Here is a 71,070-nt window from a genome sequence, read left to right as displayed (position 1 = left end):
TTGATTCCCCAGCACCGCATATACAGAAAACAGCCAGAAGTGGCGCTGTGGCTCAAGTGGCAGAGTGCTAGCCTTGAGCAGAAAGAAGCCAGGGACAGTGCTCAGGGCCTGAATCCAATGCCCAGGACTGGCCAAAAAAAAAAAAAGAAGAAGAAGAAGAAACCAACAGGAATAGTAATCCTCACTCCAACCTCTGGATAACAGTATTATGTCAAACACCCAAATATAGCCATCCCCTTCTGAAAATTACTTGGGAGAGATTCATCATCACCTAATTTCGTATCACTCAAATTTCCATGTCAGGTATTGTCATTTACAGAAATCATCAACAAATGTATTCCATTATGGACTGAGTGTGTGAATCCTTCTAAAATTTACATGCTGAATTCTTCTTGTTCCTTTGAGACACAGTCTTACCATGTAGCCCAGGGGGGGCCTTGAACTTGCAATTCTCCTACATCAGTCTCCATGCTGCTAATATTATAGGCCTGGGCCATCATACCTGATTCATATGTTGAAGTTTAGGTTTGGAAGGCAACTATGATTAAAGTTTGTCATAAAAGTGGGGTCCTCATGAGGGAATTGGTAGATATATAGGGAAAGAGAGAGGAGAGAGAGAGAGAGAGAGAGAGAGAGAGAGGCCTCCCTCCACATACCTATGAAGGAAACCATGTGAGGATACTGCCAGAAGGTGGGTAATTATAAGCTCAACTACACTAGCACCTTGATCTCAAACTTCCACCCTCAATGTGCAAGAAACTACATTTTTATTAAGCCACCAGACTGAGATACTTGGTTATGACAATCTGAGAGGACTAAACAGTCCCTTTCTCTCATTTCCTTTGTTATTCAGGTTCCAATCCAGGACCAAGTGCTTTTTCACAGTACATCTAATTTCTAGCCACATTATGAACACAAAAATTAACTAGAGGGAGGAAGCCATAAGATATATATTATTTCATTTCTTCCCAGCAACAAAATAATAGTGTAATTATAAATATTGGCAACTATGTACATGCCTGTGAGTATACACACACACACACACACACACACACACACACACACACGAGGCAGGGGGATGAGAAAAGAGAACACCAAGTAATTCATAGAAGACTTGGAAAGGTTTCTCTACTTAGATGCCACCACCATCTCTGTGTAGGAAGTGGGTCCTAAATTCCCATTTCTCCTGTTTGGTAATGACTTGAGAGAAGTGAAGTGAAGTTACTTTCTCAAAGTCATAGCCATATTTAAGTACTAGAGCTAAGGAGAATTCCTTAGGACAGAGTTTGTCCAATGTACATACAAATCACTTAGGGATCTTGTTAAAATGCAGATAACAATCCCCCATGTCTGAAAGATAACTAAGATTGTGCATTTCTAATCAGCTCCCAGGTGAGGCTGAGGCTTTATTCCATTAAATACATTTTGAATAACAAGATTCCAGAAGGACATAACAGTTAAATATGCCAGGTATATAAGTGTTCACCAGATACTTCTTGAATTATTTAACAATGAGAGAGATAGAGAGATTAAAAGGTCTGTGGTTGAACTCATTGATAATCAGCAAGCCTTTATTATTATACCTTTTCTTCACAAGAAGGTATAAAATCAAATCTTTTATGGGAGAGCTGGAAGACTTCTATGTTCTCCAATTACAGAGGCCAACATATGGTGAGGACCATTAATTGTAAGGGATGCTTTTCATTTGGAAGTGTTTCCTTAGCTGCAAAATAAGGAGACACACATCATGATGCTTTTCCATCCTCTTTCCATTGACTTGGTATATTGTGAATTAATTGACCATCACATCCTCTAAATATCATCAGGCCTAAGGGGATACCACTGAAAACAAAGTAAAAAGTAAATGCTAGCCCCTGTTCCTATTAAGTCTGTGAAAATGCTAGGTATGTGGTTTAGTGGTAGAGTGTTTGCCTAGCATGCATGAAGCCCTGGGTTTGACTCCTCAGTACCACATAACCAGAAAAGGCTAGAACGGGAACTGTGACTCATGTGGTAGAGTGCTAGCCTTGAGCAAAGGAAGGTCAAGGACTGTGCCCAGGCCCTGAGTTCAAGTCCCAGTGTTGTGCCAAGTTGCAAGACCACCCCCAAGAAGACCACCGAGATTCAGACACTCCGAAATGCAAAAGCAAGGCAAGGCTTTATTTAACGAGCTGCCAACTCGGGCCTCGTCCTACCCACCGACACAGCGGAGGTTAGGAGGAAGCCCCGAGCTGTGATTACACAGGGCTTATAAAGGCAAAGAACAAGGTTACAACAATCAGCTGTGCAAGCAAGATTAGAACACAGGTACAAATCTAATTGGCTCAGGGTTCGATTCTAAAATGGGGTTCACGTGGTGGGGCCTGACTTCAAAGTCTGGCACCTCATTTCCCCCTTTTTCTTTTTGGTACCTTGGGAGCCAATCATGGCTCCATTCTGTCCATTTCAATGGCTTGCATGTCTAGGGGATGATATAGAGGTAAGGCATGGGCCAGTAGGGCCCAATGTAGTAAACAAATGGCCTGTCACCATTTCTTACAAGAATATTCTCTGTACCTCTTGCATGTCTCTAGTTTATCTTGCCTCATCTTCCCAAAAACAACTCTGGTCCCTTGATTTTAAAGGGGGGCTGATGGGTGAAGATCATCCATCTTCTGTAACTTCTTCAGGCTGACTCAGGGGCGTAGACCTTACCTAGCCAGGAACCTATAACCTTAGTCTCAGTCTTGAGGCGAAGGCAAAGCGGCTGAGTTGGGTGCTTGGAGACCTCCCATGTTCCACCACGGTAGTTGTCATCCAGGGCAAAGGGGTCAGCTGGCCTGGCGTGGAAGCAATGAACCCAAGTGGCGATGCCGTCCAGGGTCCCCTCCACCGTGGTTAATCTGGAACTTATTAAGGGTCAGTATTAGATCTTGACAAACTTGTAGGAATCACCTGTGCTTCTGTGGGCCTGCTGGAAACTGTTACAAAAAACCTACAAAGAAGCTGGAATGGCAATTAAACATTTTGGTAGCCATAATTCTCCTTTTCTCACTTTGCAATAATTATTTAGGACAATTTTACTTCCAAATTTCTTATCTAGAAATGTATTCTTGATTTCCAAAGCCTTTTTAACACTAACACAACACTTTAGCTTTTATCTGCATCGGAAAAACTGAAGCTCACAGGCAATCTGAAACCAGGTGCTGCCCTTTGACGGGCTGCTTGTTTCAAAAGAGCCTTTTTTTTTTCTTCAGTCCCAGTTACTGCATGGCATGAAGACCTTTGAATTTAAACTTAGTTTTGCATCATACTGCAGTCTTGAACATGTTCACACTCACACATGCACACACACACATACATTTTCAAAAGATCTTAAAGCGCGCTGAATAAGCATCGGCCGTACATTTTAAGACAAAAACCTTTAACAAATGATTTTAGCATTCTCCAGCCTCATTTTCCAGGGCTTGATAGTTTTAGTAAAACATTTTTAGTCTTAGTAAAACATTTTAGCGCACCAAACAATTTTCTGCTTAAGAAGGCTGGGTGGGGGTCCCCCCAGAGTTCTTTTTGTGGACACTCACACTCTGTGAACCATCGCCTGTACATCTTTCCAATGAGCTAAAGTCAACTCCAGGGGAGTGGAAGGAACGTTCCCCATCATCCGTTTGTCAGGCACAGTGCAAGAAAGAAACACACAAAAATGAGCTATCTCCTTAACCTCCCTCCAGTGAGCTAGGATCAAGTCTAGGGGGCTAGATGGAGGTCCTCAAGATAGAACGTTATCCATAGCTCTGATCAGATGTTCAGTCCAAAAGGCTACAAAAACAAAACAATTAATACAAAAGGAGGAAAACACACAGGCCTAAGAAAAGCTACGAGTTGGAGATCTCCCAAGCTGGCCCACAACCTCCTACAAGGGTGCAGAAGGAATGGACCCGAGTTGGCCCACAACCTCCTGTAAGAAGGAGTGGACCCGAGTTGGCCCACAACCTCCTGCAAGGGTGCAGAAGGAGTGGACCCGAGTTACGAGTTGGAGATCTCCCAAGTTGGCCCACAACCTCCTGCCAGGGTACGGGAGGAGTGGACCCAAGTTGGCCCACAACCTCCTGCCAGATAAGCAGAAGGAGCAGACCCAAGTACAAGGTGGGCGGGTTGAGTCTCGTTTAGGAGGTCCTCCTGGTCAGTTCCGGCCAAAAACCAAACTGACTCGCGCCCTACAAGCAAAAGCAAAACAGACAAATTACAGGACAAGACAAATGAACAGTGCTGTTTTCTTACCTTCGGAGTCTGGGATCTCAGGGTCTCTGGGGCTATCCCGGACGAAACCCCAAATGTTGTGCCAAGTCGCAAGACCACCCCCAAGAAGACCACCGAGATTCAGACACTCCGAAATGCAAAAGCAAGGCAAGGCTTTATTTAACGAGCTGCCAACTCGGGCCTCGTCCTACCCACCGACACAGCGGAGGTTAGGAGGAAGCCCCGAGCTGTGATTACACAGGGCTTATAAAGGCAAAGAACAAGGTTACAACAATCAGCTGTGCAAGCAAGATTAGAACACAGGTACAAATCTAATTGGCTCAGGGTTCGATTCTAAAATGGGGTTCACGTGGTGGGGCCTGACTTCAAAGTCTGGCACCTCACCAGGACCAGCAAAAAAGATAAAAAGAGGGCTGGGAATATGGCCTAGTGGCAAGAGTGCTTGCCTGGTGGACATGAAGCCCTAGGTTCGATTCCTCAGCACCACATATATACAGAAGTGGCGCTGTGGCTCAAGTTGGCAGAGTGCTAGCCTTGAGCAACAAGAAGCCAAGGGTAGTGCTCAGGCTCTGAGTTCAAGCCCCAGAATTGGAAAACAACAACAACAAAAAATAAAAAATAAAAAGAAAACACTGGGTATTGGTGAAGGACTACAATCCCAGTCATCAGGAAGCTATGGTAGGAGGATGGTGAGATTGAAGCAGCAATAGTAGAGGTGTGGTTCAAGTGGTAAAGTGTCAATTTCAAAGGAAAAGTCCAAGCAAAAGCACAGGCCTGAGTTCAAGTCCTAGAGGCAGCACAAAAAAAGATAAGAAAAGAAGAAAGAGCTGGGAAATGGTGCCTCATGCCTGTCATCCTAGCTTCTCAGGTGACTGAGATCTGAGGATCACAGTTCAGCCCCAGTAGGAAAGTTCGTGAGACTTTTATCTCCGATTAATCACAGAAAAAGCCAGAAATGGGACTGTGGCTCAAGTAGTAGAATGTTAGCCTTGAGCAAAAGAGCACCCAGTCCCAGAATTCAAGCCCCAGGAGAGAGAGAGAGAGAGAGAGAGAGAGAGAGAGAGAGAGAGAGAGAGAGAGAGAGAAGGAGGGAGAGAGAGAAAGAGGAAGGGAAAGAGGGAGAGGAAAAAAGAAGAGAGGAAGGAAGGGAGGGAGGGAGGGAAGGAAGGAAGATAAATTTAAAAAGAAAAAGGAAAAGGAAGACATGAGTGGAATAAAGCATTAGATATGTCCCAAAAGTTGGTAAGTACTGGGGTTGTAACACAGGACTGCATTTTCTATACAAATGCTCTACCAACTGAATCACACCTCCAGCCTCTTTGCTTTTTTTTGAAAATCCGGGTTAAAAAAGGTAACAGAGGGGGGCTGGGGATATAGCCTAGTGGCAAGAGTGCCTGCCTCGGATACACGAGGCCCTAGGTTCGATTCCCCAGCACCACATATACAGAAAAAAACGGCCAGAAGCGGCGCTGTGGCTCAAGTGGCAGAGTGCTAGCCTTGAGCGGGAAGAAGCCAGGGACAGTGCTCAGGCCCTGAGTCCAAGGCCCACGACTGGCCAAAAAAAAAAAAAAAAAAAAAAAAAATGGTAACAGAGGGATTTCATATTAACATTAAGCCTTTAACTAATAAGTCCAGGAGATGAGAGCACATATACTACAGCTCTGTGTTAGACTGCATAATGCTGTCCAACAAGAAAATCTGATATACTGATGCCTAATTCCACCATTATGGATTGGAGGAACAGGAGTGTTACATGAGGTTGTGAGGTAAGGTGTCCTGGTAAGAAGAATCCAAAACCAGGAAATTCCTCTCTTCCTCCACAAGGTGAGGACCCAGAGAAATAGCAGCCACCTCCAGATGAGGAGCAAGGTTCACTGGGAGCCTAAACATAGCTTCATCAGACTTTTCAGCCTCCAGAACAAATAAAATGCCCTTTATTTAAGCTGCCCCCTCCTTTCTCTCTGAGAGACAACAATCAATGAACCTGGCATGTGATTAACAAAAGTAGCTTTGGGGATTTATCTTGGGCAAAGGAAAAGCTCTTACCCTGACCTTTGCCTTTGGGCGGGGGGGGGGGGGGGGAGGAGGAGGAGGAGGAGGAGGAGGAGGAGGAGGAGGAGGAGGAGGAGGAGGAGGAGGAGGAGGAGGGAGAGAGAATGAGAGAGAGAGAAAGGAGGAGGAGGAGGAGGAGGAGGAGGAGGAGGAGGAGGAGGAGGAGGAGGAGGGAGAGAGAATGAGAGAGAGAGAAAGGAGGAGGAGGAGGAGAAAGAGAAGGAAAGAAGGAGGAGGAGGAGGGAGAGAGAATGAGAGAGAGAGAAAGGAGGAGGAGGAAGAAGAGAAAGAGAAGAAAAGGAGGAGGAGGAGGAGGAGGAGAGAGGAAGAAGGAGGAGGAGGAGGGGAAGAAGGAGGAGAGGAAGAAGGAGGAGGAGGAGGAGGGAGAGAGAATGAGAGAGAGAAAGGAGGAGGAGGAGGAGGAGAAAGAGAAGGAATGGAGGAGGAGGAGGAGGAGGAGGAGGAGGAGGAGGAGGAGGCAGAGGAGGAGGAAGGAGAGAGAATGAGAGAGAGAAAGGAGGAGGAGGAAGAGGAGAAAAAAAGGAAAGGAGGAGGAGAGAGGAAGAAGGAGGAGGAGGAGGAGGAGAAAGAAGGAAAGGAGGAAGAGGAGGAGGCAGAGGAGGAGGAGGGAGAGAGAATGAGAGAGAGAGAGAAAGGAGGAGGAGGAAGAGGAGAAAGAGAAGGAAAGGAGGAGGGGGAGGAGGAGGAGGAGGAGGAGGAAAAAGAATGGAGCTGGAATAGCTCAAGTGGTACAGCACCTGCCTAATGAGCTACAGGCCCTAAGTTCAAACCTCAGTATCTCCAAAACGAAAAAGAAAGGATAGATTGCAAAGAGCAACAAACAACAACAACAACTAAATGCCCAAACAGAGATTAACTGTAAGAGAAGAAAGATCTGTAGTCCCTACCTTTCCTACCATGACCAGACTTAGAATTAAAGGGCCCCATGAACTTCTATTATGGGTGTTTTGGGTGCCCCCCCCCGCCCCCGCCAAAGGCAATCAGGGCCAGGAGAAACTGTGAGTGAGAACTACTCAAGAAGCTACAGCACCACTGTGGCTGTCTTTGGGGCACCTCTCCCCTCCATGAAATGACAAACATGGAGAAAGCTCAGAGCCCAGATGTTTCTAAAATCAAAGAAGGAAAACAAGAACCATATTCCCTCTCCCTTTTGAAAAGTTCTACTTTTGCTGAGAACGTCAAGCACCACTAACCAGGAGTTCTCTACTGTATCCTACGGGAGTCTTGTCAGTTAACACAGATAATATACTGGGTTCAGTAGTGATTCCCAAAAGTGCACCAAGGGGCTGGGAATATGGCCTAGTGGTAAAGTGCTTGTCTCATATACATGAAGCCCTGGGTTAGATTCCTCAGCACCACATACGTAGAAAAAGCCGGAAATGGCCCTGTGGCTCAAGAGGTAAAGTGCTGGCCTTGAGCAAAAAGAAGCCAGGGGTGGTGCTCAGGCCCCGAGTTCAAAATAAAAGTCCACCAAGAACAGTTGGCTGTCACGTGTTCCACAGTGGGTGGGGAAGCCTGCCAGAGGCCCAAAGCCTGTGGTCATATCCAAGCTTTACCTCTTGGTGGAATCAGAGGACCTCCTGCAGCCCAAATCTTGCAGCAGGTCCAGGGGCTCCCACCTGGACTGACCCCAGTGCTTACCGGTGGTCTGGGGTTACAGCAGGCAGCAGCTGGTTATAGTGGCAATATTTCTTCAGCAAATAGTTTGCACAGGGGCCGAGCTACTGCTGGTATGATCTTGCACAATCATCTCAACCACTTCTCCACATAATCCATGCTGGGCCTTCCAGGAACATCCATTGTAAAGGGGATGAAGATGAAGGCAAACAAAAGGGAAGGTGTACCCCACTGATGCTTCTATGTTAAGTCCCTACCCTGCATCTGTCAGAGGTCACACACACACACACCCCCATCAAGTGTAAATGGAGTGTCCACACTTGGCAAGAACTGATCTTCCCAACAGCTGTTTTATCAGCTTATCTTCTCTAGGGCTCATTCTGGAATTCTTCCTTCAGGATTAGGATAGGTGGGAATGGGGGGGAGGGGGGGTCATTCAGGAGTAGATAATTTGGGTTTGATCTCCAGCACTGGGAAAAAAAGATTGCAGTAAGTGAAGGGAATATAGGATATAGTGGAGATACTAGAACTGCCAAAGATCGCCAAAATAGTGTGATGAAAGGGTTAATCAGTGAACAAATGATTTGAAGTTGATGGCTCTGCCATTCTCAGACAGCAAACATAGTCATCTGCCAAAGAAATGGCAGCAGCTAATTTCTGGAATGAGAGCTGGAAGCAAGGTGACTCACTCTACTTTGTTTTCTCATGCAATATCCAAGGAAGTCAGAACTCCAAGTGTCTAGAAATCATCTGGGCATCCTTATCTGCATACGATTGGCCAAGTGTTCAGAAACAAAGCATCTACTAGGTATGGTGGTGCACATCTAGAATCTCAGCACTTAGAAAGTAAAATTGGAGGACTGTGAGTTCACTGCCACTCTTAGTTGCATAGTATAACCCTGACAACACACACACACACATACACACACACACACACACACACACACAGAGAGAGAGAGAGAGAGAGAGAGAGAGAGAGAGAGAGAGAGAGAACCAATGCATGAAAGAACAGCACCAAAGAATTAGATATAAACTGTGACTAGTACTGGCACATAAATAATACATACATACATACCTATTTTTAGACAAAGAAAATGCATTTCTTTTCTTTTTTGCCAGTCCTGGGGCTTGAATTCGGGGCCTGGGCACTGTCCCTGAGCTTCTTTGGCTCAAGTCTGGCACTCTCCTGCTTGAGCCACACAAAGTACCACTTCCAACTTTTTGTGTTTAGGTGATAATGAGGAATCAGAATCGAACCCAGGCCTTCATGCTAGGCAAGCACTCTACCTCTAAGCCACATTCCTAGCCCAGGAAATGCATTTTCAAAAGGAGAAAGAACATGAAATGCATTCAAAGAGGTGCCAAAGAAAGGAAACCAAAACCAGAATTTAAACAGCAGGGGCTGGCTACCTGCAAGGCTCATGCTATAATCCTGGCTACTCAGGAGGCTGAACTCTGAAGATCATGGTTCAAAAACAGTGTAGGCAGGAAAGTTCACCAGACTTTTAAAAAATTGTTATTAGAAAGGTGATGTACAAAGAGAGGGCTTTCAGTTGCATAGGTCAGATAAAGAGTACTTTTTTTTTTAACAGTATCACCCCCTCCCTTATTTTCTCCCAGATTTTCCCCTTCTGTCCCTCCTCCCCAACAAGCTGTATAGTTCATTTCCAACATATTGTCTAGTGAGTAGATTGGTTTTTAATAAATTTATTTTTAACTAGTTTTAACTGTACAAAGGGGTTTCACATCAACATGTCAATTTATGAGTACAATACATCCTGATCAGTATCACCCCTTCCCACATTCTGCACCCCATTCTGCACCACTTATCTATTCCAAGTCCACCCAACCCCTCAAGATTTTCATACATACACATTGAGTGTTAAGATTCATTCTGAGGGCTAGTAATGTGGCTCAGTGGTAGAGTGCTTGTCTAGCAAGCATGACGCCCTGCGTTCAATTCCTCAATACCACATAAGCAGGAAAAGCCAGAAGTGGAGCTGTGGCTCCATTAATAAAGTGCTAGCCTTGAGCAAAACAAGCTAGAAGCTCAGGACAGTGCCCAGGCCCTGAGTTCAAGCCCCCAAGACTGGCAAAAAAAAAAAATCATCCTGGCCTGTAGCTTTTATACCTTTTGAACAAGAGGAACACCCCTAGTTATGTCACCTAGAAACTCCTAATCCTCAGGCAATGGTTCTGTGCATGTAAAATGGGTGATGTTCACCCAAAATAACACAGAAACCCAATAGACTTTTCTTTGCCAGATATGTCTCACCATTCTTTGGCTTTACCAGGACCTCAAGAATTCTTAGATTTTTTACCATTTCAAAGAAAGCAAATTTAGGTAACTTCTCCCAGATCTCCTTATCTTGTAATTTAACATAAAAAAGAAGGTATTGTGGGAGAGAGAGAGAGAGAGAGAGAGAGAGAGAGAGAGAGAGAGAGAGAGAGAGAGAGAGAAGGTGTGTGTGTGTGTGTGTGTGTGTGTGTGTGTGTGTGTGTGTGTGTGTGTATACCTTCCTACATGCATGCCTGGGTGCTTTCTCTAATTTTATTGCTCAAAGCTAATGTTCTACCATTTGAGCCATAGCTACATTTCAGCTTTTTTTGGTTGTTACTTGGAGGTAAGAGTCTCGAGGACTTTCTTGCCTGGACTGGTTTTGAACCATGATCCTCAGATCTCAGCCTCCTGAGTAGTTAGGATGGTGGGCATCTGCTGCTCAGGTAATAACTGATCAAATCTACTCCCTAGTTGACAGTTAAGGTAAAGACATTCCAGTTTGTAATTGATATAGTTAATATACCATGCTCTGGACATATTCCAATTTTGAATTTTAAACATAATCTAACACCAAATGGCAAACAAATGGCAACAAACTTCATTTGATCTTTTTTTTTTTTTTGCTAGCGTAGCAATAAGAAATGTGTGTACTTCTCTTATACAATTATACTGAAACACTGACTATTCAAGTCTGACACACAGAATCTTAACTTGCACTCCCCATTAGCATAAAGAAATTTGATTTCAAGCAGATCTCCAGGCTACTGTGAGCCCACTTCTGGTTCTGGAGGATAACAGAAGGAAACTGAGATAAATAGCGATGAAAGAGTTGCACAGACTGGACTGTGTATGAAGTAACTATCTCAGTTTAGGATTTCAAGGGTGTCATGGGCCAGGGTGGTTTTGCCTGTCCATCTGCAAAGAGAAGATTTTGTGAATCTTAGTGTTTTTTTTGTTTCTTTGTTGCCAGTCCCAGGGTTTGAACTCTGGGCCTGGGCATTGTCCCTGGGTTGGTTTTTTTTGTTTGTTTGTTTTCTTTCTTTTTTTTTTGCCAGTTGTGGGGCTTGAACTCAGGGCCTGGGTGCTGTCCCTGAGCTCTTTGCCTACCACTTGAATCACAACACCACTTCTGGCATTTTGTGAATAGTTTATTGGCAATAAGAATGTCACAACCTTTTCTGCCCAGGCTAGCTTCAAACTACAATCCTCAGATCTCACCATCCTGAGTAGCTAGTATTATAGGCATAAACTGCCAGTAGTCAGTTTACAGAGTCATTTTCATTGGACTGAGTTGTAAGACTAAAGAGCTCAGATAGAAATAGAGTTTCATCATTTAATGTTTGTGTTAAAGAAAGAAAAAGTCTCATATTAGATATCATTATTTAGCATTTATTGATCTCCTAAGGCTTTAGAACAGGATATGAAATACAGTATTAAAAGTAATCCTATAATCCTCAGGATAAAATGTTGACTTTTCAACCCTAGCTTGAAAAGATGAGACTGTCCCTAGTATAAGCCAATTCATAGTCTTAGAAAACCTATTAAAATAGCTGGATATGATATTCAGATTTATCAGTCTCCTTTGATACAAGACATGAATTAAAAACGAATTATAAAGACTGTTTCAGACCAGTGCGTGCTTAAATGTTCTCTTAAATTTGAGGTTTCAAGAGGTTCTCTTTGAGGGACCGAGTTCTTTTTTTTTCCCCTTCTCCCATAATAGTAATGTTAAAACAATGCAATTAAGGGACTGGGAATGTGGCTTAGTGGTAAAGTGTTTTCCTAGCATGTATGAAGCCCTAGGTTCGATTCCTCAGTATCACATAAACAGCAAGGGAAGTGGCACTGTGATTCAAGTGGTATAGTGCTAGCCTTAAGCAAAAGAAGCTCTGGGACAGTGCCCAGACCCTGAGTTCAAGACCCAGGACTGGCCCAAAACTGCAATTAAATCAATCCATTTGATAAATAAATGTAGCTCAGTCTCCCACAGGAAGGTAAGAAAGTAAAGGTGAATTGATGTCAACACCTCTCATACTTGACAGAGATTATATCATGAATTCTCACTATATGTTTACAAAGTGAGTGTCATGGTTTAAATCTAAAACTGTCCCTGAAAGCCTGACACTTGTGGCATACACATGTAATCCTAGCTACTCAGGAGGCTGAGATCCGAGGATCATGGTTCAAAGCCAGCCCAGGTAGGAAAGTGAGACTCATCTCCAATAAACTACTCAAAAAAATCCAGAAGTGAAAAAATACAGCAGAGGGACCCAACAGCTGCACTGGACATTGATGAAAGCAAACTAAGCAACTCAAGAGCAGAGATGGGAGGGAGGGAATAAGAGAAAAAGAGGAAACAGATGATACTAAGCAAAAGAAAAGAAATGTACATATCACCTGATCTGGAAGGAGTGGCTTTATTGTTAATGTTTGTAGAGTTCCTAGGATTTGTAGAGTAAAATGATGATGCTCATCATTGTGAATGTTAAAATGTGTGCTGTGAAATCTATGTAGTTACTTATTCTCAATAAAGAAAAGATAAAAAGCAACACACACACACAAACACACACACACACGATCCAGAAGTGCCACTGTGGCTCAAGTGATAGAGAGCTCCTCTGAGCAAAAGAAACTCATAGACGGCACCCAGGCCCAGAGTTCAAGCCCAGGGACCAAAAAGGAAAGAAAGCGAAGGAAGGAAGGAAGGAAGGAAGGAAGGAAGGAAGGAAGGAAGGAAGGAAGGAAGGAAGGAAGGAAGGAAGGAAGGAAGGAAGGAAGGCTCTGAGCAAATAAATGAATGAATGAATGTTTCCTGAAGGCTCGTGTGTTAAAGGCTTAGTTGGCAGCCAATGGACTTTGGGGAAGTGATTGAATTCGGAGAGCCTTTCCATAACCAATGTATTCATCCCTTGTTGGATTCATAGTAAGATAGCATTTCTAGAAGGACATGGGGAGCAGCTGAAAGAAGTAAGTCACTGTAGGCATACCCTGGAAGGATTCCCCTGTGCTCCTGCCTCCTCCTATCTCTCGTGCATCTTGGCTGCCATGGAGTGAAGCTCTCTGAGCCACCAGCAATTTCCACCATGGTGCTGTGCCTCACCAGGCCCAGGCACAAGCACCCGCTGACGGAGAGCTGCAGTCTCTGAGACCATGGGCCAAGATAAGTCTTACCTATTTTTCAATGCTTTCTCTTGAGTGTTTATCACAGTGGCCAAAAATTGAACTAATATGGCGAGTGTTTTTGAAAGTCAAGGCTTGAGACACAGATGTAATGTTCCTGAGACCATGAGAGGAGTGATGACAGGGCTGAGTCTGAACCTTATCTACTTAACTCATCCATGTGTGCTCCTTCTATCATCTACCTGTTAACACACTGCTAGTCTACTAACCATCCTGATTTCTGGGCTCAGTGGCAGAGTGCTTGTCTCACATATGGAATGACCTCCTGGGATTGGTCCCAGTATAGTAGGAAAAAAGTCAGAGATTTCTAAGGAAGAAACCAATCCACATGGAGACAGTGCAGAGATTTGGATTCTGTTTGCCAAGTAATAAGTTTAACCATCTAGGTACTGAACAAAAATTCTAGACTTCTCTCTAGATGGATCACTGTGGATCACTTTGCTGACACCACTAATTAGATCCTTTCCCAAAACTATTTCATCACCCTCTGCTCTGCTTCTTTGTGCTCCACCCTCTACCTTCTCAAATACTCCATGGTTGGGAATGGAAAAATGGAATAGGAGAGACTGTGTTCCCACCCCCTAAATTTATAGGTTAGAGTCCTGGGGATTTAAATACAGTTTTAATCAGGGAAGATTAGCAGCTTTACCCATAACTGTAAAATGTCTTGCAAATCCAGCCAGAACTCAGGGTGTTTTCACTAGAAAATGCTCTTCAAATGCCAGTGGCAAGCCCATCCCTCAACAGAACATGCTCCTAATTCCTTTCCAGATGCTATTTCTCCCTCACTCTTCTAAATCCTCCTCCCTCTATGTACTGAGACAGCAACAGGAAATGTCTTTGGCTCTCTTCTCCCTCCCTGTTCTTCTATTTATAGCACCAAATGTTGCCAGGTGTCAGGCACAAAATTAAAGAGGGACCATTAGAGTCTCTCCAAGCTGTTGTTGCTACGCTGGGCGCATCTAATATTTTACATTAGCAAGTTGGTGTGCCATTGCATCTATTAAAATATTCTGGACATTTTAAAGATGCCAAATGATTGTTTTTTTCAAGCTCCAAACAAAGCCTTCTGTCTGTGCTATGTACAAATAAGCTGTTTTACCTGCAGCCTTTGAGCTTCAGGTAATCGTGATTCTAGTTGAAATCCTTCATCTAAAAGATGCTTGCACTAGCTGCAGTGACCGCAGCTTCCGGGTGTGATAATGCAGAGAAGTAATAGTGCCCTATGCAAGAGAAATGGAGCAGGTATGTAAGACAGAAATGCCATGCCTGAGAAAACACAGGAGGACACGTCAATCCACAAGTTCAACACATTCATCTAGAAAATAGGAATGGTTTTAATTAAGAAATCATTTCAGGGAGGAACACTACTGCTTTCTATTGTTCCCATTTAATTAGCTTTATCAGAAAAGAACCTGGAAATTCCTGTCTTACCGCATTTCAGACCCATTACAGAAAGCATGGAGCTGAGCCTGTGCTGGGATGGGGGTCATAGGTCACAAGGAGAACTTCTGCACTTCTGTGCAATCCATTCTGAATAAGTTTATATAGTGGGCATAAGGCTGGTAGCCAGGAATAGCCCTCTCCTTCCAGACCTGCCTGTAGAAGACTGTAACAAAAAGGAACCAAGCCTCCCCCATGAATTTTCTGAGGAGTACAAAATCCTGAAGAGTAAACAATCCCAAGTGATGTGTGGGACTTGAACTCACTGTAACAAGCTAGAAAATAAGTTGGGCTTTCAAATACCAAAAGATGGAGAGTGAAGAAAGAAGGAAAGGAGAAAGCCAGATTTCTCCCTCTATGCTATGCGTTGCTTCAGAGTTCTTGCCAAAACATTTCGTTTTTTGTTTATTTGTTCTGTTTTGTTTTGTTTCTGTTGCCAGTCCTGGGGCATGGAGTCAGGGCCTGAGCACTGTCCCTGGCTTCCTTTTGCTCATGGATAGCACTCTGCCACTTGAACCACAGTGCCACTTCTGGCCGTTTTCTATATATGTGGTGCTGGGGGATGGAACCCAGGGCTTCATGTATACAAAACAAGCACTCTTGCCACTAGGCCATATTCCCAGCCCTGCCAAAACATTTGGAACATAAATTTTTTCATGTTAACTTATATAATGATAAAAATAAGCAAAGTGCTGGTGGCTCATACCTTGTAATCCTAACTACTTGGGATGCTGAGAAAGGAAGAGTAGTAGTTGAAAGCCAGTGCAGGCAGGAAAGCTGAACCCATAGATGGATGCAATGGGGTACCCTGTGATGCTAGCAATGAAGGAAGCCTGAAGTAGGCAAACCATGGCTCATGCTCCTGTCATAGGCAGGATAAAGGACCCTATCTCAAAAATAACCAGTAAAACTCAAGATTGGAGGCATGGCTCAAATGGTAGAGCATCAGTCTCACAGTGTTCTGTCCTGATTGGCTTAGAACTGTTAGCATTTCCTCAGGTCCTCAGCTCCTCCCATTAGCCCCCAGATCCACCCATACCTAATGAGCTACTCCTACTCACTATTAAGACCTACCTACTTCCCCTTTAGCCCCAGAGAGAAGCTGCCACCTGGATAAGGTGCAGACGCCCTGTTGCTCCCTCTCCCATGGGAGATATGGCCCCACTAATAAACCTCCTTATGAACCTTCTTCTTCTGTCTGTAATTATCTCCGCATGGTCCCCTGGGATGGCCAGGACATATCCTTTCAAGAACCACCCCTCCTCAGATCTTAGCCTCCTGATTAGCTAAGATTATAGACATGAGCAACTAGTCTCCGTTTCTCTTTGTTTTGTTGTTTGGTTGTTTTTCTGTTTTGTTTTTATGTTGGTGTTGTTGGTCATAAGGCTTGAACTCAAGGCCTGGGCCCTATCCCTGAGCTTTTCTGTGTGAGGCTAGCACTCTACTACTTTAAGCCACAGCTCCACTTAGGGTTTTCTGGTATGAATTGAAGATAAGAGTCTAGCAGACTTTCTAGCCAAAGCTGGCTTTGAACTTTGATCCTCAGATCTCAAACTCCTGAGTGGCTGAGGTTAGATACAGGCATGAGCTACCAACACCCGGCTGTTTGCTTTGTTTTGTGCCTATCCTGGGGCTTGAACTCGGAGCTTAGGCACTATCACTGAGCTTTCATGCTTAAGGTTAGACCTCTACTACCTGAGCCACAACTCCACTATTAGCATTCTGGTGGTTAATTGGAGATAAGAATCTTACAGTCTTTCCCACCTGGGCTGGCTTGGAACTGTGATCTTCAGATCTCAGCTTCTTGAGTAGATAGGGTTACAGTCATAAGCCACCAGTGTCCCGCTCCATTTCATTTTAAGTGGTGCTTTAGATGTAAAATTTAATGGAATTAATGATGACTTTTTCTCCTGAATTGAAAAAAGAAGTATTTAATGGGCTGGGAATGTGGCTTAGTGGTAAAGTGCTTGCCTCCTATACATGAAGCCCTGGGTTCCATTCCTCAGCAACACATAAACAGAAAAAGGCAGAGGTATCGCTATGGCTCAAATGGTAGAGTGCTAGCCTTGAGCAAAAAGAAGCCAGGGACAGTGCTCAGGCCCTAAGTTCAAGCCCCAGGACTGGCACAAAAAAAAAATTATTTAAACAAAATGCTTGGTTTTGTTTCTAGTACCAGGTTTTGTACATTTGATTTTTCCCCATCTCTCTAGAACTAAAATCGTTGAAATGTAGATATATACTATTTGAGACTTTCAAACCCTTAGGGACAAGTGGGTCTGTTTTCAGCTCTCCCTTATTGATCTTTTTGTCGATTAGAGGATTAACTGATGTGCTAGAAATAAGATTTTTGTAAAACTGGCGTCAGAGTGTATTTCTAAACCTCAGTAGAGCAGGAAAAGAACTAGAGAATCTACTTTGTAAAGAATATAGTAAATAAATATTTACCTCTAAACCCTACAAGGTTTTGCAAAGAAACTTCTAAATTGTGAGAAAGAAATCCACAATTGTGGAAATAAGTGAAGACCAATTTTTCCTTTGCTTGCTTATTTATTTATTTGAAACTTGCTATCACCAGGAAGTGTTTAGCAGGGATTCAGACAAAAGAAGGAAAAAGCACAAAGTGGGATGAAGGGCAAACTAAGTATGCTGAGATAAGAAGTCAGTGCCCTGGGAACCCTGCAGGTGAATGTAAAAGGCAAAGGAGAGCATGAGGTTCTGAGTTCAAGGCCCAGTATCAGCACAGATTAAAAAAATAAATAAATAATTCTAATTGGAGGGAGGCCTGGAGGGAAGAAGGACAAGCAAATGTAGTCATTGTATTCAATGTACATCATGTGAAAAAATGAACTATGGAACTTGAGGGAAGGTAGGGGCGGGGGGAATGAAAGAAGGGGGTGACACTGACCAAGAAAAATTGTACTCATAACCTAACTTGACTTATGCAATTGTAACCTCTTCGTATAACTACTTAATGACAAGTTTTGAAAAGGGAAAAATAGTACTTCTAAATCTCATTTAACTTTTACAACGGTTGACCCTCTTCATCTACAGAAGCAAAGTCCTCTGTTCTGTTTTTTTTTTACCGATGCTGAATTGATACTTTCTATAATCTCACAAGGCCACAAACTCAATAAGAGTAAGTACATCAACTAAAATGTTCAATTGAAGCCCCTTGGTTCAACTGTTTAAGGATAATTAAATAAACAACAACAACCATACACCACACACACACACACACACACACACACACACACACACACACAAAATCTGAAGCCAAGCGCTAGTGGCTAGGGCCTGTGCCTGTAAGTAACCCTAGCTACTCAGGAGGCTGACATCTGAGGATCATGGTGAGAAGCCAGCCAGGACAAGGAAAGGCTAGATACTCTTACCTCTAAGCACCAAAAAAGCTGAAATTGGGATTGTAGCTCAAGTGGTACAATGCTAGCTTTGAACACAAAAGCTCAGGAACAACTCCTAGACCCCAAATTCAAGCCCCAGGACAAAAATAGAAAAGAGCACAAAGACTTGTAGTATAAAATTAAGTAGATCAAAGCAAATTTGAAAAAACAACAGCATGAGAAATAAAAAGGTAAAAAGCTTGGGGCTGCGGATATAGCCTAGTGGCAAGAGTGCCTGCCTCGGATACATGAGGCCCTAGGTTCGATTCCCCAGCACCACATATACAGAAAACGGCCAGAAGCAGCGCTGTGGCTTAAGTGGCAGAGTGCTAGCCTTGAGCGGGAAGAAGCCAGGGACAGTGCTCAGGCCCTGAGTCCAAGGCCCAGGACTGGCCAAAAAAAAAAAAAAGGTAAAAAGCTGTAGGCAGACAGGCACTGATGGCTCAAGCCTGTAATCCTAGCTACTCAGGTAGCTGAAATCTGAGGATCCTGGTTCAAAGCCAGCCTGAGCAGGAAAGTCCCTGAGACTCTTATCTCCAATTAACCACCAGAAAACCAGAAGTGGAGTCGTGGCTTAAAGTGGAAGAGCACTAGTCTTGAACAAAAGAGAACTCAAGGACTGAGTCCAAGCCCTGAGTTCAAGCCCCACAACCAACAACAACCAAAAAAAAAAAAAAAAGTAGAAAGAATATATGATTAACAGTGCCTGAAAAACTAATGTGGTAGTGGTAAAAGGGTCCTTTTTTTTTGGCCAGTCCTGGGGCTTGAACTCAGGGTCTGAGCACTGTCCTTGGCTTCTTTTCGCTCAAGGTTAGTTAGCACTCTACCATTTGAGCCACAGCACCACTTCTGGCTTTTTCTATATATGTGGTGCTGAGGAATCAAACCCAGGGCTTCATATATGCAAGCACTTTGCCACCTGGCCATATTCCCAGCCCGGCCCTTTTGCTTTTGTTTTTAACATGACATACTTCATAACTTGGGATCTCTAAACAGACAACACATTTTCAAGCCTTCTTAATTTCTAAACAAATTAATCCCAATTTAATGCATGTAACATGTACTGTCTATCCCAAGAGAATGGCAGGGAGTCAAAACTGACTTGTCTTTTGGAAGGAAACATTCAAATAGGCTTTAGATAGGGAAGGCTAATTGACATTAAACTTCAGCTTTTCAGGAAATTAGCCCACTCTGCCAAGGCCATTAGCTCATACCAAGAAACACCAGGAGACAGAACATATGTGCTGTTCTTGAAAAGGGCAGAAGTTCTGCTCCTTTTTAATGAGACATCGTGATGGCCCTGTAAATTACAGACAAACTCAACTCTACTTGGAGCCCCAGAAAGATGTTGGATTTATTCTTTGTCTAATCAAGCAAAACAACCGTGTCAAGCTTGGACACAGGCTCAGCCAGGCTCTACAAACACAAATCTCATGAAACTCATTAACTACTTTCTGCATTCGCTGCCAGAGCTAAGGAGTCAAGGTAAATACAAGGAATAGAATGAAGCACGTGCTAGGGGCTCCAGCCTGTAATCCTAGCTACTCAGGAAGCTGAGATCAATGGATCTTGTCCAGAAAGTCCAAGAGACTCTTACCTACAATAAATTAAGAAAGTGGTGCTCAGGATTTAGTGGTGCTAGCCTTAAGCAAAAAGAAATTCAGTCACAATGATAGGCCCGGGATTTCAAGTTCCAGACACACACACACACACACACACACACACACACACACACACACGCACACACACACTGGGTTCTGGTGGCTCACACCTGTAATCCTAGCTACTCGGGAGACAAAGATCTGAAGATAGAGGTTCAAAGCCAGCTGGATCAGGAAAGTCCCCATGAGACTATTATCTGCAATTAATAACTCAAAAACCAGAAGTAGAGCTGTGGCTCAAAGTGGTAGTGCACAAGCCTTGAGCAGAAGAGCTAATGGACAGTGCCTAAGCCCTGAGTTCAAGTTCCACATCCACAAAAAAATATTAATAGCTTTTAGGAGGTAGGGAGAGAGAACCTCAAAGACTGAAAAACCACCCAACTACTGAAAAGCCTGAAATTCTACAATCTGACAAGCTGTCTCTTTTACCTGCTCCTAACTAGATAAATGGCATTAAGATGTTTCATGTATGAGCTGGGAATATGGCCTAGTGGCAAGAGTGCTTGCCTTGTATACATGAGGCCCGGGGTTCGATTCCTCAGCACCACATATACAGAAAATGGCCAGAAGTGGCACTGTGGCTCAAGTGGCAGAGTGCTGGCCGTGAGCAAAAGAGAAGCCAGGGACAGTGCTCAGGCCTGAGTTCACGGCCTAGGACTGGCCAAAAAAAAAAAAAAGATGTTTCGTGTATTTGGCTTTAAGATTTTTTTTTTCTATTCAACCATTTCTTTGTTTTTTAGGATTCTTTTTGTTTGTGTTCTTTTATAGTGCTGGTGATCAGAAGCAGGTAGACCTCCATGCCAACTAAGCACTCTACCTCTGAGCTACCCCTGCACCTTTTGATCCTCTGTGAAATTCAAATGCATCTTACATTTAATATATGTATTTAGTGTCTTGGAGAAATAGGTAGAGATCAATCTAGAATGAGTTAGCAGTCCTTGATATCTCAGGAATATGTTCTATCTCATCATACTAAAGCACACACCGTAACGATTCTAAAGAAATAAAATTGTAGGGTGTCAAAGGAAAAAAACATAGAAGGCCCTTTAGTGTTCAGAGAATTATTTCATGACCCATACTGGGCAACTTAGCAATCTTTTCACAATGAAGAAATTACTTTTGGAAGTAACTCCCACAAGGTAGCTGACCAAAAAATACATTAAGCAAATGGTTATCACATTGAAATAGAAATGTAAAAACTATGTATTGGATTTTCTTTCACTCAGGCCCGAAGAAGTAGCTTTGTTATAAGGAAACTCAGTCATGAGAAATAGAGAAGCCACCACTTAAAAGTCCAAATTATGAGTCTTTATTGGAGAGCTGGAGGACCGCTGATGGACTCTTGTCTCAAAGACAAGCAGCCCGGAATGCAACTAGAACCAAGTTTATATAAGCCAAGACCGCATAAGGTGTGTAGAATTAAACCAAAGCATTATACATGAGCAAAGCAAACCAGATGAGGACACTACCCAACAGAAAAACAAGCCATCTAAGGAAACCATCCAGGGAATTCAAGGGCCAATTATCTAGGGGAAGCATAAACCCAGTCTCCTTACTTCAGCTTAAGTGGTAGAACACCAGCCTAGTATGTAGGCCCTGAATTCAAACCCCAGTCCTTCCAAAAAGAGGAAGAGAAATTTTCAAAAAATTCAGAAAGTGGTCCCAACTTCTAAATCATTACATATTGTTCACATGGGTTATTGTTGTAGATTTTTTTTTCCAGTCCTAGGGCTTGAACTCAGGACCCAGGCACTGTTCCTGAGCTCCTTTGCTGAAGGCTAGCAATCTACTACTTCAGCCACAGTGCCACTTCTGGCCTTTCTGTATATGTGGTGCTGAGGAATCAAACCCCGGGCTTCATGCATACTACACAAGCACTCTACCGCTAAGCCTCATTCCCAAGCCCTGTTTTAGAATTTTTTGAGACAAGGTCTCAATCCAGCTTACACCATTCTTAAACTCAATATCCTCCTTCTGTCTCAATCTAGTTTACACCATTCTTAAACTCAATATCCTCCTTCTGTTGCAGCCTCCAGAGTGCAATGATTACAAACGTGCTACTGTGCTTGGCAAAATTATATTATTTTCTATGAATAAAAGGTTATTTGTGGGCTGGGAATGTGGCTTAGCAGTAGAGTGCTTGACTAGCATGCATGAAGCCCTAGGTTCAATTCCTTAGCACCACATAAATAGAAAAAGCCTGGAAGTAGCAATGTGGCTCAAGTGGTAGAGTGCTTGCGTTGAGCCAAAGAAACTCAGGGACAGTGCCCAGGCCCCGAATTCAAACCCAAAGACTGGCAAAAAAAAAAAAAAAAAAAAGGTTATTTGTATGCTTAAAAGAAAGCTATTGTGATGAGCACATCATTTCACAAGCTACTCTTTAAGATGTCCTAGCAGTCTGCAACTATATGTAAAAAGAGTCTACAAAATTTCAATGAAAGAATTTATCTTCTTTTCTTCATGTACGGTGTATTCAAGTGCATATCTTGGTCTGGGGATGTGGCTTAGTGGTAGAGTGCTTGCCTAGTGTGCATGAAGCCCTGGGTTCGATTCCTCAGCACCACATAAACAGAAAAAGTGGGAACTGTCGCTGTGGCTGAAATGGTAGAGTGCTATCCATGAGCAAAAAGAACCCAGGGACAGAGCTCAGGCCCTGAGTTCAAGCCCCAGGACTGACAAAAAAAAAACAAAACAAGTCAAGTGCATGTCTTCAGGAGAGTTGGGGGAAGGCAAAGAACTGAGGGGAAAAGAGTGAGAAAGTGCAGCAGTGGAGTTCACCGGATGCTAATGAAAGTGAACCACACAACCCATGGGTGGAGACAGGAGGAGGGACTGGGAACAGAAGACACGGTAGGAAAGGAAATGTACTCATTATCTGACTCATATATACTCATATAATTGTAATCCCTCTATACATCACCTTTAGGATAACAATGAAGTAAATTAATTTAACAAAAGAAAGGAGTGGGGAGAAACAGACTCTGTTAGAGATGGATACTAGAGAAAGGAAGTGGGTTAAGAGGGGGAAAAGATGATATATTGTTGGCAACTTTGAAAATAGAACAATAAAACCTCTTGAAATTGTGTTTACTGGTAAGGAGGAAGAGGGCCTAGGGAGAGAGTGATGAGTTGATTGGAATACTTTATATACATGTATGGAAATATCACAATGAAATCTCTCCTTGTATAGGCAACAGCTTAAGGCTCTGAGTTCAAGACCCAATACTAGCAATAAAAAAGTAAATAAAGAAATGGTGTTCCAGAAAATGGAAACTCTGACCTATTCTACTTACTTTATAGAAGATGGAGATTGAAATCTCCATACTTTAGATAAATAACTGGTTAAGGGTACCCAAGCAGAAGACTAAAACTTAAGTCCTAATCTCTTGACTTGGTTGCTCCTTCCTTTAATCATTCAATATTTATTAAATGCATTTCATATGGACAATATCACCTTAGGCACTAGAGCTACAGCAATATACATGATCCTCTGGTAGTTTTCATCATAATGGGAAAGACAGTATGATGATAGGACCATGTAATTAATTGCTTGGCTCTAATTGCATTGAAGGTGTGGTCAGTGGTATGGTTTTATATATAGGACTGGAGAACCTGGCTTACTTTGAGGGTTGTTGCCTAAATCTTATTTGAGCTAAGGAGTAGAAATGCAGAAGTAATTTGGCTTGTGTTCCACAGCCTAAGATAATCTTTGGCCCATGGGTTCACAATGAGACATCTTTTAATTTTCTGGTTTCATTTTTTTATGACAACTTTAAGAAATAACAGAAACATTTTCTGGATTTTTTCTTAATAAGTGATGTCCTCAAAGCTTTCAAAGCCCATAATGAACACCATCTGTGCTTCAGACCAGCTCTGACACTAATAGAACAAATCTAGTTGTCTCACGTGATTGCGAAAAGATCAATTCCTGAAAGCAATAGACAGTGTTACTCACAAAATATTCTGAAAGAGGCTGTGAATGTGGCTTAATGGTAGAGTACTTGTCTAGCATGCATGAAGCCCTGGGTTTGATTCTTCATAAACAGAAAAAGCCAGAAGTAGCAATGTGGCTCAGCCAATTCTTTTTTCACCCCTGGGGCAGTACACAGGGAAGTAGCTACTTTAGAAGTGCAGCCAAGATTCAGGTTCAGTTCAGAAGAGGGAGAGGAACTCAGAGCCCCCCCCCCCACAACCTTGGGGCTCTTGATTGAGCCCTAGATGTTGAGAAACCAAGTATTGTAGCACTATGAATTATTTCCCAGCTCTTCATACAAGGTAATAACAAAACTTTCATTCAACAATATGTTGTCTGAATTTTTTTTTCATATTTTTTTTGGTTGCTTCATTGTACTAAGATAATGTCTCAGTACATAGCCCTGGCTACCCTTGAACTTGCTCTGTAAACCAAAAAATAAAAAGAAAAGAAAATGACACAATGAAACTCATTATTTTGTACAACTACTAAATATTAACAGAAGATTTTTAAAAGAAAGTTTTCTGAAATAAATACACTCACAACTCAGATGATTTCAGTACTGTGTAAGATTTGGTTTCTGAACAGTAAACTATTTTCCATTTCAATTTTTGTAAATAGTTTTGAGAAAAGATTTTGTATCTGCTCATAATTTGTATGATAATAGCTAGTGTTTAGCATGTATTCTTTCTAATTTTTCTTTTCTGGGTGTATGATTTTTCATTACTATAATGTTAAGTTTTATTAATTTGATAAATGTCTATCTTTCTGTTCCAAATTATTGCCTTAGACCCACAGAGAAAAATCACTCTTTGTGTTTCCATTATAAGATTTGTTTATTTGGCAATTCACCTGCTTCTACCTGCTTGTGTTATTGTTCTGTTTCATTGTTTCTTCTCTACCACTTTATGTGCCAGACTCTATTGTTATTGGTGGTGTTGGTTGTTGTGGGTCTTGAACTCTGAGCCTGGGTGCTGTTTCTGAGCTCTTCAACTCAAAGCTAGCACTCTACCACTTGAGCCACACAGTGCCACTTCTGGGACTTTCCTGCACCAGCTGGCTTTGAACTGCAATCCTCAGATCTCAGCCTCCTGAGTGGCTAGCATTACAGCCTGCACCCGGCTACCTGGCTTTTTTTTTTTTTTTTTTTTTTTGCCAGTCCTGGGCCTTGAACTCAGGGCCTGAGCACTGTCCCTGGCTTCTTTTTGCTCAAGGCTAGCACTCTGCCACTTGAGCCACAGCGCCACATCTGGCCATTTTCTATATATGTGGTGCTCAGGAATCGAACCTGGGGCTTCCTGTGTACAAGGCAAGCACTCTTTCTAAGAGGTAGATTCTTAGCAGGTGAAGCCAATAGTCTTGTGGAGGGGACCGGAAAACCAATAGGCAGATAACATTCCAAAATGCCTGTGGGGGAAAGGACAGTGGGGGCAGCAAAGGGGGAATGGTCATATCTCTGAATAATGGTCAGGGAGATGTGAAGATGACTGGAGATGAGAGCCCAGTGCTGAGGAACCAGCCTAAGGCTCTGGAGGAGAGTCTGAGAAGGAAGCCTTGAAGGCTAGAAAACCCCCAGTGAATCTGGGCAGGAACCTGTGCCCTGAAGTAAGATGAGTTGGCTGACAACCAAGAAAGAGAAGCAGAAGAGTAAAACATCTGTAATGCATTTTTATTTTACTCTGAGCTTTAATGGGATTTTTTGGAGCTATATTTAAGTATGAAGGGGCTGGGATGTTGAGGAAGGTCTGAACAGGCAACAGAACCATTTTGCAGATAGTGGGAGCCCAGAACTGCTATCCTTTCCCTGATGTGCAGAGCATTCCTGGAAGCTGGGCTGGAATTCCAGAATTTTCAGCCCTTCTGGACAAGGCACATCTAAGCGTCTCAGTGTAACTCAGTGGCAAAGTACTTGCCTGGCCTGCCCAAGTCTCTGGGTTTGATCCAAGTAATGTAAGTATAATCTGCATCTTAATAAGTTCCCCCAGCTCCTTCTTTAGCATGTTCAAGTTTGAGAAGCGCTGGCCTGCAGCCGGGAGGTCTGACCAGCATGCTAGCAACCAAATGAAAAAATATCCACGGCAAAAAGTAAAACGTGTTGCCTAGGTCATCTCCAGAAAAGTTGGCATCATTTGCTTAGGGAACAACTTTGCCATGAGGAATTTTGGAAGCTACATTCTTTCTGGAGGTTGAAAATGGGGGCGGGGGGGGGGGGGGGTGTAAAGCCACAGCAGGAGGCTATAAGGATTCCTGCTTAGCTGATTCCTAAGGTTCTGTTTTGTCTTTATTCTCCCTACTTCTCCATTTTTTTTTTTCCTTTTTGGGTCACACTGTAACAAAAGTGCTCCTCTCCCTAGGGATTTCCATGACTGACCTTCTGAGAAAGGCAAACTGCTCAGCCCTGAAGGCAAACACACTGGCTTTTAATGTTGAGTTAAAGGCTCTCTATACTTGGAAAATGGCTGTCAGGTAAAACAACAAGCTGCAAAGACAACAGTGTTTCAATGGCATCCTTTGGGCCGCTTTTTTACTTGTTTGTTTTTGTGCTTTTGTGTGTGCCAGTACTAGAACTTGAACTCAGGGCCTGGGCATTATCCCCTAGCCTTTTCTGCTCAAAATTGGCACAATCCTACATAAGCCACATCTTCATGTCCTGATTTTCGCAAGTTAACTAGAAATAAGGGTTTCAGGCCTGGGAATGTGGCTTAGTGGTAGAGTGCTTAGCATATGTGAAGCCCTGGGTTCAATTCCTCAGTGTCACATAAACAAAAAAGGCCACAAGTGGTGCTGTGGTTCAAGTGGTAGAGTGCTAGCCTTGAACAAAAGAAGCTCAGGAACAGTGCCCAGGCCCTGAATTCAATCCCCAGGATTGGCAAAAGAGAAAGAGAGAGAGAGAAGGAAGAAAGGAAGGAAGGAAGGAAGGAAGGAAGGAAGGAAGGAAGGAAGGAAGGAAGGAAGGAAGGAAGGAAGGAAGGAAGGAAGGAAGGAAGGAAAGAAGGAAGGAAAAAGAAGGAAAGAAAGAAGAAAGGAAGGAAGCAAAGAAAGAAACCCATTGTCTGAAATTCTGGAAAGGCTTGTTCTTCCAGCTTAATCCATAACTGAAGTAGAAAAGTGTTGTAGAGCTGACTCCATCTTGATTAGGGAAACCTGGTAGGAAATGTTGGGGGGAAATAGAGCTGACTCCATCTTGATTATTAGGTCAACTTGACCCCAAAATTGTGCTTTTGTGAATGGCTTGCTTAACTTGTTATTTGCTCCACCCCCTGCGTCAAGCCCCTACATCTGTGCTATGCTTCTACCTTTCTAAACCCCAATTTGAGGACTGCTCGGGGGCACGGTGGCAGCTCCCGAGTATGCAGTGTTCCCTGGCCTGGCAGCCCGCTTTTCAAGGGCATAGTTTCAGATCCTGAGTCTGTGATATGTCCCCGGCCAGACTGTTTGCTTTTTGCTTCCCCAATAAACACATCTTTTTGCTTGAGACTGTTTCTGAGTGGTGGATTCTTGGGGGGACATGGAACCTCCCCATCCCCCTAGACCATGTAACAAAATAATTCCACTGGGCCTTTAGTCTGCATCTTTGTGAAGTTGGTATCTGAGTCCCACCTTGCAGAAGGGAGCCCCAGGCAGTTTTTGCCCCCCAAGTCATTTACTAGACTGATCTTAAAGATCCCCTCTAGCCCATGATCTCTTTTGTAGAATTTTATTGTTGTTATCAAAGAGTTCTACATCGGGGTTACTATTCTGTAAGTCAGGTAATGAACATGATTCTTCTGGACAATGGCACCCTTCACTTTTCTCATCCTGTCTGTGCCCATAAATTGCATAGTTCCTACCATTTCTTTTCATATGAGGTTCCTGATATGAAGATGAAATGGTGTAAGGGTAAAAGGAAATAACCCAATTGTTATGCCATTGTTCAGCTTCTTCTATGATACTGAAAAGCTTTTAGTTTAAATCTTTTCCTAAAGTATATCATCACTCACTAAAAACAGCTTCAAGCCAAGCGCAAGTGGCTCCCATTCCAGGTGGCCTGTAATCCTAACTACTTAGGAGTCTGAGATCTGAGGCTCTCCATTCAAAGCAGGCCCAGGCAGACAAATGTATGACTCTTACATTGAGCTAATCAACAGAAAGCCAGAAGTGGAATGGTAGAGCATTATCCTTTAGCCAAAAAGCAAAAATATAAAATATAAACCCACAGGGAAAGCATACACACAAAAAAAAGTTCATCAGGGGCTGGGAATATGGCCTAGTGGCAGGAGTGCTTGCCTCATATACATGAAGCCCTGGGTTCCATTCCTCAGCACCACATATATAGAAAAGACCAGAAGTGGCGCTATGGCTCAAGTGGCAGAGTTGTAGCCTTAAGCAAAAAGAAACTAAGGGGCAATGCCCAGGACATGAATTCCAGCTCCACAACTACACCAAAAAAGAAGAAGGAAGAAGAGGAGGAAGAGGGATGATTATAAATTTTTAAAAAGAAAAGCATACTCAAGCCATGGTTTGGTGACTCTTATCTATAAGTCTAGCTACTCTGAAGGCTGAGAACTAAGGATCGCAGTTCAAGGCCAGCTTCAGGCAGGAAAGTCCACAAGATTCTTATCTCTAATTAGCCACCAGAAAACCAGAAGTAGAGTTATGGCTCAAGTGGTAGAGTGCTAGTCTTAAGCAATAGAGTTCAGGGACAGTGCCCAGGCCCTGAGTTCAAGCCCCACAAACACACACACACACACACACACACACACACACACACACACGCACACACACACGACTTAGTCTGAGTCAAGAGTAATTGTAAGTAACTCAGGAATGAAGCTCACTCATCCTGACTCGTGCTTTTTTGTTTTGTTTTGTTTTTGTAGGCCAGGGGCTTGAACTTGGGGCCTGAGCACTGTCCCTGGCTTCTTTTGTTGCTCAAGGCTAGCTAGCACTCTAACACTTGAGCCACAGTGCCACTTCCAGCTTTTTCTATATATGTGGTGCTGAAGAATTTAACCCAGGGATACATGTATACCAGGCGAGCACTATACCACTAGGCCATATTCCTAGCCCTCATTGTTTTTTTGTACAGTTGCTCTTTCAGGAGTCCCAATGCCATCACAAACACAGTTCTTGGATAGTCTGATGTTCACTCCTATCCTAAGGATTATTAGCTTATTTCATTACTAGCTTATCTGCTGTCCTCTCAAGCATGTTTAGTGCAATCCATAACTTCATTTTACAGGCATCATATTCACCATGCTTTGTTCCTAATCAAGTTTATTCCTGCCATGGGACTTGAGCAGTAGCTCTGCCCTCAGTTGAGAATGTTCTTGCCACTGTTCTTAATGTAATTGGCTCCTTGCTGTTCAGCTCTTCCTTTATATGTTTTCTCCTCAGAGAGCCTTCTCCTAACTACCCAGTCTAATCAGCCCCTCAGACTGTGTAGCATACCAGTCCGTGTTATTTTTGTCCAGCCCTGATCCTGTCTGGCATGATTTGGTTTACTCATTGTCTCCCTTTGCACTGACATGAAGCTTCCTGACTTTGGGGAGCTTGTCTACAGGTCCCTGTCTAGAATTTTATCTAACACAAAGCTCAATGAATGACAAATGTTTCAGACAAATGTTGTGAGATTTCCTTTACTACCTGATATACTTTGAGTAGTTGAAATGATACATGAGTCTTTACAGTTCATACATCAAATACAACAATTTTTAAAAGAAACTCTTTAACATGTTATTATAAAGTGATGTACAGAGAGAGGGCTTACAATTACATAAGTCAAGTAAGGAGTACATTTTGGAGGGACAATGTCACCCCATCTCTTACCCTCTCCCAGTTTTTCCCTTGTATCCCCATCCACAAGTTATATACTTCATTTTTAGCATAGATTGTCTAAAAAATACTACAAATGTTCAACATGCGTCTAGTAAATACAACAAATTGTTAGTGTGTTTTTCCAAAAAAATCAGAATTGCTAATGTCTCAATAATGAAACATCAAATATAGAGGTTGAATTGTAAATATGAGGATTTATTTTCCTCTGAAGTTAAAAAAAAAGTAAAACACTGTATCTCTGGTACCATTTTAATGTTCAGTTTTTACTGGAATGAAATTTCCTATTTGATTCAGGTTGTCAGAATATGTTCCAGGTCTGGGGGATGATGGCTCATGCCTGAAATCCTAACTACTCAAATGGATGACATCTGAGAATCACAGTTTGAAGCCAGACTGGGCAGAAAAGTCCATGACTCTTATCTCTAATTAACCACTCAAAAACCAGAAGTGGAGCTATGGCTCAGAGTGGCAGAGGGCTATCCTTGAGTAAAAGAGCTCAGGAACAGTGCTCAGGCCTGAGTTCAAACACCATGACCAACAACAACCAGAAAAAGAAAACAAGAAAAAAAAACTAAAGCCAGACAGGCATGATTAGCTCATCCTAGCTAGTCAGGAGTTTGAGATCTGAGAATCATAGTTCAAAGCTACCCCAAGCAGGGAAGTCTGTGAGACTCTTGCTCCCAGTCAACTGCCAAAAGGCTGAAAGCAGAGGTGTGACTCAAGTGGTAAAGCACTAGTGTTGAGCAAAAACTCAATGACAGAGTCCAAGGACGGCTCAAGCCCCAGGACCAGCATCAAAAGAGAGCCTGGGAGCTGGGAATGTGGCTTAGTGGTAGAATACTTGCCTAGCATGAATGAAGCCCTGGCTTCCATTCCTCATTACCACAAACAGAAAAAGCTGGAAGTGGCAATGTGGCTTGTGGTACAATGCTACAGTGCTGAGACCCTGAGTTCAAGCCCCAGGACGAGAAAGGAGACAGAGAGAGAGAGAGAGAGAGAGAGAGAGAGAGAGAGAGAGAGAGAGAGAGAGAGAGAGAGAGAATATGAATGCCTGGTGTGGGTGACTCACACCTGTAATTCTAGCTAGTATGTTGTGATCTGAGAATCACAGTTCAAAGCTGGCCTAGTCAAACAAACCTGAGAGAGTCTTACCTCCAATTCGCCAACAAAAAGCTAGAAGAGCTACGAGGGAAGGGGTGACATTGTCCAAAAAAATAACTGTAACTCCAGAGTATAACACCTTTATAACAATAAATTTTAAAAAATAATGAAAAGAAAAAGGCTAGGAAGTGGAACTATGGCTCAAAGTGGCAAGGTGCTAGTCTTGAGCAAAACAGTCACTGATTAGTATTCACTAATTACCAATATACTTTTTTTGGTATCTGAAAAAAAAGCCAACTGTTTTCTTATGTAACCTCCACTGATAATCTGATATTCTACAGCAATTTTTAGAGGAAAACAAATCCTCTGTATTTTCTGCTAGAATCCAACAGAGATAAGACATCATTTAGGTTTTCTCTAAACTGCCATCTCGTATTCACAGGGACTTCAATTCCAGCGGCATATCCCACATCTGTTTACAAGGGAATTTTATTTTCTAAACTGTATCTCTCATTTGCACGAGGAATGTGGCTCATCTTGTGCTCTGACATCCCCATTCCTTGCAGGGAAATGAAGAGATCATCTGTTCCTTGAACTTTTGCTTAACTTGTTAGGTATTTAAGTTGACCTGAATGAGCCAGATGCCAGCCACTCGGCACAACAGTGTTTTCTTACCCATCTGTGTGCTGAGCTCTTCATTAAATTCTCCAGCTGTGTTGCTCTGGGCCTCCCTGTATAAATAATAATATTGAAATTTCCCAAGAAATATGCCACTGCTTCATTTCTATTTCCTTGTCTATGAGGTACTCAGGGGGCCAGGGCCCTGGCCTCCCAGGACTTCCTGCAGCCTTTCCCATGTTGCAACACTGACATCCCTTCTGTAAGGAGCTGACAGTTCTGAAAGCTGATTAAATCAACTGGGATTATACCTGACTTCCAAATTCAGCTAGGCATCATGAAGAGCTTTAGCAGAGATGTTTACCATTCCCAGAGAATGCCTATACATGATTAATGCAAACGAAGAACCAGACATGCTCTACTAAGCAATGATGAGAGCACTTTTGTTCTAAAGTTATTTCCCCAGCTCGACCTAAAGGACACTCATACTCATGTTCATGTTCATAAGTGTAAATATCCATACACATAATTACCTGGAAGGTTAAACGCAAAACATGAGTCAAGCTAAGAGACTACTCAGGAGGAGATGGGAGAATGGAAAGAGGGTGAGTAACTGTAACACATCACAAGTATGTGGGAGGGCAGCAGGGAGAAGCTTAATAAGAGCTGATGATCAATGGGTGGGGGAAGGGAAGAGAAATCAGCTATGTGTGTGAGTGGGATTAGTGGGAATGGTTTGTAGTTGTGGGAAGGATAAATCAGATTGAATACTGTTGAAATAGACTGCTCCCAGCTGTGAAAAAGGACCAAAGGTACCTGTTATTTAGAGAGAAAGGTGCAGGAAGTGTGATGGAGGAGGGAGGTTGATTGGAATACACTATATAACATGTATAACAATGAACTTATCCCTGGTACAGGCCAATAACTTTTTTAAAAAATATATTGTTATTACAAAGGTAATATACAAATGTACATTTACATAAGTCTGCATTTCTTTTTGGACAATGTTATTCCTTCCCTCATTTTTTCCCAGCCAGGAGCTGGTAGCTTACAGCTGTAATCCTTACTACCTAAGAGGCTTGCTTCCAAGCCAGCTGTGGCAGTGAGGCCCATGAGATTCTTTTTGTTGTTGTTGTTGTTTGCCAGTCCTGGGGCTTGGAATCAAGGCCTGAGCACTGTCCCTGCCTTCTTTTTGCTCAAAGCTAGCACTCTACCACTTGAGTCACAGTGCCACTTCTGGCCTTTTCTATATCTGTGGTGCTGAGGACTCGAACCCAGGGCTTCATGTATATGAGGCAAGCACTCTTGCCACTAGGCCATATTCCCAGTTCTCTTTTTGTTGTTTTTGTTTTTTCCAGTCCTGGAGCTTGGGACTCAGGGTCTGAGCACTGTCCCTGTTTTTTTTTTTTTTTGCTCAAGACTAGCATTCTACCTCTTGAGCCACAATGCCATTTTTGGCTTTCCTTTTTTTTTTTTTTTTTTTTTTTTTTTTCTGTTTACATGGTGCTGAGGAATCAAACCCAGGGCTTTATGCATGGTACGCAAGCACTCTACCACTAAGCCACATTCCCAGTGCCCATCCCCCCCCCCCCAAACAAGACTTTTATCTCCAATTTACTACCCAAAAAAGCCAGAAGTAGAAGTATGGCTCAAGTGGTAGAATGATAGCATTGAGCACAAAAGTTCATGGACAGCACCTAGGCACTGAGTTCAAGCCCCAAGACCAGCACTTTTGCTTTGCTTTGTTTAGTTTTTGTTGCCAGTCATGGGGCGTGGACTCAGGGTCTGAGCACTATCCCTAGCTTTTTTTTTGCTCAAGGCTAGCACTCTACCTCTTGAGCCACAGCACCACTTTCAGCTTTTTTCCATATATGTGGTGCTGAGGAATCGAACCCAAGGCTTCATGTATATGAGGCGAGCACTTTGCCACTAGGCCCACTAGGCCCAAGACCAGCACTTTTAAATTAAAAAAAAAAAAATGCAGGAACTGTGGCTCATGCCTATAATCCTAGCTACTCAGGAGGCTGAGATCTAAGAAGAGAGTTTCAAATCCAGCCCAGGCAGGAAAGTCTGTGAGACTTTTATGTCCAATTAATTATCCAAAAATAAAGAAGAAAAAAGCCAAAAGTGGAGGAGTAGCTCAAGTAGTAGACTGCTAGTTTTTAGGAAAAAAGCCCAGGGACAGCTCTTAGACCATGAGTTCAAGCCTTCAGGCCAGGGCTAAAAGAGAGAGAGAAGCAAAGAGAGAAAGAGAACAATTACCTATGTATTAAACAGTGAGTGGTTACTGTATATTGAGTATTTACATTCACTATCTCACTTAATTTTTTTATATGTGCCAGTCCTGGGGCTTGAACTAGGTGTTGCTTAACTTGTTCACTCAAGGGTGGCACTCTACCACTTGAGCCATACCTTCACTTCCAGATTTTTGCAGGCTAATTAGAGATAAAAGTCTCAGAGTTTTCTGCCTGGATTTGGCTTCAAACTGCAATCCTCACATCTCACCCTCCTGAGTAGCTATAATTCCAAGTGTGAGCCACAAAAGCCCTGCACATTTACTTCTTATATGGATATAAAAAGCATTTATCAAATGATTATCTGTCTATAGTACATACTAGTATAACAAAATCTTATCTCGCATTCTTATTTTCTTTTCTTTCCCCTTTCTTTTTCTTTCTTTCTTTTTTTTATAGTGCTGGGGATCAAACCAGGTTCTCACACATGGTAGCAAGTATACTTGACCCATCTTTCTCTCCATGTTTCCATCACAAACAGAAAAACTGAGAAGTTGCTCTTCTACCCACTGACATGTTGTGTTTTTCCACAGACAGCATACACTTTCAAACCACAAAACATGGGCCATCATACCTTGGTAACTTGAAGTTGAAATAACAGGGGTAGGAAATGGGGGAGAAAAAAGCCTGTGTTCAATATCAGTCCGCATTGAATTCGAGAGATGCTTTAACTCCGCATCGTTTTTGAGAGGGAACCCCTTAGGAATAAGGAAATTGCACAGTTGTAATTTTCAACCATAACACAGCATCAGTTCCATTTTGGTTTGCTTTGAGATGCTCAGATGAAAGGCAAGCTGGTATGAATGCAAAAACATTATTGCCTGTCTTCTCTTTGAAGCCACAGTTATTTAGTAATCACTCTTATTTAAGTTTGTCTTACTGTTCTATGCATGGTTATGCTTCTAACTCAGGAGGAGAGCAATTCTTATCATAAAAGCCACCTTATTCCAGTGTCGGTTAAAATTTTCAGCCAGAAGAAAGTGAAATTATATTTAACAAGAGTTAAAGGCTTTGAGCAAAAAATGCAAACAAGCTGCAGAATTAAATTAGGCTGCTTTTTATAAACTCTCACTCCTAAAATCTCTAGATAGTTATGGACATAAAGAGCCTTCATCTCATCATGTTCTTTATTCCTCAAATCGCTGCCATGCTAGAGCTGAAAGGACTCCGGGGAGCTCCACTCATGTGTAAAGTGAGTCTCCTAGAAAGAGAGGACACAGCCTTGCACAACAGGCCTGATGGGGAGAGTGGTTGGGAAAAAGCAACTCTTGGGAGGTGCCCCAAATGGTGATGCAGACCCGTAATCTCAGCACGAGAAAAACTGAGGTAGGAGGATGGTGATTTTTGAGGCCAGGCTGGGCTACATAGCAAGACCTTATCTAAACAACAAAAACTGACAGAAAAGAAAAAGAATTTGAATCTATCCCAAGTAAATAAACTAGGAGCTGGGTGCGGGTGGCTCCTACCTGTAATCCTGTAATAATCAGGAGGTTGAGCTCTAAGGATGGTGCTTCAAAGCCAGCCTTGTGAGGGAACAGAAGACACTGTCCAAAAGGAAATGCACTTATTATGTGACACATGTAATTGTAATCCCTCTCTGCACACTTTATAATAACAATAAATTAATTAATTATATTTTTAAAAAGTCAACCTTAGCAGGAAAGCATGTAAAAACTCTTATCTCTGATTAACCACTCAAAAACCGGAAGTAGAGCTATGGCTCAAAGTGGTAGAGCACTAGCCAGTGATAAAAATAAATAAATAAGGCATATAGCCTGCATAGAAGTTCTATCACCTGTAGTCACTATGAGAGTGTCATAGGAAGGAACTAGAGAGCTAGATGCCAAAGGTTCATGTCTGTAATCTAAGATGCCCAGGAGGCCTAAAATCTCAAAGCCAGACCTTACAGGAAAGTCTTAAAGGTTTATCTTCAATTAACAAAAGAGAGAGGGGTAGGGAGGGGGAATTGTGGTCCAAGTGGTAGAGCAAAAAAGCCAAGTGGAAGTTGTGAGGCAGAGTTTAGCCCCAATACTAGCACAAACAAGAGGGGGGTGTCAACAAGAATTGGGGCTGAAATGAAGCTCACTGGTTAGGCCTGTGGCCTCACTTAGAGCCCTATCAGCCTGTAAGGAGAAATGGCCACTTTTTTCTAATTTTCTAATTGTCCACTTAAGTCTTTTCTTAGATTTTTCAGCCTATAAAAAGTAGACCAAACTTTACATGTGTTAATGATGGCCCCAGGACACACAATTATTTTGGCATTTAGCTGGACCCTGGGCCAGCTAGAGAAACCTGATAAGCAAAGAATAGTTCCCCTGAGCACAATTAACAGGAAGCTAGGTGAAGCTAATTGGGGGTGAAGCCTAAAGGGTTTGGGGCTGGGGGGGATGGAGGTGGGGTGAAGGTTTGTCCTGAATGCCCCAGGCTTGAAGGCTGGTCTGAAACATGGAGAGGAGGAGGAGGAGGGGGAGGGGGAGGGGGAGGAGGGGGGGGAGAGAGAGCGCAAGAGAGAGAGGTTATTGTTCTAATTATTCACCTTGCTGTGTAGGGTGTGTGCTTGTACCTGTTCTACTCAAGGAGGGCACTTACCACTTGAACCGCACCCCCATCTCCAGCTTATTGCTGGTTAATTGGAAATAAGAGTCTTCTGGGCTATATCTGTCCAGGCTGGTTTCCAACAGAAATGTTCAGATCTCAGACTCAGGGAGTAGCTAGGATTACAGGTGTGAACCAGCACCTGGCCACTTTTTAGCCTCTTCAAAAAAAAGTTAGTGAGATCCCATCCCAACAGCACTAACAAATGCTGCATCTGAGAGGCATGAATAGGAGAAACTGTCCAGGTGCCTTGAGGGGGTGGGTGTGGGGGGGGTGGTGGACAGGAGATTTCCCTGGAAAACAAACAAGCCCAGCTGCTTGGCACACACCTGTAATCCTAGCTATTCAGGAGGCTGAGATCCCAGAATAGAGGTTCCAAACTAGCCAGGGCAGGAAAGTCTGTGAGACTCTTATCACCAACAACTACCAAAAACCTGGAAGTGGAGTTATGGCTCAAGTGGTACAACACTAGCCTTGAGCACAAAAGCCCAGCTCCTTGGGCTGGGAATATGGCCTAGTGGAAGATTGCTTGCTTCATATACATGAGGCCCTAGGTTTGATTCCCCAGCACCACGTATGTAGAAAACGGCCAGAAGTAGCACTGTGGCTCAAGTGGCAGAGTGCTATCCCTGAGCAAAACAAAGAAGAAGCCAGGGACAGTACTCAGGCCCTGAGTCCACGGCCCAGGACTGGCAAAAAAAATAAAAATTTTAAAAAGCCGAGGCCCTGAGTTCAAGCATCAGGATGGGAGGGGAAATAAAGAGAACTTACTAAGAGATTTCTTGTCTTCCAAGTATCACAATTGAACAGTTTTGATTATATACATGTAAATAAGGATGTTTTGTTTTTTGTTAAATTGTTTTTATTAGCATGCATTCATTATACAACATAATGGGTTTCACTGTGATATTTTCATAAATTCATTTAATGTATTTTGATCATATTCACCCCATTACCCTCTCTTAACTTCCTCTCTTCTCTTCTAATAAATATATTTTAAAGCCTCACAAGAGAACATTTGCTTATATCATTAGCCAATGATACCCTTTGTCATTCATCCTCCCTACCAGAGGGGAAACCCTGGAGGGCAATGTCCTTGTCTGCTTTTGTCCTGCATTGTCTTATGCTAAGTGCATAATAGCACTCTATACATTTTTTATTCAATAATGAAACAAGAGATTCTATTATAAACAGTCCTTAAGTTGAGGGTAGGTTAAAAACTTTACACATTAGAATAATATCACAGAACAGTTAGCAGGATATTTTTTTCCAGTCCTGGGGGCTTTGAACTCAGGGCCTGGGCACTGTCCCTATGCTCCTTTTGCTCAAGGCTTCAATCTACCACTTGAGCTACAGCACTACTTCTGGCTTTTTCTGTGATATTGGAGATCAGAGTCTCATGAACTTTCCTGACTGGGCTGGCTTTGAACCACAATTCTCAGATCTTCCCCTCCTAAGTAGGTAGGATTACAGGCATGAGACACTGGTACTTTCTGTTTTTTTTTTCAACTACTAAATTTTTGTAAGAAATCCTCCACACAAAACTGTAATAACGGTCTGGTGATGAGACTCCAGTGGTAGAGCACTAGCCTTGAGCAAGCAAAGTAAGCAAGTATAACTGTACTAGTTATCCCACTCTAAAGAGAGAAAAAACAAAACCCCAACGTAATTACTCCTATTTTACTTAATTTTCTGCTTTTGAGAATGTAAAAACCTTAATTAACTGTACTTTCCCCAAGACTGTATATAAATTTCGGAACGTCAATAAGCCCAGTAGAAAGATACTAGTCTTTTGTTTAGTTCAAGACCTCAGTAATATTATTTCCAGTTGTGTTCAAATAGTATTTGACTTTAACTGTGTGTGTGTGTGTGTGTGTGTGTGTGTGTGTGTGTGTGTGTGTGTACATGCACATGCACCTTTGCAAGTTCTGGGGCTTAAACAAAGGGCCTTGGGCTGGGAATATGGCCTAGAGGTAGAGTGCTTGCCTCATATACATGAAGCCCTGGGTTCAATTCCTCAGTACCATGTACATAGAAAGGGCCAAAAGTGGTGCTGTGGCTCAAGTGGTAGAGCGCTGGTCTTGAACCAAAAGAAGCCAGGGGCAATGCTCAGGCCCTAAGTTCAAGCCCCAGGACTGGTTTAAAAAAAAAAAAAAAAGGAGGGGGGGGGGGCTTAAACTCTAGTTTGGCTTTTTCTCTCAAGGTTAGCTCTCTACCTCTTGAGTCACAGCATCTCTTTGGGCTTTTACTGGTTACATGGAAATAAATCTCATGGACTAAATTGCCCAGGCTGGCTTTGAACTGTGATCTTCAAATTTCAGTCTCATCAGTAGCTAAGATTACAGACATAAGTCATCACTGCCCGATATTTGTTTTTTTTTTTTTTTTTTTTTTTTTGCCATTCTTGGGCCTTGAGCTCAGGGCCTGAGCACTGTCCCTGGCTTCTTTTTGCTCAAGGCTAGCACTCTGCCACTTGAACCACAGCATCACTTCTGGTCATTTTCTGTATATGTGGTGCTGAGTATTGAACTCAGGGCTTCATGTATAAGAGGCAAGCACTCTAGCCACTAGGCCATATTCCCAGCCCCTGAATAAATGTTTTGTTTTGTTTTTTGCCAGTCCTGGGGCTTGAACTCAGGGCCTGGGCACTGTCCATGGCTTCTTTTTGCTCAGGCTAGCACTCTACCACTTGAGCCAAGCGCCACTTCCGCCTTTTTCTATATATGTGTTGCTGAGGAATTGAACCCAGGGCTTCATGCATATGAGGGGAGCACTTTACCACTAGGCCATATTTCCAGCCCCTGAATAAATGTTTTGAATTGAATTTTACTAATTAATTTTGCATTTAGAATGCAGCTAATTCTTTTTTTAAATTAATTGGCGTTATTGTTATTATAGAGGTAATATAGGGAGGGAATACAATTATATGAGTCAGGTAATAGTACATTTTCTTTTGTACAGTGTCTTTTGGCCCCTTATTCTCTCCCAGTTCCTCCTTCCCATGTACACACACAAGTAGTATAGTTTGCATTTCATCAGTGTCCAGTGAGCTCCACTCCTACTCCTGCACTTTCACCTCTTTTTCTTGAGTTCTGTACCCTCCCTTCATTCCTAATGAATGCTAATTCATTTTTTTTGTTGGTCTCATGGGACTGGTTTTGACTCTGGGCCTGGGCGCTGTCCCTGAGCTCTTCAGCTCAAGGCTAGTGATCTACCGCTTCAGCCACAGCACCACATCTGGTTTTCTGGTGGTTTATTGGAGATGAGTCTCATGGACTTTCTTTCCTGGACTGGCTGGCTTTAAACCTGGATCCTCAGATATCAGCGTCCAGAGTAGCTAGGATTATAGGCATATGCCCTAGGTTTTGTTTGTTTTGTTTTGTTACCACTCCTGGGGCTTTGGACTCTGGGCCTGAGCACTGTCCCTGGCTTTTTCTTTTTTTTCCAGGAAGAAAGGAGTTTATTGGGGGGGAGAGGAAACTGCCAGCTTGCACAAGATGGAGGTATGTGGAGACTGAGGGGAAAGGAGAAGAGAAAAAGAAAGAGAGGAAGAGAGAAATAGTGTAAGGGACCCTGGCTTCTTTTTGCACATGGGCTAGCATTTTACCTCTTAAGCCACAGCACCACTTCTGGCTTTTTCTGTTCATGTGGTGCTGAGGAATCAAACCCAGGGCTTCATGCATGCTAGGCAAGTACTTTACCGCTAAGCCATATTCCCAGCCCCTAGCTCATTTTTTTAATGGTTGGTGCAATACTTTCTTAAGTGTGTGCCCTAAGCCTTGCTGGGTCCAGAAAAATTAGTGTCCATCCAGTCCTTCCTCTTTTCTTCCCTTCCTTTCTTTTCTTCCTTCCTTCTTTTCTTTCTTCCTTTCTTCCCTTCATTCTTTTCTTGCTCTCATTCATTCATTTTCTAGTGTTCTCCTTCCTTCCTTCTTTCTTTCCTTTGTGCCACTACTGGGGCTTGAACTCCATCTTTCTCCACCAATAATTTTGCTTAAGGATGAGCTCTACCACTTCAGCAACACCTCCTCCAGTTACAGCCTTATTTTTTTTTTAAAGTCAAATTATTATAAAGGTGACATGCAGAGGAATGACAGTTACCTAAGTCAGGTAAGGAGTACATTTCTTTTTAGATGATACTATCCCATTCTTTTGTTCTCTCCCAGTGTTTTTCCCTTCCATCACCACCCACAAATTATAGTTTATTTTCAACATAGTGTCTACTGAGTACCACTGCTGCATTTGTTCACTCCAGTTCCAGCTTTTTGGTGGTCAATTGGCACTAATAATCTCATCTATGAGCCTAGCAGACCTGGCTGCCAACCTTGATCTTCATATCTCACACTCCCGAATATTTAGAATTAACAGCAATACCGTCTGGCTTCCTTGATACTTTTGGGGGGAAAAAAAGGTTTTAGTTTTCAGCCCAGACTACCTTTGAACTTTGAGGGGGGGGCAGTGAGGGGCAGTTGCTGGCCCTGAACTTAGGGCCTGGCCACTGCTTTTAGTTTTGGGGTGGTTAATTGGAGATAAAAGTCTCACAGGGGGCTGGGAATGCCGCCTAGTGGTAGAGTGCTTGCTTCCCATACATGAACACCCAGGTTCCATTCCCCGGCACCACATCTATAGAAAAAGCCAGAAGTGGCGCTGTGGTAGAGTGCTAGCCTTGAGCCAAAAGAAACCAGGGACAGTGCTCAGGCCTGAGTCCCAAGGCCTAGGACTGGCAAAAAAAAAAAAAAAAAAAAAAAAAAAGTCTTACAGATTTTTCTTCCCAGGCTGGCTTCAAATCTGGATTCTCAGACCCTAGTTCCTGTGTAGCTAGGATTACAGGTTTGAGCCACCAGTGCCCAGATTCCTTGAACTCTGAATCCTGTAGGTGCCTGCCAGGTGAAGAGATTAGGCATGGTAGACCACACCTCTATGAGGTAAGAAAATCTGGTTTTAATCCACAAACTACTGCTTCTAAACACAGGAAAATCTATTCAATTTCAGGATCCTTACTAACTTGCTAGTAGGAGTGCTCTATTGAATTTTTCAAATTCCTGTTTACTATAGGAGAAGATCTTGAACACATTTAGAATTGGTAGATTTGGGGCTGGGGATATAGCCTAGTGGCAAGAGTGCCTGCCTCGGATACACGACGCTCTAGGTTCGATTCCCCAGCACCACATATACAGAAAATGGCCAGAAGCGGCGCTGTGGCTCAAGTGGCGGAGTGCTAGCCTTGAGCGGGAAGAAGCCAGGGACAGTGCTCAGGCCCTGAGTCCAAGGCCCAGGACTGGCCAAAAAAAAAAAAAAGAATTGGTAGATTTGATCCTACCAGTGCATTCAAGCAAGTAACCAATGAAAGTTTACACACATTTTAGTTATCTGCAATATAGGTAATAATGACAACTGATAACTGAGTTTTAAAAATAGAATTTGGCATATAAATAAGACTAAAGACTTGGAATAGTCAGCAGATAAGGATTATTGTCAAAGCCAGGCACCACTGGCTCATGCACATAATCTTAGCTACTTAGGAGGCTGAGATCTGAGGATCTCATTTCAAAGCCAGCCTAGGCAGGAAAGTCTGTGAGACTCTTACTTCCAACTAACCACCAGAAAACGGAAAATGGAGCTGTGGGTCAAATGGCAGAGCGTTAGCCTTGAGCAGAAGAACTCAGGGACAGCGCCCAGACCCGGAGTTCAAGCCCCACGACAAAAAAAAAAAAAAAAAAGTCAGCTCTGGGAATAGGGCTTACAGATAGAGTGCTTATCTGGTTTGTATGAAACCCTGAGTTCAGTTCCTCAGTACCACATAAACCGAAAATGCTGGAAGTGGTGCTGTAGCTCAAGCAGTAGAATGCTAGCCTTCAGCAAAAGAAGCTCAGGGACAGTGCCCAGAGTTCAGGTCCCAGGACTGGCACACACACAAAAATTATCAGTGCAAAAGTTAAAATAATTGTTTCCTGGGTGAATGCTAGAGCTCTGCACTAGTCCTGGGTTCCATATCCTGCACTATAAACTGATTAAAGAGCCCGAGATTTCGGGTTTGAATTCCAAGCCATCCCAGGCAAGAAAGTCCCTGAGCTTTTTATCCCTAATTGAGCAGCAAAAAATTGGATGTGGATATGTGGCTCAAGTGGTAGAGCACCAGCGTAGACAGAAAGACAGACAGGCAGATAGATAACGAAATGATTTAATCTGGAATTCACTTCATAAATGGAATACTCCAAGTACAAAAGAACGTGAATCTTATGGTTTCCAGAAGTTCACCATCAAATTCTCTCCCAGGACTAGGCCCTGTTCAGAAATCTCCAACAACTTTTCCTTTTTCCTTTAGACATATTCTGCAAGTTTTCAACCTCCCACCGTCCTGTTGAACCACACACCTTAGATAAAAGTTGAAGAAGTTCACAGAAAAGGGCCCAGAATGGTTTTAAAACTTCAACCCTAAAACGGTCGCCTGGTGAGGAGGCGGCACCGAATTCTACAAGGCCAGAGCTGTGTGGGCGGGGGAGGGAGAGGGCGGGGGAGGGAGAGGGCGGAGGGGGCGGCTTAGGCGGAGGGGAGGACCAGAGGCCTCGGAGCACAGGAAGTGGAAGGAGAGTTTTCTAAGGACGCTCTTAGGCCCGGGGCCATTTGGGAGCCGAGAGACCTTTTTAACCCTTCCGACGTCTTGGTTGAGCATGGAGAACAGCAGGAGCATGGAGGTAAGTGCGGTGTGGTTGGGTTGTTCTCTGTCTTCGTGGGTCTTCTGGTCGGTCTCTGCTCCTATGCACACTAGATCCTTCCATAGGGTGGTGCTGGGGGGAGGATATGTTGCTGGCAAGGTGGCTCATGGGTTGAGCTCCTGCCTGGCCTGCACAAGGCCCTGGTTTTCATTCCCAACATTCCATCTCCGCCACCTCCCTCAAAAAAAAAAAAAAAAAAAAAAAAACACCTCAAGATACCTCAGATAGGGCAGAGAAAACACGAAAACCAGGGTCTCTGCTGTGGTGGTTGCTCTTGTGATTTTGAAGGAATGCCTTGTGGGTTTTTGTTGTTTGTTTTGATTGTTGTGTGGGTCTTGGGCCTTGAACTCAGGGCTTGGGCTCTGTCTTAAGGTTAGTGCTCTACCACTTGAGCCACAGCTTCACTTCTTCCCCCCCCCCCCCTTGCTGCGGCTTTTGTTTTTGCCAATACTGGAGCTTGAACTCAGGGCTTGCATGCTGTCCTTTAGCCTTTTCACACAAGGCTGGTGCCCTATCACTGGAACCACAGCTCCATTTCCAAAATCTTGGTAGTTAATTGGAGATAAGCCTCAAGTCTTTTCATCCTGCCAAGTCTGACAAGAATCTCAACCCTCAAATCTGAGCCTCCTGAGTAGCTGGGATTACAGGAGCGAGCCACTGGGGTCACTGGGATGAGCTTTTTGGAAGAGGTGGTTGAGCTGGGGCTACATACCCAAAACTGTAAGAATACAAGCCTCAAACCAGGATTCTCATACCTAAGGAACCAGGCGTAGATGGAAAGCAAAGCAGACACCCAACTACACCCGGCAAACAAGCGCTCTCCAAGCCTCTTTCCTAGAACTAGCCATTTTTACCTTTGTTTTTTTAATTTTAAGGACCGATTGAGACACAAAAGCAAAGGCTTGGTGAGAGGATTATGGAAATGTAATGTTTAAATATAAATGTGAAACTGGGATAGAGATGTAAAAGTGCCACACATATGTTAATCTGACTCATTCCCAGCTCCTGAGGGGTGGTGGAATGGGGCTGAGCTTCAGGATTCTTGGACCAGAGATTTTGTTTGTGTTTAAATTCCCCTTAATTTGTTTTTCCTTACCCTTGGGGTGTGAAGTGAAGACCTTTGTTACTAGTAACTTTTACTGGTTTATTTTGTTCCTGTACTAGGGCTGGAACTCAGGCCTGCACTCTGGTGTCACTTACATAAGTAAGCTTTTTTGCTCAATGATGTTCTCCCATTGGAGCCATAGTGTAATATAACAATAGCTACATTTTTGTCCTGTGGCTGCTTAATTGGAGATGAGTCCCACAAGCTGGGTGCTGGTGGCTTATACTTTGTGTAATCCTAGCTACTCAGAAGCTGAGATAGAGGATCAGGATTGGAAGCCAGCCTAGGAAGAGAGATTTCTTATCTCCAGTTAACCACCAGAAAACTGGAAGTGGCTCTATGGCTGGAAGTAGTGAGTGCTAACCTTGTGTGAACATTTTCAGTAAATAGTGCCCAGGCCCTGAGATTAAGCCCCACGACTCCCCCCACCCCCCCCCCCCACCAAAAAAAAAAGAATGCCATGAATTTTTCTGCTGGAGCTGCTGGCTTTGAACCTTGATCCTCAGATCTGTTTCCTGAGTAGCTAAAGGTGTGAGCCAACTAGGCCTACATTCTAAAAGAGAGGCCTAATACATATTTATTCCTCTGTCAGAAACAACTTTGTCCCATTACCCCTTGGTTCCTTTTACTGCAATGAGGTAATGGACTGAACATCTACAGCACAAGGGGGGGAAAATACCACTCTTGAAGGTAAGGGATTATCTGATCAGTGGATTCTCAGGCTTTAATCAGATTACAAGTACAGTTGTCTAGGGTTAGGAATGAGATTTCACTTGTCTTGAAGGGATAGAAAGGCTCCTTGGCATAACAACTTGAATCAAAGCTGTGATGCCAGGACTCAGGTTTAAGACTGTAAGCAAAAGTATCCTGGGACTCATAGAAATCCCAGCTGACTGTATGTCATGATTTTGGAAAACATGAGCTTGGCAAGAGAGAGCAACAATAAAGTAAGGGGCTGGGAATGGGAGTGGTAGAGTGCTTGCCTAGCATGCACAAAGCCCTGGGTTCAATTCCTCAGCACTACATAAACAGAAAAAGCCAGAAGTGGTGCTGTGGCTCAAGTGGTAGAGTTGCTAGCCTTGAGCAAAAAGAGGCCAGGGACAGTGCTCAGGCCCTGAGTCTCAAGCCCCAGGATTGGCAACAAAAACAAAACAAGCAAACAATCAATGAAGTAATATGGGTGGCATTTTTTTTGTTTTTTGTTTTGTTTTGTTTTGTTTTGCCAGTCCTGGGTCTTAAACTCAGGGCCTGGGCTCTCTCCCTGAGCCTCTCTGTTCTCAATGCTAGCATTCTACCACTTGACACAGTGCCACTTCCGGCATGCCAGGCAAGGACTGTGTACCATTAAGCCACATTCCCAGCCTCCAAGATTGGTGGTATTCTTCATGCTAAGAACAGTCAATATGTGAGAAAATGATTTATTTGTACGAGATCAAGAATAAAGGAATGGGGATGACATTAGTGGCTCATAACTGTATTCTTAGCTATTCAGGAGGCTGAGATCTGAGGATCATGGTTTGAAGCTGGTGTAGGCAGGAAAATCTAAGTTTAACTGGAGATTAATCTCTAGTTAAACAGCAAAAATCTAGAAGTGGAACCATGTCTCAAGGATTAGAGCACCAGCCTTGAGTGACTATGCTAAGGAAAAGCAACCAGGCCCTGAGTTTAAGATGGAGGGACCAGCAAACAAACAAACAAAAAAAACATTATTGAGAAGAAACTGCACACTGCAGCCAACTGCACAGACTGCTACTTGGGACCTTGATATCTTGAAATAGAAAGGGAAGGTTCTGGAGATTAGAAAGCAGTGACTAACCAGTTCCTCTATCCTCAGTCAGTCTTGACCAAGAAATTGAAGCAAGAAGACGAACCAAGTACATCGTTGGGAGTATTATCAACGAAAGGAAGAAAACGAGGTAAATCAGTTGACAACGAAGAAGCTAAGATGTTTACAAATTTGGTCTCACATCTAAAAAAAAATTAGGAATTTTTCTGAAAGCAAAGAAGAAATCTCCATTCTGCATTTTAGTATCTTGAATGAACTTTCCTTTGAAGCCCAACTTAATCCCAAGCGGCTTTTTGTTTCTGTCCCTTCCTATGCTTAAACTGACAGCACATGGGTCAGAAAGTAAGCTAAGATACTGCTAACCTTGACAAGACATGGGAATGAAAGCTGCTGTGGAGAGTTGTTGGCAATTTACACAGGATAATTGTACACCCTTGCACCTAGTTTATTTGTATGGTGTGTGTGTGTGTGTTTCTGGAGAGGAAACTCAGAACTTTGCACATTGGCCAAGCACTCTGCAATTAAGGTAGAACCCAGATATCACTGAACATGAGTGCTTGGACTTCAAAGATTCCCTATTCAACAACCTAAATGGAATGGTTCACCAAGGATCAAATAACCTGTGAGTTGTGGGAAGTTTTAAGAAGTAGAATTGAGATTTTGGAGTTTTGAGCCTTAAGTTTGCTGTCCCTTGGAAGGGAAGTTCTATGGTCTTTGGGTATTAATTATATTGTATAGCTCCTTGCACATTAGAATTCGACTGAAAATTATCTGTGATTGAACTTTTGAAAACCTCAGGCCACACAAATGTCAGTGATTGCTTGTTTTATGCCATTCTTAAGATTCATCTTCCACCAAGAAAGAGGAAGACAGTAAGACATCGACACCTAGAAAGAAAATCCCAGTTCCTCCTCTACCCCTTGAGCTCCCTCCCGTCAACTTGCTCCACAGAGACACTCTGCGAGCCTGGTGCCAAAAGTTGAAAGTCAGCAGCAAAGGACCGGTGAGGGCCCCGGTGGGAGGTGTGCTCGCTGGAGAAGGAGAAGGAACAGGACCTCCCTTCTACTAACCATTTTTTTTTTCCTTTTGTCTTAGAAATTAGAGGCTTATAAGCGAATTTGCCAGAAAGCTTATCCAGAGCAGCAGGTAAGTAACTTCTTTTGTTGTTGTTGGGCATAGGGCTTTAACTCAGGGCCTGGCCACTCGCTCTTCCTGAGCTTTTATGTTCAAGGATAATGCTCTACTACCTTGAGCCACAGCCCACAGTTCTGCTTCAGTTTTCTGGGTGGTTAATTGGAAATAAGAGTCTCATGTGCTTTTCCTTCCTGAGCCGGACTTGAACTGTGACCCTCATTTCCTCTTTTTTTTTTTATTTGCCAGTCCTGGGCTTTGGACTCGGGGTCTGCCACTTGAGTCATAGCACCACTTCTGGCCATTTTCTATATATGGTACTGGAGAATCGAACCCAGGGCTTCATATATACAAGGCAAGCACTCTTGTCTCTAGGCCATAGTCCCAGCCCCTGTGACCCTCGTTTCCACATGAGTATCCTCATGATACTTAACCTCCTGAGTATCTAGAATTACAGGCATGAGGCACCACCACCCAGAGGGAGTAACTTTTTTTTTCTGCCAGTCCTGAGGCTTGAACCTCAGGGCCTGGCCTGGAAAACTGTCCATGAGCTTCTTCAGCTCAAGGCTAGCACTCTACCACTTCAGCCACAACACCACTTCTGGTTTTTTCTGTTATTTAATTAGCGATAAATACCTCACACAGACTTTCCCACTGGGCCTCATTTTGAACCTAGGTCCTGAGATCGCAGCCTCCTGAGCAGCTAGGATTATAGACATGAGCCACTGGTGCCCATATGAGTAACTTCTTGATTTCAAGGAAAACTACCTCAGTAGAAAGAAGACTTGATTCTTACTCTAAATACTTATTCTAACATGAAAATAAGTACAGGAATTCTCAGGGTCTTCATTCTCTTCACCTCTAGTTCTAAGAGAGAACAGGATGCTACTTTTGTTGGCCCTACAAAGAGTAGTAAAAATGAAGGTTTTTATTGTTGTTGTTGTTGTGTGTGTGTGTGTGTGTGTGTATGTGTATATGTGTATCGGTACTGAGGAATGCAGCCTGGGTCTTAAGCATCCTAAGCTCAATTCAAACAAAAAATTAGCATATCAATGGATATGTATTTTAACTGGTACCATATATTTTTAAATATGTTGTGAATTTACTAGATTAAGCTAGCATACATAACATACTTATTATGAGAACACTTAAAATTTAGGCTAGGCATTAGTAGCTTGTACATATAATCCTAGGCATTCAGGAGGCTGAAGATGAGGCTTGAAGCCAGCCAGCTCAGGAGGGAAAATATTTTCTATGAGACTCTTACCTCCAGTGTTCTAGCAGAATGGCAGAAGTGGAGCTGTGGCTTAAGTGGTAGAGCTCCCTTCAATGAGAAAGCTAAGGGACAGAATCCAGACCCTGAGTTCAAGTCCTACTACTGGTACCAAAAAGAATTTTTGAGATGGGGATTTATTGCCTTAGCTGATCTCATGAGCTCATATGATCTTCATTCCTCAGCCTCCTGAGTGGTTGGGATTACTTGCATGTGCAACCGGCTCAGTGTTTACAATCTATTAGCAATTTGGGGGAATGTGTAGTATATTGTTCAATAATCATATGGTTTGTTTAGTATAGTCTTGGTGACTGAACCACACTTTGCTCAGTTCCTGATAATAACATTTTAATTTCTTATTATCTCTGATATTTTAGAAGTATTTGCAGAATATTCCTAGCACAGCAAAAGAGGCCAGGATTAAGACCATACGCCAAAAAACACAAAATATGGGTCAAGAAAACTCATATTCTGAGGGGACTTGTTCCTTTGAAGTTCAGCCTGTCCCTGAAGAGCAGTTGGCTATCCTTCAAAACCCCCCAAATTTCTACGAAGAGGTTAGTACCACTGTAGTGACCACACCTGCCCCGGAGTCAATGCTGGCTTCCTGGTCCCGGATTGCATCCAATGTCGGGAATATGGAGGAAGTGGAGACAGAGGCACCCAAAGAGACACCTGGTAAGCCCCACTTGGAGAGTTTCTGATTAAATAAGAAAATGAGTTCTTTTTTTATATATATATATTTTTTTAATTATTAATTGAACATAAATTTTTTTACAAGGTGTTGTGCAAAGAGGGTGCAGTTACATAGTAGGGCAGTATGTACATTTCTTGTGATATCTTACAACCTGTTTTTCCATCCCTTGTCTAGGTCAGGTAGACCCATATGCAATATACAATGTATCAAGCACATATACAGTGTGAAAATGAGTTCTTTTAACACCAACTTCTAATAGCTATTGGAGGGGTCAACTCACTGACTAGTTATTTCTACACCCCATTCTGTGTTTTCTGATTCCAGTCCGGGTTAGAAGCATTTCTCAAAATTTCCCAGGAAATAGTGAGAATGCTATAGATCCCACCTTGGAAACCATCCTTCTGTGTTCATGGCATTGAGAGGGATAGTAATGCATTTATTACTTCTCCTTTAAGAAACGGTAAAGGCAAGATCTAAAATCAACCAATGAGGTATGAGCTTTGGGTTTCCTGTCATCTATTAAAGGAGTGATACTGACAAGTTCAGACTGTCCCAGTAGCCAGGAACCAATGGTTCACAACTATAATCCTAGAAGGCTGAGATATGAGGATTGTGGTTTGATGCCAGGCCAGGTAGGAAAGTGGGTGAGACCCTCATTTGCAATTAACCACCAAAAAGCTAAAAGTGGAGGTGTGGCTGAAGTGGTAGAGTACCAGCCTTGAGTGGACAAGGTAAGGGCTAGTACCTAGGTTCTGAATTTAAGTCCCAGCGCTGGCACAGGGAAAGAAAAAAATCCCCAGTTTCCTAAGTATAAAATAGATACAAAACTCATGTGTTGACCAGGTACTATTGGTTCAAGCCTGTAATTCTAGCTACTCAGGAGGCTGAGATCTGTGGATCACAGTTGAAAGCCAGACCAGTCTATAAGTCTCCAATTAACCATCAGAAAAGTAGAAGTAACACTGTGGCTCAAAGTGGTAGACCACTAACCTTGAGCCAAAGAGCTTAGGGACCGTGCCCAGGCAATGAGTTCAAGCCTCACAACTGATCAAAAAATAAATAAAAAATGTGAATTCAATTCTGAGAACATAATCTACTTAGTATCCAAGAGTGGCTGTTAAAGATTTAGCACCCCTTTAATTTTTAAAGTGTTGTGATTTTTTTTTTCGTTGTGCCAGTCTCATGGGCTTTCATGCCTGTGCTGGCTTTTAGCTGTTATCCTCAGATCTCAACCTTCCTGAAATAGCTAAGATTGCAGGTGTGAGCCACCAGTGCCTGGCTGGGTGTTCTGATGTTTTGGTGGTAATATTTGTATGATAGGCTGGTATATGTCATCTATTTGACACATAATCCAGTGTTCTACTACTGAGGTGCACGCACAGTGCTATAGCCCATAATAAGATGTTTGCTTTTTGTTTCATTTTCTATTGGTACTGAGGTTGATCTTAGCTTTATTCACTCAAGGCTGGCTCTACCACTTGAGCCATGCTTCTTCTACTTTGCCTTAAGAGGTTGCATTTTTTGTTGCTGTTGGTCATGGGACTTGAACTCTGGGCATGGGTGCTGTCCCTGAGCTCTACAGCTCAAGGCTATCTCTCTACCACTTGAGCCACAGTGCCACTTCCAGTTTTCTGGTAGTAAGAGATGAGAATTTCACACTTTACTTCCCCTGTTGGCTTTGGACACAGATCCTCAGATCTCAGCCTCTTGAGTAGCCAGGATTGCAGGTGTGAGCCACAAGTGCCTGGCTTTTATTTTGTTGTTGTCAGTTGTGGGGCTTGGACACTCAGGACCTAGGTGCTATCCCTGAATTTTTCTTCTGCTCAAAGCTAGCACTCTACCACTTGGAATCACAGTTCCATTTCCATTTTTTTCTGGTGGTTAATGAGAGGTGAGAGTCTCATGGACTTTACTGTCAGGGCTGGCTTTGTACTATGATTCTCAGATCTCAGCCTACTAAGTAGCTAGGATTACAGGAGTGAGCCATCAGAGCCCAGCTGTCTTAATTTGTATGTTTTTAACCTTTACTTTATTGTTCCTATAAAGGTGCTGTACAGAGGAGTTGCAGGGTTTTTTTTGTTGGGTTTTTTTTTTTTTTTTGCCAGTTGTGGGGCTTGAACTCAGGGCTTGAGCACTGTCCCTGGCTAGTACTCTGCCACTTGAGCCACAGCACCACTTCTGGCCATTTTCTATATATGTGGTGCTGAGGAATCGAACCAAGGGCTTCATGTATACGAGGCAAGCACTCTTGCCACTAGGCCATATCCCCAGCCCGGGGTTGCAGTTTTATAAGTCAGGGAATGAGCACATATCCTTTCCTTCAGGAGCCTTAAAAATTGCATCTGGGGGGCTGGGGATATGGCCTAGTGGCAAGAGTGCTTGCCTTGTATACATGAGGCCCTGGGTTTGATTCCCCAGCACCACATATACAGAAAACGGCCAGAGTGGCGCTGTGGCTCAAGTGGCAGAGTGCTAGCCTTGAGCAAAAAGAAGCCAGGGACAGAGCTCAGGCCCTGAGTTCAAGGCCCAGAGCTCAGGCCCTGAGTTCAAGGCCCAGGACTGGCCAAAAAAAAAAAATTCATCTGGAACAAGCCACTTCCCTAGAAAAGAACAATATAGATACTAGGGTAATACTTTGGGGCTGATGCCTGAGAAGAGCACTAAGGGACCGGCCAGGATTGTCTAAGCTTAGCTTGTAAACCCAGTGTGTTGACATTGAATCTCTTCTTCCCCAGGGGACAGGTGGTGCGTGGTACATGGACAAAGTATGCCTGCAGATACTGATGGTTGGGTTCAGCTGCAGTTTCATGCTGGCCAAGTCTGGGTGCCTGAGAAAAAAGGAAGAGTCAGTGCTCTCTTCCTGCTTCCTGCCTGCACCTTTCCACCCCCACATCTGCAGGACAATATGCTGTGCCCCAAATGTGTTCACAGGTAACAACTACCCAGTGCTTACCTAAAGAGTAGAAACAGGCATTCAATTTTTTTCCCAGTCATGAGGCTTGAACTCAGGGCCAAGTTGCTATGCCTGTCCTTTTTTGTTGTTGTTGTTATTGTTTGAAACTAGCACTCTACCTACCACTTTGACTCATAATGTGACTTCTAGTTTCCTGGTGGTTAATTGGATATAAGGGTCTCACAGAAGACTTTTCCTGCCAGGGCTGGCTTTGAATCATCCTCAGATCTAAGCCTCCTGAGTAGCCAGTATCACAGGTGTGAGCCACCAGTACCCAAACCTTGATTATACTTCTTTTGGGGGTAGTGGGGTTTGGCCCTGGGTCTTGAACTGGTTGCTGTCCCTGAGCCTCTTCGTGTTCAAGGCTAGTGCTCTACCAGCACCACTTCCACATTTTGAGTGGTTAATTGGAGTTTCAAAAGGACTTTTCTGCCAGGCTGGCTTTGAACCACAATCCTCAGAACTCAGCCTCCTGGGGAGTTAGGATTATAGGTGTGAGCCACTGGCACCTGGCTGATTATACAATTTTCTAAGGACAATTTTACTGGCATTATAGAAGTAGGAGTTTCTTGGTTGTCTAGTAGAATGCATCTTGGGCAAAGTCATTCTCCTTAGCTATTAAAAGGATGGAATTTGATGATTCTTGATTTCCCTCTTAGTAAGCATAGACATTTCATGTGTGTTTTAGGAACAAGGTGTTAATTAAGAGCCTCCAGTGAGGTTTCAGAATACCAGATGAAGGGAACATGTGGGCTCCAGACTGCCTTTTTGATGCCACTTGCTTTCGGGGAGTGGCTGATCTTGTTGGAGCGGCAGCCATCGCTGGAGACTGATGACCCGGAAGATGTCACTCACCAAGGAACCTGGACCTTGGACGGTATTTATGCTGTTACCATCGGCTCTGAAAGATGTCAGCAAGGTCACCACCAGGCAGACTCTTAAGTTCATCTCAAGTTAATCTTCCAAGTAGATGGATATGGCTGCATCTCCCCTTCTGTATGAAGACGAGAGAGAGAGAGAGAGAGAGAGAGAGAGAGAGAGAGAGAGAGAGAGAGAGTGTGTGTGTGTGTGTGTGTGTGTGTGTATTCCATGCAGGCCCTGGGGCAGAACTGCGGGGACTTCTCATCTGTTACCACTGTTCTGTGACCATTACAGCAGATGCAGTCTATTCTGAAGTCCCTCGTCAGGTTTTTGTTTGTTAATACTTTTTTTAGATTCCATTTCAAGGTTTTGTCCAAATCTGAGGTCCCTCATATGTTTTCCTACTGTCTCACCCAACACTGAGTTGTACTATAGTGTTTTCTTTAGCATGTGGTTTTTGCACTTGTTTTCTCTTTGTAATAAAACATTATACAAAGTCTGGTTTTATATATATGTATATTGTTTAATGCAATGATTTTCTCCCCTTTCCTCTACTCTTCTCCCATTGTGGTAGATACTGTTTAATACTCCCTTTGGAAAAATGGCCTAATGCATAGGACAGAGAAAGTCAAGTGCCACTCCAATGAATGGCTCATTCCTGCAATGATAGCTACATAAGAGGCTGAGATCTGAGGATCCTGATTTGGAGCCATCCAAGACAGAAAACTCCCCGTGACCCTTATCTTCAATTAACAAGCAAAAAGACAGAAGTGGAGCTGTGACTCAAGAGTGCTAGCCTTGACCAAAAGAAGCTCAAAGATAGTGCCAGGCTCTGAGTTCAAGCCTCAAGACCAGCACAAGAGTGGGCTGGGAAAATGGCCTATTGGTAAATTGCTCACTTCATATACATGAATCCCTGGGTTCGATTCCTCAGTACAACATATACAGAAAAAGCTGAAAGTGGCTCTGTAGCTCAAGTAGTAGAGTGCTAGCCTTGAGAAAAAAGAAGCCAGGGACAGTGCTCAGGCCCTGAGTTCAAGCCCCAGGACTGGCAAAACAAAACAAAACAAAAAACAGACCAGCATAAGAAACAAAGGGAAGAGCCAAAAGAATCCTGGCTGAGCCTGGATGCCAGGCTAATTCCATCCACCAAGTCCCTACTGTGTAGACTAGGCTGGGCATGAACATGGGCCCTGTTCTTGTGCCCCCGTACCAGGCATACAAAATCCACAGAGAAGTGCCAATGATCCAAAGGTCACTTTGACAGTCTAGGAAATGAGGTATTTAGAGTCAGTGCCAGGCATATAGGGCCTGGCCCACCATATCCCCCAGTTGATGTCTACGCAGTGGGAAGTGCAGTAGGAATGGCAGTAGGTGATTAATGAGTTAGCACTGTATTTTCCCCCAGCTCCACAGAGTTGTGGATGATTCCAGCAGTTGTGGCTGAAATCACTTCTAGCCAAGTCATCACTTCTGCAGGCAAGGGAATATAAGAGAAAAGAGCCTGTGGAAGCCTGGACAAGGCTGAAAGTGAGTTGGAAAATTTCAATTCCTAGTCAAAGAGGAGAGATTGGGAGGGGAAAGAAGATAAGAATTTACAAGCTACTCTGGAGGCTGATATCTGAGAATCCTGGTTTGAAGCCAGCTAGGGCAAAAAAAGTCTCAGTGAGACTTTAATCAGTCAAATGTCAGAAGTTGCCCTACAGATCAAGTGGTAGACTGCTAGTCTTGAATACAAAAAGGCTCAGACACAGCACCCGGCCCCTAAATTCAAGCCCTCCAACTAACAACAAAAAGAGCCAAGCTTGGCTGGTGACTCAACGCACCTGTAATCAATCCTAGCTACTCAGGAGGCTGAGATCTCAGGATTGTGGTTCAAAGCCAATTAACCAAGAGAAAACCAGAAGTGCTGTGGCCCAAGTGGTAGAGCACTAGCCCTGAGCTGAAGAGCTCAGGGACAGCGCCAAGGCCCACCCAGAGTTCAAGCCCGTGACTGACCAAAAAATAAAAATGATAGCCATCTGTGTGTGTGTGTGTGTGTGTAAGTGTAAATCGCCCATGAGACTACATCCAATTAATCAACAAATTAGCATACTGGAAGTAAGGCTAAAGTTATAGAGCACCATTCTGAGCAAGACAGCTGAGCAAGGGCATAATGTCAAGTTCAAACCTCAGTACCAGCAATAAATAAATAAACACTGAATGTGAATGTAGATGTGAGGAAGTAACCAATCTTACTTTTTTTTTTTTTTGCCAGTCCTGGTGCTTGGACTCAGGGCCTGAGCACTGTCCCTGGCTTCTTTTTGCTCAAGGCTAGCACTCTACCACTTGAGCCACAGCGCCACTTCTGGCTTTTTCTATATATGTGGTGCTGAGGAATCGAACCCAGGGCTTCATGCACGCTAGGCAAGCACTCTACAGCTAAGCCATATTCCCAGCCCTCTTTTTTTTTTTTTTGTCAGTTTTGGAGCTTGAACTCAGGACCTGGGCACTGTCCCTCTTTATGCTCAAGCAAGGCTGGGCCTCTATCATGTGAGCAACAGCTCTACTTCTGGTTTTTGAGCCATTAATTGGAGACAAGAGTCTTGGGAGAACTTTTCTGCCCAGGCTGGCTTCCAACAGCTATTCTCAGATCTCAGCCTCCTGAGTAGCTAACATTACAGGAGTGAGCCACCAGCGCACGTCTACTTTCTTCTGTATAATTGAGAGTGTTATAAACCCAGTGCCCCTGGCTTACTGATTCTGCCCCTCTGAAAACCTCAGTTTCTAGGGTTGGTTATGAGTGTTTGCCTAGCATGTATGAAGCCCTGGATTCAATTCCTCAGCACCACATATACAGACAAAGCCAGAAGTGGCGCTGTGGCTCAAATGGTAGAGTGCTAGCCTTGAGCAAAAGGAAGCCAGGGACAGTGTCAGGGCCTGAGTTCAAGCCCCAGGACTGGCAAAAAAACAAAAAGCCTCTATTTTCTATGCAAAACAAAGTAATGATTTTATCTCGTCATTAACTTTGTCTTTATATAAACTATCCTTTCATTGTCATTAATTCTTTTTTGGATGTCTACATTCAAAAGGTATATGTATTTAGCAGAGTGTCAGTGGCTCATGACTGTAATCCTAAACTACTCAGAAGGCAGGAAAGTCAATGTTTCCAATTATCTACCAAAAAGCCAGATGGAGAACTGTGGTTCAACTGGTAGAGCAACAACCTTGATCAAAAAAATGCTAAGTGGGCTGGGGATATAGCCTAGTGGCAAGAGTGCCTGCCTCGGATACACGAGGCCCTAGGTTCGATTCCCCAGCACCACATATACAGAAAACGGCCAGAAGCGGCGCTGTGGCTCAAGTGGCAGAGTGCTAGCCTTGAGCGGGAAGAAGCCAGGGACGGTGCTCGGGCCCTGAGTCCAAGGCCCAGGACTGGCCAAAAAAAAAAAAAAAAAAATGCTAAGAGACAGTGCCCAGGCCATGAATTCAAGCCCCAGAGGAAGCTCTGCCTTTGCTTTCTAATTTTCCTTTGTGCTGGTGTCTTCTAACATTGTGCACATCATGTTAGTTACTATTTGTCTCCTATTACAGCGAGATGACATTCTGTGTGTTGTACATATGTGTCACAATCTTCTCTTTAGGCATTTTCCCCAAAATTTCCCCCAAATTCCAGGTGTTGGGCATTTCAAATGCAAAGCCTTTTGTGTACCAAGTATAGTACCATTGAATCCCATCTCTAGTTTATATCAGAGTCTAGAACAGGGACTGACATATGCTGGAGTAAATTATGATGAATTAAGATATCTTTAGAGTACACATATATCAAATGCAAAGCACAGCACTTACAAAATAAATAAATTGAATTAAAAAAGATAAACAAGAAGATATGGACTGTGATTCATTCATTTATTAAGGAATTTGATAAAGAAAAGTTCCAAAGCTGGGACACAGGTGGCTCATGCATGTAACCTCTGCTACTTAAGAGGCTGAGATCTGAGGTATGTCAGGAAAGACTGGGAACCTCCAAAAAGAATAACCAAAATGCAATAATGGTGCTGTGGCTCAAATGATAGAGCACAAGCCTTGAAGATAGAAGCTCAGGAATATCATTCAGACCCAAAGATTAAGTCCCAGGACCAGAAGATTTAAAAAACACAAAGATATGAAATAATTGGAATTTCAAATACCACTGAATAGTTGAAAATACAGTCTTTTTATTCAATTTACATTACATAAAAAGGAAGGGGTAACATTGACCAAGAAGCATTGTACTTATAATCTGATCTAAACTTTGTAAAACTACTCAAAATACCTTCAAATATGCAAAAAATAAGTCATTTTAGATGGTAAAAAGGTACTATAATTACAAAAGGAAAAAAAAACACCTCCAAACTAAATTTATAAATGAAATATGAGGTCTATTTTTTTTTCAAATTTACCTGGAGCGTGAGGAGAATGGATAGAAGATCTAGAGGATCTTGTGACCAACTGAGTGTGGATAAATGGTTGAAACTGAAACATGGGAAATGGTGATATTGATACTGTTGCTTACTTCTTTCTAGTGATGAGCTTTAGAGCAAGGTAACTTTCTTACAAAGCCAGGGGAAATAGAATTATGGGAAACAACTGAGATAACTTTGTTACAAAGGGCCCAAAGTAAAAAAAAACAACAACAAAGCATGTTAATGAAGTCCCCTTCCCAGAAGTCTTTGCAAGCCCAGACCAATGTCACCTCAGGGCAACAGGTGAATTTCTCTCTAAACTTCACAAAGTAACTAGGGTCACACCCAAGGAAAGATGGGTCTTTTCTAGGAACAAACTCCAGTCTACACTCAGTTTCCTACCCTGCAGTGAGTATCATTATCTGTCTAACAACAAAGTAAAAGGTCAAATTCAGACTTAGCCCTTGGGGATAGCTATACTTTTGGAGTTCCAGAATTCCCTGGAAGGCTTGTTGTAATACTTACCCTTGGACCCAAGAGGTTAGGGTGGGATTGCATACTTTAGGCAAACTGGGCGAGCCTTTGCATAATCATTATTTTCATTAATTAGTTAATTAATTTTTATTTTTATTTTTTGCCAGTCCTGGGGCTTGAACTCAGCGCCTGAGCACTGTCCCTGGCTTCTTTTTGCTCAAGGCTAGCACTCTGCCACTTGAGCCACAGCGCCAGTTCCAGCTTTTTTTTATATATGTGGTACTGAGGAATTGAACCCAGGGCTTCATGTATATGAGGCGAGCACTTTACCACTAGGCCATATTCCCAGCCCCTTAATTTATTTACTATCTTTTTTTGTAAGTTGTGGGGCTTGAACTCATGGTCTGGACACTGGTCCCAGAGCCTCTTTGTGCACAAGGCCAGAGCTCTACACTTGAGTCACAGCACCACTTTCGGTTTTTCAGTGGCTACTTGGATATGAGTCTTTTGGGGGGAGAAAAATGAGGGAGACGGTAATAAGTTTGACAAGAAATGTACTCACCACCTTATGTACGTAAATGTAACCCTGCTGTACATCACCTTGACAGTAAAATTAAAAAAAAAAAAAGTCTCAGTGTATTTTCTGCCCAGGCTGGCTTCACACTGCGATCCTCAGATCTCAGTCTCCAGCATAGCTAGGATTATAGCCTCAGGCACCTGGTTTATTTATTGTCTTTAAGCACTTGTAGTGGGGAGTTTCAACTCAACTAATCTCGTTATTCACCCCTTCCATCTGTATGTCTTTGAATATATTGTGTATTCCTAAATTATATTGACTTGTTCTAATGTGGTAACTGACCTTTCCTGGAGCTAAGGGCTCCAGGTTGTTTGGATGACCTAGGAAAACTGATCACCAGGGTTAAGGTGTCTCCAGTGTGGAGTTCCAGCAACCCTCAAGGGTCTGCTGCAGTCCCAGCTGCCAGTTCTTCCATCACCTGCTAGCTTAAACTTGGCTTCTTTCTGCTCCTCCCTCCTGTCAATACTGCTAAAGGCTAAATTCTTGGAGTTACAACCGCAGCTAACAGATAAAACCAGTGTACTTCTCTATTATAACCTATGATGTCCCACACCCACAGTGTGCAAAGGAATTCTAAAATACTTGCCTAAAATCAGTGATACAAATTTTCTAATTATATGTAAGCCTTATTTACTTATTTATTCATTCATTCATTTATGGTGCCACTAAAAGGGACGGAACTCAGAGTTTGAGTGTAATCTCTTAGCTTCCCTCCTTCCCTTCTCCTCTCACTTGAGACACACCTCCATCCAGTTTTTTTTTGGGGGGGGGGCGGGTCCTGGGACTTGAACTCTTGGCCTGGGTGCTGTTTCTGAGCTTTTCAGCTTAAGGCTAACGTTCTACCACAGCTCCACGGTCTGTTTGAGGGATTAATGGGAGGTACGAATCGCACGGACTTTTGTTTTTTTCTTTTTTTTTTGGCCAGTCCTGGGCCTTGGACTCAGGGCCTGAGCACTGTCCCAGGCTTCTTCCCACTCAAGGCTAGCACTCTGCCACTTGAGCCACAGCACCCCTTCTGGCCATTTTCCATATATGTGGTGCTGGGGAATCAAACCGAGAGCTTCATGTGTAGGAGGCAAGCACTCTTGCCACTAGGCCATATTCCCAGCCCTCACACGCACTTTTCTGCCTTGACTTCAGATCCTCAGATCTCAGCCTCTTGAGTGGTAAGGGCTACAGACCTGAGCCACAAGCGTCCTGGTAAATCCATTATTAAGCACCAAAGCTCTCAGAGAGTCATTCCAGAACATTCCATTTATTCAATTGGAACCTGTTAGCCACAGTTTGTTTCTAGTAGTTTTCTTCACACTCTCACCTTAAAAAGGATAAAGATAAAGCTCCAATTGTTTTAGGGGATTTGGCATAAACGAGTGACTTAAGAATTGAACTGTCGCCCTATAGACTTGCAGAGTGAAGATACGGATGAAAGGATCTGAAGAGATTGGGCGGTGCCAAGAGGTGCGCCGGGGAGGGGAACAGCCTCTCTGGGTAACAGGAAGCAGGAGACATTTGCCTATAAAAGGAGAGGGCAGGAAAGGCTCAGGTTAAGGGAAGTAAAGCGCGGGTAACCTGAGCTCGGCGGGCCAGACTTCCCTGAAAATGTCAAATTCAAACCACTGTACGATCCAGGACAAGGTAAGTTTTTGCTACTAATCAAATTACTTTTCCCCCACATCCAGCTGCTTTCTAAAGTCTTTCCTCATCCTACACATTGCTTGATTTCTCCTTGCAAGTAGTTTCTGGGACTTCTCTTTTCTCAAATGGATGATGAACTTGCACATGGTCGATTCTATATTAGGGTGATTGGGAAAAGAAGTAAGTTGGTTATTCCTACTTCAACGGAAAGCATTTACGATATCAATGGGATTTTTTTTCTCCCTCCAGTATTAAGAAATAAGCCGATCCAATGTGGCTTTTCAATCTCAGGCTTAAATTATGGTGGTCACGAGCAGACACAAATTTAATGAGACTAAATTGCCCAGCGTTAGGTATACAACTTTCAGAAGGCTGCTGTTAAGTTCCACTTACCTTGTGCAATTTCACAAGGTCAGCATCTAGTTTGTTTATTTGTTTTAAGCTAACCCAAGCGAATTGATGTGGCGGGGACTTCGGGAAAGTGATATACAAATGCAAAGAAGTCACTAATTGCATGCTGAGAGCTTGGGGCTGGAGGCAGCCATTGAAGAGAGGGAAACGGGAAGGGGCGGAACCGGGCGCCGGGACTTTTCAAGGTGTCACTGTAGGCCAGGTTGGAATTTGTTCTCCACTGAGTTTGAGAGGAAAAACAGGAGCCAGGTGGGCACTCAAAGATGCCCTCCTCCATGGCATTGTTTAGTGAATTTCTGAGATTTGGTTTGTCACTTCTAGGATGGATTATTAGAAGTATACCAGGGCTATGTAGGGGAGATTCGGAAAACACCTGTTAGTTGCTTCCTATTGTAGCCTAGTTTTCCATATTACTTTTCCTTCATTGGTTCACTGAAAGTAGAGCAAAGATAATAACAATCTGGTTGTTTGGTGCTAAGCGTCCAGTGGCTACTACAGATGTAACTTGGGAAAACAGTGAGTCCTCCCCTTATCAAGGTCAGACCATTCAAGAATGAATGGGCCACACAGATTTCAGGCTGTTTAGCAATGACAAACATTGATGACTTCCAGAAGCAGCACAACCTGCAGTTTGAATAGTCTTCTAGATAATTTGGTGTTTTTTGTATACATGGGCTTGACAAGAGCTTGAATCCAAATTCCTGTGACCAAAGAGGATTGATAGATTAAAATACAGTTTTTTCTCTCTTTTAATTTGTGTGTATGTGCATGTGTGCAACTGTGTGTGCCTGCTGGAGATTAAACTCAGGCTCTGGGTGCTGTCATTTAGGATTTTGTTTTTGTGTCAGTCGTGGGTGCTGTCATTGAGCATTTTTGTTCAAGGCTAGCATTCTGGCATGTGAGCCACAGTTCTACTTCTGGCCTTTGGGTGGTTAATTGGAGCTGGCTTTGAACCATGATCCTCAGATCTCAGCCTCCTAAGTAGCTAGGATTACAAATACTAGCCACCACCACCCAGCTGAAAGTCTGAGACTTTTATTCTCCCATAAACCTGCAAGCTGTAAGAATTGCTGTGTGTGGCTCAAGTGTAGTGCATCAGTCTTAAGCTAAAAAACCAAGCAAATGTACAGGGCTCTGAGTTCAAGCCCCAGTGTCAGCATTAAAAACAAACAACAACAGCAACAAAAAACAAAAGTGTAGCCAAGTGGCATCAAATGAAAGTCAGTGACTCTTTTTTTTCCAGAATTTGTTTTCGGATGAATTAGATGAAGAAAGTGTGATTTTAACACTTGTCCCAGTTACAGATGAGCCTTTTGAAGAAGTTGTAGAATCCAGTGTTTCAACATCAGACAATATCAACCTAAAAACACCTGGGAATAACAACACAGGTATGAATTCTCAATTCCCAAACCATGAATGAAGTTCAATATCTTATTTAAAAATGAAGCGAAGAGGGTTGGAGATATGGTTTAGGTAGTAGGTAGAACACCTGCCTAGTAAGTGGATGGAAAGTCCTGAGTTCAAACCCCAGTTCTACCACCAGAAAAAACAAATGGGCACTAGGGACTCATGCCTATAATCCTAGCTACTCAGGAAGCTGAAATCTGGGGACTGCATGCAAAGCCAGCCTATGCAGGAAAGTCTGAGCCTTTTTATATCTCTAGTTAACCACTAAAAAGGCTGGAAATATGGTGTGCTTCTAGCCTTGTTGAGAAAAGTCAAGGCAGAGAGCATCTGTCCGTGAGTTCAAGTTCCAGTGCCATTAGTTTAAAGAAAAAAAAAAGGGGGGGGGGGGAGTCATGTACCTCCATGGTAGAAGGCTTGCTCAGCCTCTAACTTAAAAACAAAGTTAGCAATACAATACCTAGCAAATACCTAGTACTTAGTGAAGTAATTACAGTGGTAAATATGTAGCAGCTCTTAAATCATGACCCTCTGAACTTGTCCTCTGTGCTTCATAGGAAGACAAAATGATTTATTCTTGGGCCCACCGAATAGGCTTCAAGAAGTGACCATATGTAACTAGAACTATTTGTAAGAATGAAGAACTAGAACTATTTGTAAGAATGTTTTTGAAGACAGCAAGGCAGGCTAATATGGTTGGTCTGAGGTAGAATATAGGAGTGGTTTATTTGATTTCTCTGTGTGCAGATGATATTTTGCTATTCAAAAGCTAGCCATATTAGAGTAAAACTCCAACCAGATGGTTGTCTAAGACTACAAAAAGCCAAGCTATCTTTGTAGTCCCCAATGTGCTATTTTAATAGTTTCAGTATTTTTGATATTTCTTAATTCCTGAACTTGATATCTTGCTTTAAGCATGTTTAAACATGAGAAAAAATATATCTATATATCTGCAATCTAACTCTCGAAAATGTGAGGAAATGTTTAATCAGTCATACACAGGCTAAGTCTTTACTACTTTGGTTCCATTCTTTCTCCAGATCTCATTCCACAAACAAATGATGTTAAAAACCTCTCGAAAACTCATTGGAAAAAGTCTGTGTGCCCGTTGCCTGCTGTCTTACCTCCTATTAACGAGGTGTCTCGGGATCACTTACGTAGCTGGTGCCAGCAATTTAACCTGAGTACAGATGGCCAGGTCAGTGCACTAATGTGAATGAATCTGCATGGATGTATAAGAACCTTTGTCATATTTCACTTACAGAGTTCGTTTTTAATTTCCTTAGAAAATAGAAGTGTATTTGAGACTCCTGAGGCACAGATATCCTGAACAACAAAATGTAAGTGACAGTGTGGCCCTGTGAGTCTTGGTGGGTTGTCCTACTTTGCTACTGTTAATTACTATCTTCTTTACCTCTAAGGCAAGGTTTCTTAACTGTAAGATAGTTGACATTTAGGGGGCCAAATATTGTTTTATTATTTGGGATGCTGTTGTTGTAATGGCAGCCATTGACCTACTTTTTTTACTTCAGTGAAGGCTGGCTTTCTGTCACTGGAGCCAATACCTTTGCTTCCAGTTTGTTTTTTTAATCATTATTATAAAGTTGACATACAGAGTAGTTACAATTACCTAATGTCACTCTTTCCCTCACTCTCTCAATGCTTCCAGCTTCTTCTTTTTTTTTTTTTGGCTAGTCCTGGGCCTTGAACTCAGGGCCTGAGCACTGTCCCTGGCTTCTTTTTGCTCAAGGCTAGCACTCTACCACTTGAGCCACAGCACCACTTCTGGCAGTTTTCTATATATATAGTGCTGGGGAATCGAACCCAGGGCTTCATGTATACAAGGCAAGCACTCTTGCCATTAGGCTATATTCCCAGCTCCAATGCTTCCAGCATCTTGATGGTTAATTGGATATAAGAGTTTCATGGACATTGTTCTGCCTGAGTTGGCTTTGAACCACAATTCTCAGATTGCAGCCGTTTGTGTTACAGGTAGGAGCCACCAGCCCCTGGCCCTCTTCAGTCAGACTTAAAAAAAATTATCTTAGTTACTTTTTTTTTTACTTAAGTAGTTGTAGAAAGGAGTTTTAATTCAAATCAGATTAAATGTAGTCACTATATTCAATGTGTGTTATGTATTAAAAAATGAACTACATAACTTGAAGGTAGGGACAAGAGAACAATAAAGGAGAAAAAAAGGGAAGATGCTGGGAGTTGGTGGCTCACGCCTGTAATCTTAGCTATTCAGAAGGATCTGAGGATGACAGTGCAAAGCCAGCCTGGGCAGGGAAGTCCATGAGACTCTTATCTCCAATTAACCATCAGAAACCTGGAAGTGACACTGTGGCTCAAAGTGGGAGAGTACTAGCTAGTCTTGAGCTGAACAGTTTAGGAACAGCACCCAGGCCCAGAGTTCAAGCCCCACTAAAACAAAAGAAAGAAAGGGAAGACAATGACCAAGAAGCATTATACGCATCATAACCTACTTGACTTAAGGACTTGTAACTCCTTTGTACAGTACAGCTCCTTAAACAATTTTTAAAGTAAGTATATGCATCTTGATCAATGATACCCCTTTCATCACTGCCACATCTTTATCAATTACCTCTGTTCTATTTTCACATGTGTACATTGAACCAGACTGCATTTGTCCACCCTTTTTCTTCCCCCTTCCCATTGACTCTTCCAGCAAAACATTTTTTAGCTTCTTCCTCCCCCATTTTTGTTTGTGTTTTGTTGTTTTTTGCCAGTCCTGGGGCTTGGATTCATGGCCTGAGCACTGTCTCTGGCTTCTTTTTGCTCAAGCTAGCACACTACCTCTTGAGGCACCGCATCACTTCTGGTTATGTGGTGCTGAGGAATCGAAGCCTTCATATGCATGCTAGGCAAGCACTCTACTGCTAAGTCCCCTTCCCAGCCTCAATTCCCCAGTTTTATCAACAAAAAATTCTCCCAGTTGAGAAGTACTCCTCTTGTGCTCTAAGGGGAACTATTATTTCTAAACCCTCACATACTGACATACACATTCCAGTCAGTGTAAAGGATGATAAAATGGGAACATTCCATTCATCCTTGGCAAGAGTACTTCTGACTAAATACTCATTGTGGATTATTTTTTTTCAGTATATTCCCAAAACACCAGAGGAGGCCAGATTGACCTCAAATTCCAAGAAACATAGGAAAGAAAGAAGTCTACAGACAAACAGTAGAATAAGTGAGGCCACTTCACACAAGGCCACTGTTGGACATGAGAGAAATAATATCGTGGAAGTAGTAACTTCTGCCCAAGCATCTATGTTGGCATGTTGGGCACGGATTGCTGCAGAAGCTGCCAAACCCAGGACAGTGAAGTTTTGTCCTACTGCTTCAACTATAGAGACATTTTTGCTTCCAGCCTCTGGTAAGATCAACCTCCAGATCGAGAACTATTCTAGAAAAACAAGACTACCTTTACAAGTAAACCAAACAAACCAAAAATGTTAGTTCAAGTAGTTGGACATTGGTCATTGGGTTCACACAGAATTGTCTCTTCCTCCTGCCCAGTAGTTGAGTTTGGGTGGGATAGGTCTCTAGGTTGGGATAGGTCTCTAGGTTATTAGTTGGTTAACCCTCCCACATCAGTAAATGGAATTCGGAAGCAGGAAGAAAACTAATGATGTGGTTGGGTACAGTCTTTTCTTTATTCTTTTCTTAAGGTGATCAAATGCTTGGAGTAGATGATGGTGGGGAATGGGATGGGCTTTTGTTTGTTTGTTTTCTCCCTCCTCCTTTCCTCCTTTTCCTACCCCTGACCTACCTTTTTTTTTTTTGTCAGTTATGGGGCTTGAACTCAGATTCTGGGTGCTGTCTATGAGTTCTTTTGCTCAAAGCTAGCACTCTACCACTTTTAGCAACAGTACAACTTCTAGTTTTTGAGCAGTAAGTTGGAGATAAGAGTCTCATGGGGACTTTTTCTGCCTGGGCTAGGTTTGAACCACAATCCTCAGATCTCAGTCTCTTGAATAGCTAGGATTATAGGTATGAGCCACCAGCACCGGGCTCTTTCCTACCTTCTTATCTTCTCTTGCTATTATTTAGATGTTCTAGAAACAGATTCATTCTGGGAAATCATTATTTATAAAAAATTATAACTACCTATTTGCTAGAGTGATTATGAAACTTAGGCACATACCTTGGTACATTGGAAATACAAATACAGTGAATATTAAACAGTTTGGTTCTTGGGCCACAATCCTCAAACAAACCCTCCCTACTAATTGCTGAGGACTGAACCTAGAACCTCAAACAGAAAGCATTGATGCAGAGCTGTGCCTTAAACTTTATTTACTTTTTTTTGGTCAGTGGGCTTGAACTCAGGGACAGGGTACTGTCCCTAAGTTTTTTTTTTGTTCAAGGCTAGTACTCTATCACTTTGAGTCACAATGCCACTTCTAGTTTTCGGTGGTTAATTGCAGCTAAGAGTCTCACAGAAGCTATGTGCCTATAGTCCACGCCTGTAATCTTAGCTACTCAGGAGGCTGAGGTCTGAGGATCACAGTTCAAAGCCAGCCAGGCAGAAAAGTCCATGAGACTCTTATCTCCAACTAATCACCAGAAAACCTGAAGTGGCATTGTGGTTCAAAGTTGTAGAGCCCTTAGCTTTGAGCAAAAGAAGCTCAGGGATAGCACTCAGGGGTGAATTGAAGACCCATGACTGACAAAATAATAATAATAATAAAAAGAGAGTCTCAGACTTTCTTGCCCAGTCTGGCTTTGAACCATGATCCTCTGGTCTCAGCCTCCTGAGTTGCTAGGATTACAGACATGAGCCACCAGTGTCCAGCTTATTTTATTTTAGTCTTTTCTGTGCTGGTCCTGGGACTTGAATTCAGGGCCTGGGTACTGTCTCTGAGCTCTTTTCTCAAGGCTAGCACTCTACCACTTTGACTCACAGCTCCTCTTCCAGGTTTCTGGTGGTTAATTAAAGATAAGAGTCTCACAGACTTACCTGCCGGGGCTAGCTTTAAACTTCAATTCTCAGATGTCAGCCTTCTGGAGTAGCGCAGATGACAAGTATGAACCTTCAGTGTCCAGCCTTATTCTTTAAGTAGTTGTACACAGGAGTTTCACTTGAAGACAGATTATGAATAATACAATGCATTTTGGTCAATGTCATTCTTACTGTAGATTTTTTTTGGGGGGGGGTGGGGGGCAGTCCTGGGCCTTGGACTCAGGGCCTGAGCACTGTCCCTGGCTTCCTTTTGCTCAAGGCTAGCACTCTGCCACTTGAGCCACAGTGCCACTTCTGGCCATTTTCTGTATATGTGGTGCTGGGGAATCAAACCCAGGACCTCATGTATACGAGGCAAGCTCTCTTGCCACTAGGCTATATCCCCAGCCCCATGTAGATTCTTAATCTTTCCTTTTCTTTCTATCTTTTTCTGTATGTCAGTTAATAATTAATGTACTTTGTTGAATGTGTACCAGTGGGGTTTGGCTAAGGAAGAGTATAAAGAGGAAGGATAAGTGTAGTCCAGTTGCTTGTTGTTTGCAAGGTACGATGACAATCGAAAGGCTGTTGAAATTGTTTTAAGAAGGCTTCTTAGGATGTTGAGATCCTAAAATTGTAGCCAGATTCTAAGATTGCCAGCCCAGGCAGAAAAAAAGTCTGTGAGACACTTAACTCCAATTAGCTAGCCCAAAACTGGAAGTAGAGTTGTGGCTCAAGTTGTAAGGTGCCAATCTTGAGTGGAAAAGCCAAGTGAGTGTGAACCAGCACACAAAAAGGTGTGTTGTAAAAGAGAAGCAGGCTAGGAATATGGCCTAGTGGCAAGAGTGCTTGCCTCATATACATGAAGCCCTAGGTTCAATTCCTTAGTTCTAAATATGTAGAAAAGGCCAGAAGTGGCGCTGTGGCTCGAGTGGCAGGCAGAGTACTAGCCTTGAGCAAAAAGAGACTAGGGACAGTGCTCAGGCCCTGAGTTCAAGGCCCAGGACTGGCAGAGAGAGAGAGAGAGAGAGAGAGAGAGAGAGAGAGAGAGAGAGGTGCAGTGAGCTTAAGTGGAATACATTGCCAAGTTATTCATAGGTGGAAATGTTAGGATGATTCTCCACCCCCTGCCTAATCTAACACACATGCTAATAAAATGATTTCTTTTAGGAAAAGCTGGATTAGGTTGGCACATGGTATGATTCAGTATTCAGGAGGCAGAGGGTCAAAGTTCTAGAGGTTTAGGCCAGCCAGGGCTACATAGCCAGAACCTATCTCAAAAGCATAGAGGCTGGAGAGATAGCTCAGTGGAAGAACACTTGCCAGTCTGTGTGTATGGTCTGGGTTCAATCCCCAGTACTGTACAAAGGCAATTTAAAAATATAGATATTTAATCTAATCTATCTATCTAACTGTAGTAATGAATGCAGATTACCTAACAAAAACCTACAGGTAACTTATTAGTCAACTTGTACTACATAATACATGAAGTTAGAATGATTTGGCTTGTTGTTTTCACACATCTTATTCAAATGATCTGTTCACTGTTCATGCTGAGTGAGAGTAATCTTGATTCTGCTGTTCATACCTGTGTCTCTTCTTGCCCAGGTGTCAGGTGGTGTGTAGTCCATGGCAGACTTCTCCCAGCAGATGGGAAGGGATGGGTGCGCCTGCAGTTTTGTGCAGGTCAGACCTGGGTCCCCAACAGTCGCAAGACAATGATTTCTCTCTTCCTGTTACCAGCCTGTTTATTCCCAACCCCAGGACTAGAAGATAATATGTTATGCCCTGAATGTGTCAAAAGGTAACCCTTATATATCTTTGTAAACATGGAAGACCAAAGCTGAGATATTTAGATGGGTTTCTAAACAGGCAGAGAGCGAACATGCTGTTTGCTTAATTTGCTGTATATAGATCAGGCAAAAATAGGAGAGGAAAGTACCTCAAACTCAGATAAATTTGTCTTGTGGTTAGCAGATTTAAATACGTCTTGCCCTCAATTTTTAGAGACCTGTTCCAAAGGGGGGGAGATATTAGCAGTCTCCTTATGTGTCATATTCTCAAAGATATATAAAAATTGAGGGAAAGAGGGGAACAAAAAGAAATGAGAAGAAATGGCTGTTGTAGGAGTAACAATGGCAGAGTAGTTGAGGGGACCTTCTGAGGAATTTGTTTATTGGGGATGGAGTTTTGTGGGTTATTCCCCCCTTCCCTTTGAATCCAGGACCACACCCTTGCTGAGTGTTTTTGCCCAAAGCAAGAGTTCTACCACCTGAGTCAGACCTCCACTTTTCAGCTTTTTACTGGTTAATTGGAGATGAGAGTCTCTCTGATTACTTATTCTTCCTGGTCTAGCTTCAAGTCTCAATCTTCAGATCTCTGTCTCCTTGTAGTTAGGATTACAGATGTGAGCCAGTAGCCCACAGCTTTACTTGTTAGAAGGTAAATGACTCAGGTTTCCTTTGTTGATTGGAAATAGCCAATAGGAACATGTGAAAGTGAGAGCCAATGATATACTTATAAACTGGAAGAAAGTCAATGTTTGATGCTTATATCGATTGACTAAGAAGTCTAGGAGAGGAGTGAACCAGGAAGGGCTTCAATTTTTCTCTCTCTTTTTTTTTTTTTTTTCTTGCCAGTCCTGGGGCTTGGACTCCGGGACTGAGCACTGTCCCTGGCTTCCTTTTGCTCAAGGCTAGCACTTTGCCACTTGAGCCACAGCGCCACTTCTGGCTGTTTTCTATATAGTGCTGAAGAGTCAAACCCAGGATTTCATGTATGGGAGGCAAGCACTCTACCACTAGGCCATATTCCCAGTCCCAAGGGCCTCAAATTTTTCCAGTTAATTTGGGGACACTGGCTTTTCTCAGAACAGAATGATCACAGAGACACCAGGAAATATCTCCTGAAATATCACTTTTGATTTTATATGGACTATAGAATGAATGCCTAATGTGTGAGAGCCAATTCAGTGTTTCATTTTATGGGACCCATTGCAGTAAAGAGAATATGAGGCCTGAGAGAAATGGGCAGCACTTAACTGCAGGACAGGCTATGGGCTTTCTACACTTAGGTGTTGAGTCAAATCATTCACAGCCCCCAGGAAGTGGATTCCTTGTCATATATTCCATTTTCATGGGCTTGATGTGGAATGTCATGTTAGTCTAGTATTTTTTGTTATACTTATTTTCTAACTTGTCTTCTAGGAATAAGAAGATAATGAAAAAAATTAAGTACAATAGGAGATAAAAGAAAAAGGCCATACTTTCAGAGACTAAAATACATCTCCTCAAATATACTACCTTCAAGATGTTAATCTATTTTGGTGTGACAGCAAGTAAGAAGAAACAAAAGGCTTCTGCCTTCTCGAACCTTTGGCCCCCAAAACAGGACATATGTTTGCAGAATTTCCTTCTCTGTCTCTACCAGGACAACTGGCATTGAGCCTGAGTCTGTGGTGGGTCCTAGCCGAACTCAGTGTCTCCTAACACCTTGAGTAGGTATTTAGCTATAATAGGAAACAACTGGTTTTGTTTTTACCTTCCTTCCTTCCTTCCTTCCTTCCTTCCTTCCTTCCTTCCTTCCTTCCTTCCTTCCTTCCTTCCTTCCTTCCTTCCTTCCTTCCTTCCTTCTTTCCTCCCTCCCTCCCTCCCTCTTCCATTTTGCCAGAACTAAAGTTTGAACTCAGGACCTCAGGCTCTTTCTTGGCTGGGCATTTTTGATCAAGGCTATTTTTCTACTACTTGAGCCACAGCTTAATTGCTGGCTTTTTGGGGTTGCTAAGAGGAGATAAGAGTCTTACGGACTTTTCCTGCTCAGGTTGGCTTGGAACTGAGATTCTAAGATCTCAGCTTTATGAGTTAACTAGTATTAGAGCCATGAACCACTAGCACCCACTTCATTTTATATATATATATTTAGCAGTTTCAGGTTTACAAGAAAAATAGAAAGTGCAGGATTTCCATATATTCCTCTAGATTCTTCTGTTTTTAAAATCCGAGAGAATGTTTGTTATATTTGAGTCAACATGGACATAAATGTGAATCTAAAGATTCTAGATCAATGAGGGTATGGTAACCCCAACACACAGGGTGAGAGGCAGGAGGATCTCATGAGCTCAAGCCCACCAGGGGCTACATAATGAGAATCTTGTCTCAGAAATAAAAAGATGTCTATAGTTTATTGTCTAATTTTTGTTTTTTTTCAAGCTTGTATTTCCTAGAAGGAAAAGTATTATATTATTATTATTATTATTATACAGAGAGGATTTTTTTTTTTTGTCGGTTGTGGGGACTGAACTCAGAACTTGGGTCCTATTCCTGGATCTCTCTGTGCCCATGACTAGCGCTCTACCACTTGAGCCA

At 42.9% G+C, this 71,070-nt stretch overlaps 2 protein-coding genes across 2 annotated transcripts; both read left to right on the top strand.

Moving 5' to 3' along the window:
• The first annotated feature begins 34,255 nt into the window (after window positions 1-34,255).
• Window positions 34,256-52,686, top strand: Dppa4 (developmental pluripotency associated 4). The gene is made up of 8 exons (XM_048345814.1): window positions 34,256-34,273; window positions 34,783-34,887; window positions 45,946-46,027; window positions 46,740-46,900; window positions 46,993-47,043; window positions 48,679-48,979; window positions 51,734-51,929; window positions 52,640-52,686. Exons 1-8 carry the CDS (start codon window positions 34,256-34,258, stop codon window positions 52,668-52,670), a joined length of 945 nt encoding a protein of 314 aa, XP_048201771.1. The 3' UTR covers window positions 52,671-52,686.
• Window positions 52,687-69,975, top strand: Dppa2 (developmental pluripotency associated 2). Its single transcript, XM_048345813.1, has 11 exons — window positions 52,687-52,861; window positions 56,436-56,506; window positions 59,689-59,775; window positions 60,655-60,708; window positions 61,577-61,721; window positions 62,295-62,351; window positions 62,778-62,935; window positions 63,024-63,077; window positions 64,861-65,137; window positions 68,315-68,510; window positions 69,913-69,975. Exons 1-11 carry the CDS (start codon window positions 52,687-52,689, stop codon window positions 69,953-69,955), a joined length of 1,317 nt encoding a protein of 438 aa, XP_048201770.1. The 3' UTR covers window positions 69,956-69,975.
• Window positions 69,976-71,070: the final 1,095 nt, after the last annotated feature.

Source organism: Perognathus longimembris, chromosome 5 (assembly GCF_023159225.1).
Source record: "Perognathus longimembris pacificus isolate PPM17 chromosome 5, ASM2315922v1, whole genome shotgun sequence".
NCBI classification, from domain to species: Eukaryota; Metazoa; Chordata; class Mammalia; order Rodentia; family Heteromyidae; genus Perognathus; species Perognathus longimembris.
Note: the sequence above shows the minus strand (reverse complement) of the source record. Positions and strands in the feature narration are given on the sequence as shown.

What these genes read in the sequence shown, in the direction of transcription:
- Dppa4 (XM_048345814.1), top strand. An exon ending in AACGAAAGGAAGAAAACGAG is followed by an intron (nt 46,028 to 46,739) that starts GTAAATCAGTTG and finishes GCCATTCTTAAG; the next exon opens with ATTCATCTTCCACCAAGAAA. An exon ending in AAGTCAGCAGCAAAGGACCG is followed by an intron (nt 46,901 to 46,992) that starts GTGAGGGCCCCG and finishes CTTTTGTCTTAG; the next exon opens with AAATTAGAGGCTTATAAGCG.
- Dppa2 (XM_048345813.1), top strand. Translation starts at nt 52,687, where the DNA reads ATGAAGGGAACATGTGGGCTCCAGACTGCCTTTTTGATGCCACTTGCT. An exon ending in TACCATCGGCTCTGAAAGAT is followed by an intron (nt 52,862 to 56,435) that starts GTCAGCAAGGTC and finishes TCTTCTCTTTAG; the next exon opens with GCATTTTCCCCAAAATTTCC. An exon ending in GAGGGGAACAGCCTCTCTGG is followed by an intron (nt 59,776 to 60,654) that starts GTAACAGGAAGC and finishes TGTCACTTCTAG; the next exon opens with GATGGATTATTAGAAGTATA.